General features: G+C 37.0%; 3 protein-coding genes across 5 annotated transcripts in view; 1 reads left to right on the forward strand and 2 right to left on the reverse strand.

Annotated features, from left to right (window-relative positions):
- LOC122047120 (LRR receptor-like serine/threonine-protein kinase RPK2) overlaps nt 1–3,678 on the reverse strand; it is a 7,668-nt gene extending 3,990 nt beyond the window's left edge. Inside the window, exon 1 of the mRNA XM_042608185.1 lies at nt 104–3,678. Coding sequence (XP_042464119.1) covers nt 121–3,486 — 3,366 coding nt within the window. The 5' untranslated portion in view covers nt 3,487–3,678 and the 3' untranslated portion in view covers nt 104–120. The remainder of the gene's footprint in view (nt 1–103) is intronic.
- An 18,331-nt stretch (nt 3,679–22,009) lies between these two features.
- On the forward strand, nt 22,010–41,673 carry LOC122048685. The gene is made up of 10 exons (XM_042610220.1): nt 22,010–22,150; nt 23,837–24,033; nt 24,849–24,977; nt 26,503–26,562; nt 28,550–28,701; nt 36,845–36,938; nt 37,800–37,870; nt 37,934–38,074; nt 39,991–40,095; nt 41,251–41,673. Exons 2-10 carry the CDS (start codon nt 23,862–23,864, stop codon nt 41,359–41,361), a joined length of 1,035 nt encoding a protein of 344 aa, XP_042466154.1. The 5' UTR covers nt 22,010–22,150; nt 23,837–23,861; the 3' UTR covers nt 41,362–41,673.
- Nucleotides 41,674–54,905: 13,232 nt separating this feature from the next.
- On the reverse strand, nt 54,906–58,814 carry LOC122047121 (pentatricopeptide repeat-containing protein ELI1, chloroplastic-like). 3 transcript variants are annotated; one of them, XM_042608189.1, is made up of 2 exons: nt 56,629–58,814; nt 54,906–55,986 (listed from the first exon to the last, which is right to left on the reverse strand). In XM_042608189.1, the coding sequence occupies exon 1, from the start codon at nt 58,725–58,727 to the stop codon at nt 57,168–57,170; it is 1,560 nt and encodes a 519-aa protein (XP_042464123.1). In that variant the 5' UTR covers nt 58,728–58,814; the 3' UTR covers nt 54,906–55,986; nt 56,629–57,167. The 3 variants fall into 3 exon arrangements, with proteins under 3 accessions (XP_042464123.1, XP_042464122.1, XP_042464120.1); XM_042608188.1 differs by having other exon boundaries at nt 54,906–55,974; nt 56,560–58,814; XM_042608186.1 differs by having other exon boundaries at nt 56,560–58,814.
- Nucleotides 58,815–72,089: the final 13,275 nt, after the last annotated feature.

A 72,089-nucleotide genomic window follows, 5' to 3' on the forward strand; every position in this document is an offset into this window, starting at 1 on the left:
CATAAAACCAATTAATATAACTCAATTCTCGTGTGGCACTAATAGGCAGTATTAAAGTCTTCAGATCAACAAGATAACTGTAACTATGAATACTGCATCATACCACTCATGAAGAATACATCAACCACGCCCAAAATGTGGAGGTTGGAGAGTTCTTAATCGTTGAACGACTTGTTTCATTGAGGGCCTAATAGAAAGTGAATCAACAGTACACTTGACACCCAAATGCAAAGTTTCCACCAAATCATCATGGGGAGCCACATCCCAAAGCCCTTCAGTGAAGAACTCACGGGCCCGACCTTTTTGCAATAACATGGATGCCCAAGTTACTATGTTGAAACCATTCCCATAGGGGGAGAAGGAAGGATCCAGTGCTTTCTTATCTGAAATTAGCTCCAATAGTACCACGCCATAGCTATAAACGTCTGCTTTATCAGAAACGCGACATGTCATGGCATATTCAGGAGCAACATACCCAAAAGTTCCAGCCACACCAGTAGTTGCATGGGTCTCAGAATTTCCTAGAAGCCTTGCCAATCCAAAATCTGAGAGATAAGCATTATATTCATTGTCCAACAATATATTGCTTGGTTTAACATCTCGATGAAGGATACGGGGCACACATTGGTCATGTAAATAATTAAGAGCACAAGCAATGTCTAAAGCAATTTTGTGAAGCATTCTCCAATTTACAGGTCTTCTCGACCTTTCTTGTATAAATCTCTCCAAATTACCACCTGAAAGATAATTGTAAATCAAAAACATCTCAGAATCACTAAGATGGTAACCTATCAGCATCACAAGATTAGAATGCCTCAATCTTCCAAGAGTCTTGATCTCTGCATGGAACTGTTGAACACCTTGAAACCTTCCTACTGCGAGTCTCTTTATAGCTACTAGAACTCCTGGTGAAATCTCAGCCTTGTATGTGGCCCCAAAACCTCCACTTCCAATGCAGTTGCTTGCATTAAAACCACCAGTGGCTCGTGCAACACTTTCATAAGTCAATGGAACCCCAATTTCCACAAAGACAGACACTTCTTTTCTTCCAGAAGACCTAATAGAGGACCTAATGCCTGGAGCACACTTTCTTGTGTAAATATAAAGGCCAATCAGAACCAAGAGGACTGAAACTATGGCTGCTGCTGATGCAATTGAGGCAATTTCAATAGAACTAAAGCTGTTGCCACCACTGCTAGCACTGGATGAACTTGCTGACTCTGATTCCATATATAACTGTCGACTCTGGTTGCTTGCCTGCATATCATATGAAGGAACAGAGAGAGAGTAGGCAGGACAAGATCGAAGCAAAGGGTTTCCAAAGACACTATCACATCTCACTGTACTGGCATTAAGAGGCCATGATCCAGACAAATTATTGAATGAAACATTGAATTTTGAAAGTGATGCAAAGTAGGCAAAAGCTGAAGGAATAGACCCAGAAAGCTTGTTGTTATTAAGTAAAAGGGAAGTGAGATTTCTCATCTTCACAAAAACAGTAGGAATATAACCAGCAAGGGAATTCGAAGACAGATCCAAAACCTGAAGAGAATGCAATTTAATAATGTCAGGAGGAATGTGACCACTGAAATTGTTACCGGCCAACGAGAGATATTTTAAGCTTTTTAACTGTGTAATACTTGCTGGTATCTCACCCTGCAGCTGGTTCCAACTCAAATTCAGACAAATAAGATTACTTAACAACCCAAAATTTGCAGGAATGGTTCCAGATATCTGATTACTGGCAACATCCAGAACCACAAGAGACTGGCATGTTTCAACTACCTCAGATGTAAATCTTCCAGATATCATATTGTTGCTCAAATCTATCAGCAAATGACTCACCCTGCTGCACTTCTCCAATATGATAGCATTCAGTGACCCAAAAAGATGATTCCTATTAGCAAGAAATACATAGATGGTATTGTTCTGGAACCTACCATTGGCCAATGGTAAAGAAGACAGAATGCCAGTAAAATTATTGTTTGCAAAATTGTGATATATAGTAAATTCACCACCAAGTTCATAAAAAGGCCTTTGCAAACCTTTAAAACTATTGTAAGCAAAGAATGAAATATAAGCAAAGGATAGGTCATCTGGTGTGATGTTAGATGAAGGGCACTCTGTGTAGGCAAACCTAGGGATGGAGCCAGACAACTGATTCCCACTGACATCAAAGACATCCATACATTGCACTGGAAGCTCCACATTAAGCCAACCAGTCAAACTATTTGAGCTCAAATTAAGAAATCTAAGTTTTTTGCATTGGGTAAATGCTTGTGGTATACGTCCTTGAAAAAGATTCTGGCCTAAATTAACCACCTCAAGATTCTCACAGATTCCCCAGTTGCTAGGAATCATCCCTTCAAACGTTGCCCTTGGGGCCCAAAGCACCCTAAGCCTCGGGAGAGCTGTGATATTTTCCACAAGTCTTCCTTGGAAACAATTAAATTCATCAAAATCAACAGAGCTCGAGACTTCCTCATCTAGCATCGGATCATACTGATTCAGAAGAACAATGACAGACAGTTCTAAGCAGTTTCCTAGCTCAGCAGGTACAAATCCACTAAGACTGTTCCTCGAGACGTCCAACACCTGAAGCTTTTTCAATCGCCCGAGATCAGGAGGAATAAAACCCACAAGAAGGTTAGAAAACAGCATTAGAACTCGCAGCTCAGTGCAATTTGCTAAATTGGACCGAATGCTTTCCCTAAACGAGTTTCCAGACAAGTCCAATATTTGCAAACTCCGGCACCCATATCCTAGCTCATCAGGAATCGGCCCGCCAAGACGATTAAAAGAAAGATAGAGCTCTCTAAGCTTGGAGAAGCCACCAAGAAATTTAGGAAATGTTCCGTTGACCTTGTTGCCGGATAGGTCTAGGATTTCTAAATCCATGCATCTCGAGAAGGAACGAGGGATCTGACCTTTGATCAAATTGGAAGCCAAATTTAACACACGTAACCGACGTGGGAAGCGTGAGGGCAAGCCACCAGAAAGCGAGTTACTCTCGAGGTTAAGCACTTCCAGACTCTCCAAGCCCCAGAGATCGTCCGGGATCTCGCCATGAAAGTCGTGGAACGGCAAGGAGAGTACCCTGAGCTCTGACAAGCTCCGGAGAAACACACCAAGTGTCCCAGCCAACCTGCGGTCAAAATCGCCGCAGCTGCGTCGGCGAGGGCCTGAGCGGGAGCAGGGGAGTTCAAAAGCATCGCCTTTCGCAGAGATATTAAGGGAGACGACCCGTGACTTCCCATCGCACGCGACGCCAGGCCAAGAGCAGTGGTTGGAGTCGGAGCCCCATATCTCGAGCAACCCAGCAGGGTCGGAAGTAACGCAGCTCTTGAACTGCAGCAAGGCGGATCTCTCCACCCCGTGAGGGTCTGGTCCCGTAACTCCACGCCCATCGGAGCAGGAGATCGCCACCAAGAGGAGAAACAGGAGCGAGGATGCGGCGGTTGCAGAGGGGGATCTCCGGCGGCTCATCGGCTTTGGCCCGAGAAATCTTAGAGAGAGGACAGAAGGACGTCGAGGTTTCCCACAGACCTAACCTTAATCTTCACATGGAAGGGGGAGAGGGCCGAGGAGGAAGAGGAGGACGTGGACGACGACGACGACGACGACGACGAGGGCAGGGAAGTATTAATATTGTAGAAATTCGAGGGCTTTCTTTTAAGAAGACTGGAAAAGGCAGAGAAATATAGAAGACGACAACAACATTTTTCCCTTTTCCCCTTCAAATATTTCTCTATTCATTATTAATTTAAATTTAAGGCCAGCAGAACTAATCGATCGGAGTAGAGTCGAGTCGAGTCGGGTTGAATTTTGAATCTTTATACCTGACTCATTGATAATTCAGCCGAACTTAAATTTTACTTAACCAATATATCATGAACCACGAATTTATTTAAATTTGTATTGAGTCTATAAACTTAATAAATATAAATTATTAATTTAAATATTTATTAAAAATTAAATTATCTAATTAAAAAAATTTATAATATTCTTATTAAAATTTATAATTTTATTCTAATAAATAAATTTAATATTTATTTATATTTTTAATAAATATATGTAAAATATATAAATTTAATATCAAAATTATTATTTTTTATTTAAAAATTAATTCATGATCTTAACAAACTAATAAATTAGAATATTATGAAACTTAAGTTTAATTTATTTATTTTAACGAATTTTATTAAATAAATTTAAATAAATTTTTATTGGATCAAATTTTAAATAATTCAGGAATAATTTAGTTCATTTACCCCCTTACTTTTGGCTCTGGGATCCGTTGAAATTTAAGGCCTCGTTTTTTATATAAATTTTGTATTTCCTTAATTCCCTAGGAATGATCCGGTGTACAATCCCAGCGACAAAATAGCGTCAAGTGCTACGCAGAGATCCGTAAGACTTACGTGGCGAGCATTCATTTGTGGGTAGGTGAAACTTCTGGTTGCGAAGGTTGTCACGGGAGCTTGGGTGGGGACGGAGCGGTGAGCGGGGACTATACACGCGCGGGAGGCCACGTGTCCCCGGTCCAGCCGCAGTGCGGTCTCGGGCAAACCGTGTGGGGCCGCGTTGTTTTTTTCATTAAAAAAACTTAGTATCCGTTAGTTGTAAATTTTAAATACTCTTACCGTTGAACGTCCCGGAGAGTTTTTTTTGTTTTACAATGAATGAATGAGTGGAATCATGATGAGTTGTTAATTAAGAACTAAAAGTAAGTTTTTCAATATTTTATTTTATAAAAATTAAAAAAATTGTCCTTCTTTTTATCACGGCAGATGATATAATTGTGTTTTTACCATTCTCATTATTATATGGTTTCCCATCTAAATCGGATAATAATTATAAAATTATAACTATTATATAATTGTAATAATTATAATTTCTAATTATTATAATTAAACTATCATACAATTGTAATAATTATGATTTGTAACTACTATAACATGTAAAAAAAAAATTAAAGATAAATTATTCAGAGCCTCTGAACAAATTTAAATAATATTTTTTAACTTGAAATTGGATAGTTACTAGTTCTGTCTCGTAATCAGTTGTAGATCTTTAAATGAACTTTGATTTGATATATTATACGTTTCATAGTTCAATCTAAATCAAAAATTATAATCTTTCAAAATTTATCATTTAATATTTATGTTTAGCTACTCTAACGGTATATTAGCAATTATGATTTCGTAAGTGCTATGATTATATAGTAGTATAGTTTTATTATAAACTTATAATTGTTACAGCGTGAATATTAATCCTAAATTTTAAAAGGGCATAATTTTTAATTTGGATTAAATTATGAGACACATAATATATTAAATCGAAATTCGTTCAGATCTACAACTACAGTTATGAAGTGAACTCATAATTATCTGATTTTAGACTTAAAAACATCCTTTAAATCTTTCTTAAATGCTAAGAATAATTTTAATCTTTAAAAAATAATTTTTTTAATATAGTAATTATGATTTTATAATCAGGGGCAGATCCCCAAGGGAGTGACATCGGTTGTCGCCCCTCTTTACCGATGATATAATTCGTAGTATTATGAAATTCTACTGATAAAAATTGAAGATATGATTCCTTATTCTGTATAAAAATTATTTGTGCTCAACTCATCCTTTCATGTTTAAATTTTTAGATCTATCACAGCTGTTTATAACTACCATAATAATATAGCAGTTAACGATTTCGAATCCATTGCAATACATCTGATTTAGATAGGAGGTACAGAAGATGATAATAAATACAATATTAAAAGATAATTATATTATTTTATTGGAATGAATTATTCTTTTAATAAAAAAAAAATCAACCTGACGATTTGGTAAACAGAAAGAGCGTTTTTTTTTTTAACTTTTGCCCTTTTTTACGTTCTCGTGAGCTGGAGTGATTATTAATCTTGACGGTGGAACAATTAGGAAAAAGCTTCAATTATTAAGAGTAATTATTAATCTTGACGGTGGAAGCTTGAAGTTTTGGTGAAAAAAAAAAGGAATCACATCAAATTTGAATCATTCTCTCTCTTTTTTATTTTTAAACATGCTAAATTTCTTGATTTTAATTGAGTCAAAACTCATTAATGAATTAGGTTTACTTATTCAAATTTGAATCTTCTTTTTCAAACACTTCCAGAGAATATTCTCAAGTTTCTTAATCTAACTTTTAACCATTAATAAATTTTTATTAAAACTCATTAATTAATGCATATATATCATATTAATTAGTTGGTGTAATTTCCCTTGGTCAAAGTTAACCAGATTAATTAAGCTTCAGCTGACTCAAGTTTGAGTCTTATTATTTAAGTTTTGATATATGACAATATATGGAGATTGTGTTAGATTTTAAGGGATGTCATAAGATAATCGTCTTATAATTCTTACTAAATATAGATTCACTATTTGAGTGCATATTATATGTTTGATTATCATAAACTTTTTTACTGAATGTTCGCAATATAATTCATAGCATGAAATAAATACTGAGAATCTTATGGTCGCGACGTTGCCCCCAATCGATCGCTTCCTATGTATTCGTTAGTACACAAGCGGAAATACAATACTAATATGAATACGAAAGCTAAAGAATAAGCAAACAAATCGACATACCGATTTACGTGGTTTGGAAATAACTTGCTCCTACTCGACGGTTGTCCGTAAGGTGGACAATCCCTATATGTCAATGAATTAGTTTCCAAAAACTTCAGCTAGCACAATCCTCCTTGTCAATGGAGAAGTCTCGCCACAACTCGATCAAGAACACTGGATTGCAACGAGAGCTTGGAGACTCTAATTAGACTTTAACCAAGTCCAATTTCGTCAAATTGGCCAGTCATCCCAAACTCCATCTTATAGAGCTTGGGAAGAAACAACAAGGTTGTTTTACTGTTACCAGTCGATTGGCGTCTGACCAACGGCTCTCTCAACGGTTCTTTACCAGTCGATTGGTATTAACATCAGTCGACTGATCCCAGCCGTTCGGGCACAGAACCTCTCTGTACTCACCCCCAGTCAACTGGTCCCAGTACTAGTTGACTGGCACAATCCTAAACCTAGGGTTTCCTTTCCCGAGTACATTTCTCTCGCACTCAGACCCTCATGACTCACTTGATTCTTCTTCACAGCTTTGATCTCTTGCCTTAAAGTCTACTTCCTTTAGCTCTAGTCCCTCAGCTCGTCTCCAATGTCATCCTTCGTATATGCCTCGAAGTCGCTTCCCTCGGCTCTTGTCCTTGCTGCCTTGTCCACGGTCCCTCGAATGTTCCATCCTTCACCAGACCTGAAACTATCAAACTAAGTTATATGTGTATCCTACAAACCTGCACAACTCAAATACACATATCAAATACAAGGGTGAACCTAACTTAAACTCTTTGCCCAAACACCAAAACACATGGTCACATTAGACCATCGGGATTACTCCAACAAGAAATTGTGATTGAATTACAACTAATGATTATCTCTACATGTGCAATTATAAACGTATTAGAATTTCCCTAGTCGACGAATTGATATATTTGGACATTATCAATTCTGTAAGACTAGCATGAGTTATACTCCTTGGTTCGCTAGGCAACTATTTTCTCACTGGCTGGAGACATTGGGATGTCGAGAGTTAAACGTAGATACTAGTTATGGTAACTAGTTCACTGGAATGATTCATTGTAAGACTTCGTATGGTTATCTACGTATATGGATATATCTGTAAAGCTCTTACTGCAGCTCGAGTACAAGTTTCCTTCGACTTGAGGTATACAAGTCATCTTGGTCATGGAGACTTATATTTTGACATCTTAAGCAAGCATCTCATTGAAGTGTAGACCTATGATGATTGGGTATAAGTCAAAATGCCCGAAGATATTTAAATAGCCCATAGAGGATTCACTGCTCTTTTCGAGGAGACATATACTCTATGGTCACTCGTTAGAATTATTACTCAAAGTCTTTGACCAAAATATCACATGTTAAGAGTACGAGACTCTTGTACACATGTATGAGTAATTTAAATCCGTAGAATGAGGAAGTATTACTTGGGCTAGGTGTAACATAGTCGGTCTAGTGGAGACAGACACATAAATCATGTCTTGAACCAAGTAGTTATAAGACGAGTGAAAGTAACAAGACACGACTCACTGTAGTTGTTAAAGAGTACTTTAGAATTAGTTTTAAGAGAAACTATAATTTTCCGACTAATTGGGGATCATGATGTACTACTAGGTGTCACTCATTATCATTTTATAATTAAGTAGTTAATTATGGATGACCAACATAAACAGAGAATATGATCTAACGAGTTTCTAAAAGACGTAAAATAAGTTTAAAAAATAGAATTCTTATATCAAGAGATAAATGTTTGGTTGAACTATATATAAGATAAATATGAAAATATTTATCGTGATGGAAGCGTTGATGGGCCACATCTCTTATGGAAGAGTTGGATTATATTTGGTTTAATTATGAATTAGTCATTAACCAACTTGGTTTAGTTGTGAACTAAACCAAGAGGTTAATAGGCTAATTTTTGGTTAAGGGATAATGAGTTAGATTTGAGCTTTATAATCCAACTCATTACAGAGGATTATATATAGATATAATTGGGAGAGAATTAGATACAAGTTTCATTATTTGGTTGATTAAATTTTTGGAAACCCTATCCTCTTCTCCCTCTCCCCTCTCTTTGCCATTGGCTAACAAGGAGCTCCTTCTCCTTGTTGTCGTGACCACCAAGCAAGGAAGAGACATCTTCCTTGTTTGCTTCTTCTTCCTCTTAATCCTTCTTCATCGCTTGTGGCTAGTAACTTCCGAAAAAGAGGCTTGTACTCAAGGAGTTGTTTTAAGGAGTTTGGCATAGATACGAATAGAGAGGTTTAACAATGTCGGTACGATTAATGTCCTTCTGGTTATAGTTATCCGTAATGTATACCTAGCATAAATTTACTTTCTGTAAAATTTTAATTATGCGATCATGTTTGACATGTTGTATCCTTATATGTGTGTGGTGTGTATGATATAATAATTAGAAATTATTATTTTTTTTATTTTCCGCTGCGTATATTTATAAAACGTGTTCTAGCACGCACCGATATCGAACATATCACAATAGTAGTATCAGAGTCTGATCATGCTTTGACATGATCGTAAAATTATTTTACGGTTCGTAATTAAGGTTGTAATTAATTTTGAAATTTCTCTAGAATTATTAAGATTTTTCTATTTTTTAAAGTTTCCTAAATTGTTAGGAAATTCCATTTTTAGAATGTTTCTGATATAATTTTAGAAAATTAAATTTATAAATATACTATTAATTTATAAATTATCATTTCTGATTTTTTTTAAATTTTTTTAAAAATATTCTATTTTTAAAAAATTTCTTAATTTGTTAGATAATACCAATAACAACAACAACAACCAAGCCTTTTCCCACTAAGCGGGGTCGGCTGTATGGATCCTTTTATGCCATTGAGCTCTATCTCCTATTATATCATCATTTATAGTTAAATAAATGTTATCTTGTTTTATTATTGATAACCAAGTCATTTTTAGTCTTCCTCTTCCTCGTTTGATATGCATGTTTATCATAGTTTCACATCGCCTAACTGGAGCATTTATTGGTCGTCTAAGTAAATGTCCGTACCATCTTAAACGTGTCTCTCAGAGTTTTTCCTCAATAGACGCAACTCCGACTTTCTCTCTAATACTCTCATTTCTTATTTTGTCCATCTTCGTATGTCCACACATCCACCTTAACATCCTCATCTCTGCAACTCTCATCTTCTGCTCATGTGCTCGAGTCATAGCCCAACATTCAGCTCCATATAACATAGCATGTCTAACTGCAGTTTTATAGAACTTATCTTTAAATTTAAGAGGTATTTTACGGTCACATAAAACACTCGATGCTCTCCTCCATTTCACTCATCCTGCTTATATTCTATGTAAGATATCTCTCTCAATCCCTCCATCGTTTTGCAAAAATGATCCTAAATATTTAAATCTCTCGGTTTCAGGCAACTCGTTCTCTCCTATCTTAACAATTGTTTCATTACTTCTAATATTGCTAAACTTAAATTTCATATATTTTGTCTTTAATCTACTAAGCTTAAAACATTTCCCTTCTAGTGTTTCCCTCCAAGATTCTAGTTTAGCATTTACTCCTTCACGTGTTTTATCTGCCAAAGTAATATCATAGACAAACATCATGCACCACGGTACTGTGTCTTGAATGTGCGCAGTGAGTTCATCCATAATTAGTATAAAAGATAGGGACTTAGAGCTGATCCTTGATGTAACCCTATCTTTATTGGAAATGTTTCAGTTACTCCGCCTGAAGTCTTTACTCTGGTCATTACATCCTTATACATATCCTTAATTAGTTCAATAAATGTTACGCTAACACCTCTCTTTTCTAAAATTCTCCATATAATTTCTCTTGGGACTTTATCATAAGCCGAGCTACTCGATGCCATCCCTGAGCTGATATTTGATTACTTGGAGTGAAGAGTGCTTCTAAATTTTTGAAGTTTTATCTGTACACTCATCGATCGGCGAGTTAGTGTTACCCAGCTTTTGTCTGTGCATCCGCCATTCAGCGAATTAATATAACCTCTCAATTTTGTTATTTACTTTTTTAAAACGCATTCTTCCCGAGCGGCACTTCATGGTTTTTTAGGCGGGGTATTTACAGTTGTCGCACCGACTCTAGAGTTTAACGTTGCCGCTCAACGATTTTCGGACTGGGGGGTTTATAGTCGCCAGTCCGACTCTGGGATTTAACGTCGCCGCTCGACGATCTTCGGACCGGGAGGTTTATAGTCGCCGGTCCGACTCTGGGATTTAACGTCGCCGCTCGACGGATTGGGAAGACTAGCCGCTCGGCCGTGATTTTGCAAAATCACTTCTGTTTTTACTTTCTGCGGTTGAAGGAGACAAAGGGTGACAAATATATATCGTGTATTACATTGGCGCATCTTTTATCCAACTTGGTACGGCTGGAGGTGGCTTGCACTCCAGGGTTGCACTCTAGGGTTGCTCTAGCTTGGTCACATCGTCGACCGGCTTGACTTTCTTCCAGACGAGGTCGCCGACCTTAAAAGATTTGGGAATTACCCGTCTGTTGTAGTTTTGCTTCATCCTCTGTCGGTACACCATCAACCGGACGACGACCTTGGCTCACGTCTCGTCCACCAGGTCCAGCTCCAAATGCCTCAGCATTGTTCTCGTCGTAGACTCGTATCCGATCGGATTCCACCCCGACTTCTACTGGACGATGGCCTCTCCCCCATATACTAGGTGGAAGGGGGTTGCTCCTGTTCCTTCCTTGGGCGTCGTTCGGAGTGCCCATAATACCCCGGGTAGCTCGTCTACCCAACTCCCCCCTTCATGGTCGAGCCGAGCTCAAAGAATTCATAGGATATCCCGATTAGTGACTTCAGCTTGCCCGTTACTTTGGGGATACGCTACGGAGGTGAAGGCTTGTTGGATGTCGTACCCCTCGCATCATTCCCTGAGTTGCTGACCCGAGAACTGCCTCCCATTATCGGAGATGAGCCGCCACGGAATGCCGAACCGACAGATGATATGCTGTCATATAAATTTTTTGATCATCTCCTCGATTATTTTAGCTAGCGGCTCAGCTTCAATCAACTTGGAAAAATAGTCCACTGCTACTAGCAAGAACTTTCGCTGTCCGTCGCCATTGGAAATGGTCACACAATGTCCAGGCCCCATTGGTCGAACGGGCAGGATACTGTGGACGTCTTTACCTCCTCCGCGCGGGCGATGTGAGAAGTTATGGTATTTCTGGCAAGATAGACACGTGACGGCAATCTGAGCAGCGTCTTCTTGTAGAGTTGGCCAGAAATAACCGGCTAAAAGAATCTTCCTTGCTAACGAGCGGTCGCACGGATGCCCACCACACGAGCCTTGGTGCACCTCTTGTAAGATATAGTCCATGTCCTCCGGACAGACGCACTTGAGCAGGGGCTTGGAAAATATTTTTTTGTAGAGCTGGTCGCCAATGAGGACGAACCGACCAATCTTCCACGGGGAATTTGATTTTTTGGCAAAAGGTTGAGACAACCACCCGGAACTCATTGAGAGCTGGTCGTCCCAATATCACATTGTAGGCGGAGGGGCATTGACCACGATGAAGTTAGTGGTCCGCGTCCTCCGAACGGGCTCTTCTCCTAGCGAGATAGCCAGCCTGGTCTGCCCAATCGGAAGGACTTCATTGCTAGTGAACTCATATAACGGGGTCATCATTGGCAATAGCTCGGCTCGGCCAATTTGAAACTGCTCAAATGCCTTCTTGAAAATAATGTTGACCGAGCTGCCTGTATCAATAAATATGCGGTGAATAGTATAGTTAGCTATTACCGCTCGGATAATGAGGGCGTCATCGTGAGGTATTTCAACTCCCTCAAGGTCCCCGAGACCAAAGTTGATCTCGGGTCCGGATGCACGTTCTTGACTGCAGCCAACCACGTGGATCCTGAGTTGCCGGGCGTGTGACTTTCTGGCCCAATTCGAGTCACCGCCCGTTGGTCCACCGGCGATGATGTTGATTTCGCCCCGAGCTGCATTGCTTCTATTTTCCTCCTCCCGAGCGGATGGTCTCGCTCGCTCCTGTGAGGCTCGGGAGTTGTCCCTTGGCTGGTGAGGATGCTGCTGATGGTGATGCTGCTCGGGTGAACGCCTGACCATTCGTCGTTCGGTGTTCTGATGATGAGCCCGCCTGTCCAGTGAAGGTGATCGGCAGCGATAGTTCCTTGGCTCAGGTTGGCTGACTGGGGGGAGACTCCGGCAGTCTCGAGTGTTGTGAGGGGCTGATTGATGGATTTTGCAAAACATGGGTGCCCATACCTTGCCTTTTTGCCTAGGATATTCGGCTGCAATGTGCTGAACAACGGGTGACCTGGAGTCTTGATGGGGCCTCATCCCCTCGGCACGTGGTTCTCTTAGCGGTTGCTGGCTGGTGTGTGGTCTCCGCTCGGTTGGGACCGAAGGCTTGCCTGATGCTTCTTTCTTTCGGGCTACCTGTGCTTCCTCCACGTTAATATACTCATTTGCTTTTTTCAGCATGTGGTCGTAGTGGCGGGGCGTCTTCCTTATGAGCGAGCGAAAGAAGTCCCCGTCAACTAAGCCTTGTGTGAAAGCATGCATCATTGTCTTGGACGAGACCGCGGGGATGTCTATAGCTGCTTGGTTGAAACGTTGGATGTAGGTTCGGAGAGTTTCTCTTGGCCCTTGCTTCATGGAAAAGAGGCTGACGCTGGTCTTCTGGTAACGTCGGCTGCTGGCAAAGTGATGAAGGAATGCCATTCGAAAGTCTCTGAAGCTCTGAATTGATCCATCCGGGAACCTCCGGAGCTAGCGTTGTGCCGAACTGGACAATGTAGTGAGGAAGACTTTGCATTTGACTCCGTCGGTATATTGATGGAGAGTAGCGACATTATCGAACTCACCGAGGTGGTCGTCCGAGTCGGTTGTACCGTTATACTCTCCGATCGATATGGGAGCGTAATGCTTTGGGAGAGGGTCTTGTAAGATCGCCTCGGAGAACTGGCGATTGACCCGCTCGGGGGATGACTCAGCCTGCGGCGCCTTCTCCTGGTGTGCCGGTCTACCCCTTGTTCTGCGCCCAAGTAGAGTATTGCTCCGGTCGGTCCTCCATAGCCGCTCGACCACCAGAAACCGAGGTGGCCTGCTGCGCTATCCGCTCGGCTTGGGCCTTCTGCTGTTGCTCGACCATCTTCGCAGCTCGCGCTTGGATGAGTGTGTCGAGCTCCTCGGGAGAGAGTGTCACCATGAGTTGGCGTCCAGCTTCTTCCATCTTCTCGGCTCGAATTCAGGTGCGTTCCCACAGACGACGCCAATTTGATCTTGTCTGAATGCTGAGTCGATGAACGCTGGGGAGGTGGCGCTCCCGGTGATGACGTATAGACCTTCGACTGCTGCGAACCGCCGGTGAGAACCTACAAGCACAAAACCGAGCTAGGAAGGGGTTCCCGGCAACGACCCTCCGACGCTCAAGTCAATTCCGGCGGGTAGAGATCGAGGTAGAATAACGGGAATGAAAACTGTAGGTACAGTGATATAGAATACATACCTCTGTCGAAGCCTAGGAGTCCTTATATAGGACTCCCGGGAGGATGCGTGCACGCGTCCCAAAGCATGCACACTCCTCAAAGCATACCTAAAATGGTCGTGTCGGAAATGCATGTCTGGCGCAATGCCGCAATCGTCCGGGCATATCTCTGACGTGACAATGGAAACTTCCACCATACGATTCTCTGTTCGGTCCAGCCGCTAACCATGCTGTCTGTCGACGACACACAGCTCGAGAAGGATATCCTCAGCTGCTCCCTTTGTCCTCTTCCGCGCTTTGTCCGTTTCAGGTCGAGCGGAAGAGCCACTCGGCCCCATAGGGCTCGGACTTGAAGGCATGCCGGACCGAGCGAGAATGCTTCCTTGGTTGAGCTGTAGTTCAGCCGAGCGGACATGCCGCTCAGCTCGGCAATTTCTCTGTACTTGGCAGCTTGTGAGCGTCGGAAGCCCGACTCATGGTCGAGCTGTCTTTGCACCAGCCTTGGCGCGATCCTGGCCGAGCGGCCAAGACTTCTCCAGGCCGGGCGGTCATGAGACCTCTCTAATCGGCCGAACCCGTAGGTTGACCCCTCTGACCTTAACCTCCACGTGTCGTTAATCCTTGCCCATGTGGGTCCCCCTATACTTACCGTCAGATCACGTGTCTCCCCCTCAAGTCTAGTCGAAGGAGGCCTCAAGTCCGAATGACTGGACCATTAGCCTGGTAATCTGACAGCCGCTCTGCCGAAAATGCTTAACCGCTCGGGAACCCTGGAGGGGAATCCTGCCGCTCAGCAGCACATTCCCTGGAACTTATGAGAGTTTTGGTTTGCCACCATCTGCCTCGCCGATCAAACGACGGTCAATGCTGACGTCTTTAGGATTTCCTCGGGATTCGCGTAAATCCTCACCATTGACGGCGAGCATGCGGCCAAGCCTCAGTAATGGAGCCCATTCAATGTGCCCCTATGAGCGAGCGACGCGTGGCGCTGCCGCCGACACCACGCGATCGGGTTGTCAGGGCTGATGCGACCCTTGCCCTTTTGAATTCCACGGTCGGATCTGGTCCTCGGGCCCTGTGACCTGCATCCAACGGCTCGGAGTAATCGAGCCCAACCTTTATAATGCTCTTATCGCCTTCTTTCGCCGCTGCTTGCGTTCATGTTTTTGGGCTCCTGCTCACGTTTGGTGCTCCGGCGGCTTCGTTCTTCAGCATTCCGGCGACCCCTCGTCTCCTTCTTCGATCACCTTCTTCTCTGTAAGGCTTCTTTGCCCTTCGCCTTTCCATGAAGGTAGTCCGGCTGGTTCCTATATTTTCCGAGATATAGTGGAAGCGGTACGACGGTCTGCCACTTGGTTCGGAAAGATGGCAGCTCGGGAAGACGCAAGTAAAAGAAATACTCTTTCCAATGTTTGTTCGAGGTCGGCATTTTGTCGAAGAAAACAAGGCCGACCCGCGACTGGAAGAGGAAGGTGCCCCACTCGGACTGTTTGGGGTAGTTGAAATAATGGAAGATCTCGGGGACTAAGGGGATGCCGTGTAGCCTAAATAGGACAACTACTCCGCACAACAACCTGAAGGAGTTTGGGACGAGTTGGTCGAGCGGGAGGCGGAAATAGTTACACTTCAAGGATAAACGGATGTATAGGAAAACGAAGACCAGCTACAAACTGGTCTCGGAAGAAACAAATAGTGTCGGGCGACAGGTCGTGTGGCCGATCGGATGAGGTAGCTAATATTAATCTATGGGTAGAAGGGAGTTCGAAGTCGTGGACGAAGTTCATCGCGTCACCCTCATCGAACAGGCTCTCCATGGTCGTATACCAGAGGCCGGGAAAGGGATTAGACGGTTGTGAGGTGCTCGCCATCGCCGGAACAGTAGAACAAGTAAAAACCAGAGAAAAAAAAAATTGATGAAAGAGAGGGTCGGAACAGTACCGAACGAACATAGATATTGCTAGAATACTAAAGAAAACACAAAGGAGAAGGTAAAGGGCAGGGAGTCCTTACAGGAAAGGATGGTTGTGAGAGGAGGTGAGAGATTACCGGGACGCTGAGAAACTGGTTCGCCGGAGCACGGAGCGCAAACGAAAGCCTCTGAACGCACGAATACAAAAGTGCGGCGGAGGAAAGCGATGAAGGCTTTACAAGGATGGGCCCGATGCTGTCGAGCCGTTGGATTCAGGTCACAGGACCCGAGGCCTGCATCTGACCGTTCATTTCAAACAACCGAAGGTCCCATCGGAAGTGACGCTGCAGCTTCATGATGATGACGACAGTGCCACGTGGCACCCGGTCATAGGATCGCATTTAATGAGCGTCATTACGTGTTCAGGGCCGCATGCTCATCCTTAATGGCGAGGATTTGCACGAATTCTGAGGAGATTCTAAAAACGTCAGCATTGACCGACTTACAACCGGCCGGGCAGCTAGCAAAAAGAAATGAAACAAGCTCTATCAGGTAATCTGCCGAACGGCCGTAGGACACTTTCATTAGGCCCGTGCAGAAAAACAATTACATCAGTGGCCGAGCGGCCATCATACCACTGAGCTAATAGTCCAGTCAGTCGGACTTACAGTCTCCTTCGACTAGACTTGAGGGGAAGGCAACTGATCCGGTGATAAGGATAGGGGGCCCACATTGGTAGAGGTCAACGACACGTGGGCAGGGAGGTCAAAGTCTAGGGGACCCGCCAATGGTTCCTGCCGATAGGAGACAAGACTTGGCCTAGCAGCCGAGATAGCAGCCGAACCAGTACGCAGACAATCCGACCGCAGGTCGGGTTTCCGACGCTCAAAAGAGGAGTTGGTCTGCCGAGCGGTCTGTCTGCCCGGCTGAACGCCAAGTCGAACAGTGTTGCTCGTCCGAGTGTGCGACCGAGCGGCCTTCCCGCTCGGCCCGGTACGCTCCCTTGACCGGATGTTGGGAGGCCTAAGCGGTCGTCCCATTCAGCCCGGTGACAGACAAACAACGCAGAAGAGAACAAAAGGGGCAGTGGGTGACATCAACCTCGAGACAGCTGCCGCTGACGGGCAGCACGGTCGGCGGCCGGGTCGTAGAGAGAATCGTACGGTGGAAGTTTCACTGTCCTGTCAAGGATATGCTCGGACAGTTGCGGTATGGCGTCAGACACACTTTTTTGACACGACCACTCCAGGTATGCTTTGAGGAGCGTGCACGCTTTGGGATGCGTGCATGTATCCCCCCGGGAGCCCTATATAAGGACCCCAGGCTTCGACGGAGGTATGCATTCGACATCACTGTAGCTACAGTTTTCATTCTCGTCATTCTACCTCGATCTCTTCCCGCCGGAGTTGACTTGAGCGTCGGAGGGTCGTTGCCGGGAACCCCTTCCCGGCTCGGTTTTGTGCTTGCAAGTTCTCGCCGGAGGTTCACAGTCGTCGAAGGTCTATACGTCATCACCGGGAGCGCCACGTCCCCAGCATTCATCGACTCAGCACTCGGACAGGAACAATGTAGATGAGACCAAATCCCTTACATAATATTAAAACCTACATCTTCCATTAATATACTAAGAACCAGAATTTAAGTTATTATTTGAAATTTGAATTTGAAGCGTTGATTTATTATGCCAAAGCCATGATTAATGTGGATAAAAGTAAAGTTAGGTGATATACATTTGATATATACTTGTTAATATGTTAACAACCCGATGTTTATGCTAATATCAATCAGTTGCTAGTATAATATGATAGTTGCATATAAGTGATATGCAATCGATAAACTTATTACCTACCGCTATAGCTAAGAATGATTTGTTGGCTAAAGTCAAAGTTATTCTTATCTATAGTGGATATTAACTCATTTGGAGAAAACCTATAATCTCCTGAATTCAAAAATAAGGGTATTTGAATTTGATAAATAAGCGAGCTTTTATATAAATTGTTTACATAAATAATATCATGTCTCTCATACATTCTTATTTTTATATTTCTAGGTTAATAATTTAATTATGACTTTTGTTAATCTATGTTCGATTTTTTACTCGAACAAACTGACTGGGTCGAATTTCTTGGATTGGTTTCGAAATTTGAGAATTGTTCTCAAAGCTAAGAAACTAGCTTATGTCCTTGATCAGCCTCTTCTCACAAGTCTTGATGCCAATATAATTGCGGACCAATTATTGGTCCTTCAAAAACATAAGGATGATTTTATATTTACAAGTTGTATTATGCTAACTGTCATGACTCCTAAACTACAGAATTAATATGAACATTTGGATACTTATGATAACATAAATAAAATAAAATTGTGAAATATCGATAACACAACATAGATAAAATAAAAATACAAAACAATGAAACTGATGGTCAAAGTAGAATAACAAGTTCATCAATAATTGAAAACAGAATACAAATGCATGATAGAATAAAAGTAAACAAAAATAGATAAAATAAAAGTTGAATAATTTATAACTTATAGCACAGATAAAGTAGAAGTTCAACTCACACAAAGTTGAGTTAAAATGAGCCTGGTAGTTAAAAATTAATTGCCAGAAGTCTATCTCTTGTCACATCCCAAGTTCAGCTATCACTAAAAGAGAATATAGGCTTTTAGGGATGAAATTTTACAATAAATTATTTTCATCATAATTTTGCGACGAATTTAACAATGAAAATTGAAATCATCCCTAATTAGAACGAAATAAAATTATCAGAAAATAGCAATAAATAAATTTTCGTCGCAAACTTTGTTGCTAATCTGGGTCGAAATATGAAATTCGTTAGAAATTTTACAAAATGTGCGACAAAAAATATTTTCATCGCAAAGATACAGTAAATTTTGTGACAAATCTCTAGATTCGTTGCCAATTGACGACAAATCCAAGTTTGTTCCAAATTGGCGATGAATATAAGTTTGCCTCAAATTTGGGACGAATTCAGTTTTGTCACAAATCTAGGACGAATTTCCATTCATCCTAGATTTGCGACGATTTTTCAAAATTTGTCTCAAAATTCTTATTTTCTAAAAAAGCAAAATAAAATACGTCTAAAATACGGAAGATGGATCTAAAGATCTGCTTATGCGTTCATATCGATCTCCTCACCACATTGATAACCTCAAACATTCTTTTTACCAAATATATTGAGGTTCATAAATTTTTGAAAATGAAATGACTTTAATATTTTCAAAACTGTAATTCTTTTATACTAAGTATTTATTAAGTCATTCTAATTAAATTAATTAAGAAAAAAATTATATTTGATATTTGAGACCATCAATGTGATCAGGAGATTGATATGAATACATAGGACTTTTTTTTTTCATTCCGAACTCTCTAGGTTTATCTTCCAAATTTCAGACGCATTTATTTTTTCCTTTTTCTGAAATTAAATTTTTGGGACAAATTTAGAAATTCTTCGCAATGGGACAAATTTCCAAATTCGTCGCAAATTTGCGACGAATTTCCAAAAGTCGTACCAAATTCTTGATGTTTTAAAAAATCAGAATAAATACGTCTTAATTGCGGAAGATGGATATAGAGACATCGGAATGACATGAAATAATTTTCTATACATTCGTATCGATCTCCTGATTACATTGATGAATTCAAACATTTTTTTTCACTGAATATATTTAGGTTCATGAATTTTTTAAACAACAATTAAAAATTTCGTTTCCAAAAATTTATTGTGGCAAAAGGCGAATACGCTCGCCCCCAGCACCCCCGCCAACCCGTCCCAGGCCCAACACGGAGGAGGTAAATCACGGGCGGCTACTAGCCTTTGGAATAGTGACTACCACATAAGGGAGGTCGTTTCCAAAAATTCATGAACCTTAAAATATTGGGTGAAAAAAATATTTGATGACATTAATTGATCAGGAGATCAATATGAACTCATCGAAGCTTGTTTAGTGTCAATCCGAGAATTATAAGTCCATCTTCCGTAATTTTAGGGCTCACTTCTTTTTTTTTTAAATAGAGATTTGGGACTAATTTTGAAATTTGACCCAAATTTTGTTTGAATAATTGTTCGTTGCCAATTGGTGACAAATATAAATTCATTCCAGATTTGGGACGAATTTCAAAATTCACTCCAAATCTCTATTTTTTCAAAAAATAAATGGTCCTAAAATTATGGAAGATGGGTCTAGAGAATTTTGAATGACATGAAACAAGTTTCTATGCATTCGTATCGATCTCCCGATCCCATTAATATTTTGATGTTTATAAATTTTTTGAACAAGTATTAGATATTTCATTTTAAAAAATTTATGAACCTTATTATATTTGGTGAAAAAAATGTTTGAAGCCATCAATATGATCAGGAGATCAATACGAGCAAATAGGAATTTGTTTTGTATCGTTTCAAGATCTTTAGGTCTATCTTCCGAATTTTAGACATATTTATTCTGATTTAAAAAAAAAAATCAAAAATTTGGGACGAATTTTGGAAATTTGTTACAAATCTGGGACTAATTTGAAAATTCGCCCTACATTTGTGACGAATCTCCAAATTCATCCCAAAAATTTAATTTCTAAAATAAATGCATCTAAAATACGACAGATGGATCTAAAGATCTAATAATGAAACAAAATAAGTTTCTATGTGTTCGTATTGATCTTCTGATCACATTGATAGCCTCAAATATTGTTTCACCCAATATTTTGAGGTTCATAAAATTTTTGAAATAGAATCAGATATTGCATTTTAAAAAATTTATGAACCTCAATATATTTGGTGAAAAAATGTTTGAGACCATAATGTGATCAAGAGATCGATACGAATGTATATGTATTTGTTTTGTGTCATTTCGAGATTTTTAAATCTATCTTCCATATTTTAGATGTATTTATTCTAATTTTTTAAAAATCAGAAATTTGGGACGAAATTTGGAAATTCGTCGCAAATCTAGGATGAATTTGGAAATTCATCCCAGATTTACGAAGAATCTCCAAATTTGTCCGAAAAATTAAATTTCTAAAATAAATACATCTAAAATGCGGAAGATGGACCTAAAAAGTTCAAAATGATACGAAAAAAAAAAAAAATGTGGAACCGCCACATCAGCGTCCCCCCTAGAGCCGGTCCCACGGATATAGAGGGGAGGTAAATGCAGGTACACAGGTGGAAAGTGCATGACGGAGACGTTAACCCCAGGCAGTGACATCCCAGGGATCAACCCCTGGACCTTTAAGCCACAGAACCATGCACTCCCCCATCTGTGCTACGCCCTGGGGACAAAATGATACGAAACAAGTTTATATGCGTCGTATCGATCTCTTGATGACATTGATACTCTCAAACATTTTTTTATTAAATATATTGAGGTTTATAAATTTTTGAAAATGAAATGATTTTAATCTTTTCAAATTCTAACTCATTTTTACTAAGTCTTAAGATTTATTAAGTCTATCTAATTAAATTATTATTATTATTTTTTTTTTTTTGATATTTGAGGCCATCAATGTGATCAAAAGATTTATACGGACGTATAGGACCTTGTCTCGTGTCATGTCGAGCTTTCTAGGTCCATATTTCAAATTTTAGACACATTTATTTTCCTTTTTTTAGAAATTTAATTTTTGGGATAAATTTCGAAATTTGTCGAATTTCGTCCCAAATTTATGTTAAATTTCCAAAATTCATCCTAAATTCCAGATTTTTTTTAAAAAAATTAGAATAAATATGTCTAAAATACTGAATGATCTCTTGATTATATTGATGAATTCAAATATTTTTTTACATAATATATTGACGTTCATGAATTTTTTGAACAACAATTTAAAAATTTGTTTAAAAAAATTTATAAACTCAAAATATGGGGTTAAAAAGTATTTGAAGACGTTAATATGATTCGATAAAAATCCAATAAAATTTGTTTTATGTCAATCCGAATTTTTTTTAGATTAATCTTCAATATTTTATACACATTGTTTTTTTTTTGAAATTGGAACGAATTTGGCAAGAAAATTAATTTCGTCGCAAACTTTTCCCTAGCCCGATGACCTCTATTCTCTTCCATCTTCACATACCGTTGGCAGCGGCGGCGCAGCTCTTCCGAGGCGACGATTTCCGTCAGGTAGGGTTTCTCTTCCCCATCTCTTCTCTCCTCTCCGACAGACCTCTAGATCCTGCCAGATCCGGCCGTTGTCCCACCGAGTTCAGCTGCTGCCGGCCGGTCGCGGCCCGCCTGGGCCACTTCGGCCGGTGGTAGCCCCTCGGCCGCCCTAGGCGGCTGCCGGCCGGTCGCGGCCACCCTAGGCTGCTGCCGGCAGGTCGCCGCCACCCCAGGCCGCCGCCACCCCAGGCCCCTGCCGGCAGGTCGCCGCCACCCAGGCCGTTGCCGGCCGGTCGCGGCAGATAGGTCAGATGGACTCGAACGAGAAGTTGGTCATGAATTTTAATAAATAATTAAAATGAAAAAAGGGTTTTTGATAATTTAGCAAATATAGGAAAAATGTTAGGCCGTTAAACTTTTACCATCATTTATTTGATAATAATAAATAATTTCACAATTTAATTTTATCCCAGAGCCCTAATCTCGCTTCTCTCGTTCTTGTTCCACTCACGCCGTCTGCCGCCGCTGGCGTTCCGAAATATCCAAAGGTTTTAGCGGTCGACTACTGTCCTCCGAGCCTCGGGGATCTAGTCTCAGTTCCCATTCTCCGCAGTTCGCAGGCGCATTACTCTGTGGGTCGTGGTTACGTGGCTGTGCGAGTTCCAGCAGTTGGCCTGTTTTCTCTTAAGTCCTATTTTTCGCGTGAATTTCTGGCGAAGCCAACGTGCTGCTAGGCTTTAACTGCTGTCTGCTCCTGTCCAATCTAGTATATTGCTCTGTAATGTCTATTGAGTTGATTCAATGGATTTTTTTTTTTTCAAAAAAGTAAAAAAGTTAAACTGGTTTGTGTTTTACTTTATTAATGAATGCCAATTTAGCTTTAGAATTTGGCATTTTCATGTTGCTTTGGACATTTAGTCACGCCTTCAGTTGGTCAAAGTTTCGGAGAATTCTCTGTTTTTTTGGTTCTTTTTTAATCACTTTGGGTTGTCAAAGAAATGAAAGCTTGTGAATAAATGAATTAACAACTAAATATGTTAGGTGAAATGAATTGTTTGGACCTCATATTTTTCGTGTTTCCTCTATTGTTACAGTATACATATATTAAAAATTGAGTCCATTTTCCTAAGAATTAAATTTTGATAAGTGTTATCTAGCGGCTAATAAACTCATGAATAGTTATGTATGGTTACATATAATTTGGATGGGTTTCATGGCTATAATTTAATGGAAGTTATAAACTGTTGATAGCGAAGATGATTTTGGTAGTTATGTTTTTCTTAGGTTTGATGATTATATTTTGATTGTTATGTATGGTTTATGCATAGTTTTGATTCTTATGTTTTGATGGAAGTTTTTAACTTTTGATACTTTAGATGTTATGATGGCCATGAATGGTTTAATACCTTTATACATTACTTGTATTGTGATAACTATGTAACTAATGTAAGTTGTTAAATTTTCATATTAGAGATGTATGATTTACAAGTTGCATCTTATATTAGACTTTTAAAATATTCAAGTGACTTACAATTAGTACAATTTTAGAATTTCATATTCTTAGTTTTTTTATAAATATTTAGAATTGCAATTATAGAAATTAAATGTTCGATTAGGGAACTAGTGACTTGAAATATTTTCTGTACAATTTATGGTTTGGTTCTGATACTATGGTTATCCCTATTGCTTCTATTGTGGTGATTGCAGATCGACAAATCATCAATTGGTAGTGATGATGATGAGTATTGGCAGAAGAAGGATCTATGAACTCTCCTTGCGGTCGAGTCCTGCTACTTCTGCCAACTTCTTGCGAAATCCTTTCCCTGGCATTGTGTATTCATCGACTAATGATGATTCTACACAACTACTTTTCTTTCATTCAACCCTTGTTGGCAATGTTAGAGGTGACTTATTTGTTTCATGATATAATCTTTTGTCTAATTTTGGAGCTATTTTGCACTCACTCAACTTTCAGAGAGCTATAGGTGAAGGGTATAGATAACTTATTTGATTAATATATATTGGTTTTAGATGAGCCAACAATAACCACAATACTAACTAAGAGTATTTATAGGTGAAGGGTACAGAGAGCTTGTTTGATTAATATGTATTGGTTTTAGATGAGCCAACAATAACCACAATAAGAGTATTTCTCTATCCTTGATGTTGATTTGCTTTTTGCACTTAGTCACTAACAAGTTGTCACCAACAATATATAGTAGTTGTTCATGACCAACCATAAACAATGCGTACTACTAAGAATTTTTCATTTGAATCATTAATACTAGAATATTTCAAAAGATATTGTGTTTGCACACTACTTTGTGAACGGTGAAGATTCATGAGTTCCAGATAGTACTTTGCATCCTAAATATTCCATGGTTTGTAGCATTTTCTTTTGCTTCTATTTAGAATGTTTTCTTTGGCATGTTCACTGTGTTAGTAGCTCATGTTATAACTGATGAATATTTTGATATTACCTCAGTGTTAATTGGTCAAACTGTTGCAACTGCATAAACTTTGGTTCTGATACTTCAATGAGGATGCACAAATGTTTAGTTACTTTGATGTTTTACATGGATATGCATGCCTTTAATCATGTGCTTACTCTTTGAAATCAAACTTAAATGAATTTTACAATTATTATCAATTATTTATTTATTTATTTGTTTATTTATTTTATGTTGTCTTAATAGTTCTTATATTATATGTACTCCAGGGATTACCTGTGGTATTTTAGAGACTTCAACTTTTAAAATTCAGCAACGGGAACATGGTGCATCTTTCTCTAATACTGCCATAACATTTTTGTCATCAGTGGCAAATAAAGATGATGTTCAAACTACAGGTTATTTCTTGTTCCTTTGTAAGCTTCATACCAAGACATTACACATTTTTGTTATCCTTCTAAGTTAACCATTGTTATTGGTACATGCATTAGGAATGATTATTTTTAAACCGTGCTTCACTATTTTAAAGAAGGAAAACACTTCAAAGAAAATTCAATATAAAACATGGTTAATTTTGGAGAATAAAGAATTTCAAAAAAGACCATGGGAACTTTATTTTCCATTTTTCATATGTCTTTCTACTTTTTTGCTTATATTTTCTTCATTTTTAAATATAAGATTAAGTCCGTAGAAAATAGAATAACTGAAAGTAAACCCTTGTTTAGGCGTTAGGGTTTGCTTACTCACCTTTCTAGAACCAAGGTATTAAATACCGAGCTATGCCGGGCAAAATTTATTGTTCTGCTCATTGAGCGACACCACGAGGCCGTCACCACTTGCATTTTTTTATTATAGTTTTTTTTTTCAGTTTCCTTTTTTTTGTTTAATTTTAAATTTTATATTTTAAAAGATAGTTTTTTTTTTGTTTCTTTCCCATGTTGATTTTTTTCCATTGAAAATCCATTAAGTTTTTCCTACCATTCATTAATTTTTTTCCCTCCATCGGTCCATGACGCTAAATAAAGAGGAAAAAAAACCTCTTTAATAATCTCTCTGAGGATGATTATTTTTTCTCTGTCCTTCATCTCCTCTTAAGCTCTTTAAGAATGATCATCTTTCTTATTCCCTTCTTCATCCGTCTACGAGGTAAAGATAGAGAGAAAAAAATAAATTATTAAGAAAGATAAAATTAATAAATATAATATAATTTTTAACTATATAAAATATACTACTATTAATGAACTAAATTAATCTATATATAAATTTGGTTTAATTTAAATTGATCAAATAAATCCAAATTAGATTAGTTTAAACTACTTGATCCCGCCATGATGCTTATGTGCTAGTTACTATTCCAAAGGCTAGTAGCCGCCCGTGATTTACCTCCTCCGTGTTGGTCTTGGGACGGGTTGGCGGGGGCGCTGGGGGCGAGCGTATTCGCCTTTTGCCACAATTGATCCCGCCATGATGGATTTCGTTTAACCCTAAATCAATTTTTACTCGATAGCATTTCACGAGATAATATCAAAACTTAAATAAGACATTCAACATCTTAGATATAACTCAATAATAAACATTTATATCAATCAAATATTAATAAAATACTTTTTAATTAAATGATTTTATATTTAAAAAAGTATCTAAACCAATACCGTATCAGCACAACACGATAAGATACTGAAACCGTATCGTGTCGTAAATCGAAACTTCGACATGATTCAAAATTTTAAACTTTGTTTAGAACATTATGTTTTTATGGTTGGAATAGTACTGTTTAAGTGAAAAACTCCGTTTCTACCAAATCCTGGAGGAGGAAGAGGATCCTAGGTCCATCACAACATAATCTTTGTTACGTTTGTGAATCTTTAACTTTATTTTGAATCTGAAATTCTACCTTTAGGCTCACTCATAGTCACTTTGCAGATGCTCCTATTCTTACTAACCTGGACCAGAGCTTGGTACTGGGTCATGATGAGATACTTGGTAATTGATTTGGTAGTCAAACTTCTTATGTTCTTTTATTTTTTTTGCCTATCATAATTCTAGGAGTTGTGAGCACTTTCAAGCTGGAAAATTCATGGATTAATAGACTAACAACTTTGAGGATGTAAACATGTTGTGCTTGTCTATTCTTCTCTCAATATATAGTCTTCTATTCACTTCCCTACAATTTATGAACAAGGTTGTCAAATCGGAATTTATATCATGAATCGTTTTGAGGAATTATGAATTATAAGGTTCACATAAAATATTAGGAAATATGCTCAAAAATAATTTTATTTTATTTAGAATAGTTTTGATATCTAAAATATCTATAAAGTAATATAATATTTCATTTAATAGCATAATAGAATAGGTGTGTTAAAGAGATAGATGTGAAAAGGAAGATAAACTCTACCCTTTCACATCTTCAAATAATGGTTCTTAAAATATTTTTAGAAGGTCCCTACATAAGTGCCTTGACATTTTAGCTTAGTTTGGGTTTCCACTTTGGCTTTAACAATATGGAGTAAGTTGGATCATAAAAACTATATAAGTTCATATTTTTAAATGTATAGATTATTGTTTATTTTATTTTATTCTACTAAGAATTGTAATTTAATAAGCAATAGATTTTTTTTTTATCAAATGTTTTTGACAGTGATAAATTATTGGAATCAAATGTAAGAAAACTTAGAGTCTTAGACTCTTAAGTCACGATGTCATCTTTCTTGTCATTTTATTTGTTAATTTACAAAATTAATTCTTCTAAATTATTATTAGGTGTCACGATTATATTGACTATCATCAGTTTTGTTTCTTAACTTGATAAGATTTTTTTTTTTTTTTTTTTTTTAAATTTTAAGATTTTAGTCCAGGCAACCTTAATACTTCTATTGTATATCATTTCATATTTTTTATTATACTAAATTTGGTTTAATTTCTAGTATATTGCATCTAACTTAATTTCTTAATGAAATAGATATAATTTTAATTGGCTAAATATAACATGGACTTTCTTTTTTTAGAAAGATTCATATCAAACTAAATAATTTTTCATTTTTGATTCATATGTAAGAATTGCATTGATTTATATGTGAATTATGTTATATGATTCTAGCAACTAAGAGTTTTATATTATTTAATAGAAGTAGAATAGCTAAAAGAGTGGAATCTTGAAGTTAATAATGACATAGAAGCATAAATCTTGTCAAGTGGAGACAACAAGTTGTTGACAGCCAATATGAACTTGACATCGTAGAATGATTAATAAAAGTCAATCCTGTCATATGATATCTAAAGTGATAATAAGGGTGAAATTAATAGCGACTTAGAAGTTATGTCATGTCTAAGTTATAATAGCAATTTAGAAGTCATGTCATGTCTAAATTATCTTTCATTGGATGATAATATTTTTTTTGTATGTGGAAAATATTTGGTGAGGAAGATTCCTATTACTCAATTCATTCCATTTTTTAATGGAATTAAATAAATAATAATTTGAACATTAAGAATATTAGCTTATATTTTTTTGTTATAAATCAACATCAATTTATTTCATCTATTCCATTACGTTATTAAATAAAATTTATATTATGTTGCATAGTTTTAGAATTATTTTCAACATATATAATTTTTATAGGGATCTTGCTTTATGGTTGAATACGATTTCATGATGTGATCATCACAATGATTCACGAACCTCAATTTGACAACCTTGAGGATAAGTTGTCACATCTAAGACAGCTTATAAAAATATTTCATAATGATAGGATTTAAAAACTTATCATCCGACAAGGAGAAAAAAAATAACATCATAAAAGCTGGGGCAAGTGATGGTTTGGGTATTTGACTTCTTCGTTGCAGGTTAATTTTCCATCTACTTAGATATGATAATTATTGGTTTATTTTGATTGTGTCCGATAACCTAACAATTATTCTAGTTTTTACAATAACTGTTTTGCTCAAATTTCTATTTGTCTTCCTGCAGAAACGGTAGAGGAGTTATATAAAAAAATACTCATGTCTATTGAAGCTCGGACTATGTCTCCAAATGCTTGGTTATGGTCTCTAATAAGTAAATGTTCAACCAGAGATGATATAAAGCTTCTCTTGGATGCATTACACAAACTTCGTATATTTGTAAGTTTATTGATTATTTGACAGAGTTAATCCTTTTCCTCTCCTTTCTGCTTCCTGGCTATGCTTATGGGCACATTGTTTGCTTCTGAATATAAGCGCAAAGCTTGCTTGAGTTGCTAGAAAAAAAATAAAGATATTATTTGACTATGATTATGAAAGGATGTGGCTCATTTGGTAAAAATCATCCATCAGAAGAATCAAAGATGTTTCTCACTGACGTGATGAGTTTATGGATCCCATATGTCCATGTGACCACATTAACCATAGTATTATAATCTATCAACATTCATGAATAGGTTTGTATCCGCTTCCTAAGAGCTCACCTGTGAACCTTCAGAAATATTAAGAAAATAAGTTTCAATATTCTTTAAAGACTCAATTAAACCCAAACATGAATGTGATGATTTTTGGTTTGTTAATGTTCTAGTACAAATTAGGAATTTGTTTTTTAAATCTAATACTTTGTTTTGCTAAATCTTTTTATTTAGGATAATAAACTAATTAATGTACTTTTGAGTATGTTAGGGACTTATTTGTAAATACTATATATTACAAGAGCCTAAATGTAATCTTTACTTGGATGGATAATATAGTTAAAATGGATTAGCTAGGGCATTGAACCTAAATCTTTCCCGTATCTAATATCAGAGTCGTATGGTCCTTGATTTAGAATTGAGAAGGTGTGTTGCTGAGATCACATATTCTCTTCTGTGCCAAATGGTGCCATGTCACCAAATTCAAGACTAGAGAACTTTTGATCCTATTCATCTGGGAATGTGGAGCTCTCTATTAAGATGCGTGACCATTCTTCTCTCTCCTTCCTCTCAACATTGTAACAGCCTCTCCTGAGACTTACCTTGACTTCCATCAGTCGATTGGTGCCTTGACCTTCCTCTTAATGTGGCAACAATGTTTCTTGAGATCTGCTCAAGCTCCCATTCGCCTTTGCCTTGATGCGGCCACCCACTTCCCATTTGCCTCTTATTGAGTGAGCATGTGAAAGCAGTGAGTGATGTCTCTCCTCTTTCGCCTAAATCTCGATACAATGTCTCTACCTTTTCTCATAAGACCCTGAAGTTGTCTCAACTTCTTCTGATGAGACAAAGCTACCTTCGCCACCATTGGAGCGAAGGAAAACAACTATTGACGATCACAATTTGTCTCTGCTAGAGGAGAATCATTTTGATTCGCTACTCAGCGATGAAACCACATCTACCTTTTCTTTTATTCTTGATTAAGTTACTGAAGCAGTAACCTATAAGAAAAAAGAAAAGGACAAGTTTCTTAACTGCATCATCAAGCATGTTTTATTCTGCTACTTGAATCTGTTGGGGTCGATGCATATCAGCATGGAAAATCTCAACAGAAGAAATTATGCAACATGGTTATAGCAGTTCTTGTTTAGACCATGGGTCAAGGATAGCTACAATAACTCATTACCTGAACTGTTGATATTTTTCAGTTCATTCAAGCTTCATGGTAGCATGCTGACACACAACCATTGGCTCTTCTTTGGTAGTCCATCAACCCCATTCTCATGAGCCTTTATTGATTCTTCTTTTTGTGCTATGGGATTTGGACATATGTTAGAGATCCATACACGGTGTTATTTCTTGAGCACGGTGACATTTCTTGAGCATATGATGTGATTAGAAGTCTATTTCAGTTGTGATAGTCTGACATAGAGATCATGACATAGAGATAACAACACATTGGTCGATTCCAGATCATCATTGTTGATCTTCGAGATATCTTTTCAATTATCTTTACTGTATGAGCTACACAAGGAGTGTTTCGACCAATTGTTGACTATTACATTGCTCACATAGTTCGACCTTACTAGAGTTCGTGCAAACTCAAATTTTAGGAGGTGCCTCCATTCTACATCTATCAAAAGTCTAAATGAGAGTGTTGAGGGCATTCAGTCACTAGATCCATAGCATCATCAGAATAACTTGTAGACAGATCCACTCTTAACACCTAGTTAATGTTGGTAGAGTTCAGGGTGGTAGAGAAGATTATGGCAAAATTGTGGTCTTACTAGTAGACAACACATACCGAAATGTAAGAGTGGAAAGTTAGGCATGTTGGGGATAACTGCTGCTCACTTCATGACTAGCCACCTGGTCATCCTCTACACTTTATCAGAGGAGGTGCAATCCAAAGAGATTTTTACATTAAGAGTCTTAGGATTGAGTATATCAAGTTGCACTTTCATATATCTTTACCAACTTCAATTTTAATGGAGTCTTATTGTAGCAAATCTGCCACCCTCTAGTCAACTCAGCACCCTCGGACAACTTTAATGGAGTCTTAACAATATACGTAGGTCTAAATTTAATATTATTTTGATGGATAATATATATATATATATATTTAACTAGAGAATAACACAGATAGATTAATTGCAACTTTGTTAATGAGAATATACAGTATGACGAGATTGATACATCATTTGTTAGTTCTAATGATCAATTAACAAAGTTTTCTTTTAAAAGTCCTAGGATCAACATATTTGTAGCAAGCTGGGCTTTCATACATTTTTTATCAACTTGAGGGAGTGTTAAAGATCTATTTATTAATAAATAGTATACATTATAATGACAAAAATGTAATATTACTTTTATGGATAATATATATGCAGGTAGAAGGGACTACCTAGGATATTAAACTAAATCTTTCCCTCTCAAAGTCCATTTAGATATAATATTAGAATTATTTCCAATTAAAAATATTTTTGTTTATTTCTATTTATGTTTGGGTTGATCCCTAAGATAATCATCTTCTTCATCGTAAAGTTTGAGTTTTTGAGAATTTGATTTTGGTATTCCTTCATTTGTTATTAAAGTTTAATCTGGTTGGTATTCTGCATGCACAATCCATCCTTTCCATCAATTTTTATCTTTGTGTTACCTTCTCCTGCAACATCACTTCCTTCCCTGTTCATCAGTTCATCCCCTTTTTCTGCTAGCACCCCTTTTAGCTGTGTTTGAAGATACAACATTTTGAACATTCAACTCCTAAATCTCCCAGTGTTGGATTTGTCTTCCTCTTCTGCTAGTTCCATGGCAGCCCTCCTTTCGTCTTTTCGCTTTCATCATTTACCCTAGATGTGGGTTGTGCAAATCACAAGCATCACGGCTGCTGCTGCCAGATTTAGAACCTGTCCACCTCTACATGCAGAGCAGAAGATGATATCTCCTATGCAAGATCTCCACCTTCATCATTGCTGCACACAAGTGGTGATTTCTGTCTTCAGCAGATCAATTTGTATAAATCTTCTTTTATAAAAATCTCCATTAGAGTCAATTCTAACATCCTCTATTATCGTTAATAGGATTGATATCTTCTTCCCTACCAGCGCTGTGAGGAATCTACTGTAAGAGCAAGGTTTAAAATTTCGACCCGTGCCAAGATTTTTTATTTATCTATAGTAATTATAAGATAAATATGTTTATTGTGTATATAAAAATAAGTTGTATATTGATTTATTATAAGTTCTCAATTATTGAATAATTTAATATTGTTAGGAAAAATAATTAAAAATAATTTTATTTAAATAGAATTGATATATCAATAATTCAAATTAAAATGGAAGTATCTATTATAATAATAATAATAATAATAATAAGTATATAAATTAATACAAGATATTACTTTATATTAATAATAATTATATAAATTAATTATTTATTCATTTAATTAATTATTAATTAAATAATATATATTTTAAATAGTAAAAAAATATCAAGTAAAAAAATTTAAAAAAAAATATCAGAATATAAATATAATTTATTAGATTTTAAAAAAAAAAAATTTTAGAATTTTTTTTAAAAATTTAAATGAAATTTAAAATAAAAAAATATATTAGAATATAAATAAGAATTATTATATATTTTTTAAAAATTTTAAATGAAATTTAAAATATTATTTTTTCAGAATATTAATTAATAAAATTTATTTAATTTATTTTAATTTTAAATATATTTTTTTATATATTTTATTAAGATAATTTAATTAGGGTTTATAAAAGCCTCTTTGAAATATCACACATCTTCTACCCATCTTCCTTAGGAATTGTTTAAATTAATTAAATAAAATAAATAATTATTACAAACAGAAAAGCAAAAGAATCTTAACAATGGTTTTGGAACTGCTTCTTTCATCATCAATTTGCAATGCAGCCACCACTGCAACTATAGTCCTGAACTCGTCATTTGTAGCCCTGCTCCTCGACACTTCTGCAAGCAAAGGCAAAACCTTGTCTTTTGTTGGTCTAGATGCCAATGTGCCCTACCTAAGCAGATTCTTTCTTTTTAAACTTGGTATAACTTTCCATTTCCACCGACCAATTATTAAGGCCTTGAGGAATTGATTAGAAGGGGATGAAAAGTGATTGACCTATAATTCAATCATCCTACTCTCGCCAATGCCTTAGCCATGTCATACAAATAAAGTTATGCAATGAAAATAAAACATTAAGACAATTTACACTTACCAATCATTAACACGAGCATGTAATGTGGTTTGGAACCTTCATTCCTATCCGAGGCCTATGACTCATAAGTGAATCACTCTTGAAAGCTCACTATCTTTCTCCTTTGCATATAACATTTGGACTGGAGAAACCTTTTACAACAATAAATTTTATAATAAAAACTTAGAGGACTAGGCTAAGAATACAAGGGAAAAATTCTAAGTATTGTTCAATCAATATTTACACTAGCTTTTAAAAACTCCTCTTAGTCCTTTTATAGTCTTTAATCTCTTTAGCCGTAACTTATTGTCTTCAACCTTCACTTACGTTTTGTTGTTATGTTGCCAATTAGTATCTTTGGATTACTTTTGTTTGTAGGTTACCAATAGTTACCTCAATCGACTAGTTTCCACCTTAGTTGAATGATCCATTGTAAACCCTAGCTCATTCGACCATTGCAACTTCAGTCAAATCAACAACCATTTTTGGCTCTCATTGAGTCAGTTGACTAAATTCCAACATCATATGATTAAACTTGATCAGTTGACTAGGTTCCAAATAGAAATATTCTTGCGAGCCACCAAACCACCAATCTTGAGTTAACTCCTTAATCGACTTAGCTCATTTGTCGATTAGATTCCAACATTAACATCGGTCATTTGAACTCAATCACTTGACTACCTAGTTGACTATGCTTATAACAGAGGCATTCTTTGAGGTAGCCATCAAGCTTGAGTTAGACTCATTGATTGACTCGTGCTAGTGGACTGGGAACACACTAGTCAATTAGAGCTTTGACTATGATCATCCATTAATACAAGTCCCTCCGCTCTCACAACTCGCACAAAAAAAAAATATGGAACCTCCATATCATCGGCCCCCTAGAGCCGGTCCTATGGATATGAAGGGAGGTAAATTCAAGTACACATATGGAAGGCGCATAGCGGGCACTACCACAGGCAATGACACCCTGAGTCTGCCCCTGCCCAATTCGGACAACTCTCACAACTCGCACAAGAGCTTACCTTCCGTAGCTTGACTTGGCTACTAAGGTTATCTCCTGCAAGGTTCTCATCCTTCAGATGCACTGAGCTCTTAGCTTGCACCACGTGCAATACTTCACACTTTTATTTACGTAGTTTGCGTTATTCTAGCTACCATCAATGTTGTGTCTTGATGCTCCTCATTCTGCTGTCCTTCGAATGTTCCATTCTATCCTTTTTTGATCTCAAGTGGACCTCGACCCATTGAGTCAACTAACTTGCCATGCCACGTCAAGCTCCATAAGTTACTCTAACACTATCTTAAGACTTCTTGTCCTAAAGTCCCTTGAATGCTTCATACAACCTTCTCCTTAATCCATCATACCTCCAAGCCATTGAGTGCATTGCCTTGTCGTGCAAGTGATTATCCACGCTCAATCTCGTTAAGTCATGAGCTTCGCAAGATCCATTTGCGTCTGGTCAAGTTCGTGCATGATTTAACACATTGAACATATAAAGCAAGGTCTAACTTAAACCCTTTATTCAAACATCAAAATCCAAGATCGAGTACGACCACTTAGGTACGATTGCACCATCATCAACTTTCTACATAAGCCTGGTCATGTGCCTAAGCTGAGGACCAAATTCTAACTACTTATGCTTCTCCAATCGAAACTTCCTATACACAAAGTACCTCCTTCCTTGACCAACTTATGCTTTTTCTTGAAGTTATTATTCCACAAGTTGCACATCATCCACAGTTGACTTAAGAGCTCGAGCCCTAACCTAGGGGACTTTATCACAATCCTCAATTGTGGAAGAGATTCATACCACCTGTATGTTCATCTTTAGGCTCCTGTGATTAATAGTAGTGGGCTCAAATTTAACTAGATTTGGTATAAGGGTAGATTGGATCCATTAAAAGCTAGAAGAGTTGAAGATGTTTGGGATTTACTACAAGTGTGATCCAAAATCGACACAAAGCTTATTGGCAAGATTGTAAAGGAGATCCCAAGTGCAACCACTCTACTGATTGAATGATGTCCGAATACGTGACAACTTCAACAGGAGACATTTGCATTTTCTAGTAAAGTCACAACATATTCTTTTATTAGTTAGTTGATTAATTTAACTTTTCTCTATTTAATTAATTTTTCTCACAAAACTTTTAGGTGTTATTATATCTTACTTTAAAAATACCAACATATGTATAACTTTTTAAATTTGTATCTTAGTTTGTTCTTCATTTATCATATTGTAATTTACAAAAAAATATATCTTCCATCATATTTTTTTATTGCACCTTTGTTCACTGCATTACTTAATAAGCATAGTTACTTGTCAATATATTTAGATATGCACGATAAGAAGAAATGCTACTACTGTTAGAAATATGAGAGACACATGTTTACACTGGCTTAAATTCATTGGAAATAGGTGCGAACCATTTTAATGAATATGCCCCTAGATGATTTAATGGATAACATGCACCCTTACCAACAATCATATTACTTGGAAATGCAAGCCTAAACATGCTAAGGCAGAAGTTTCTAGTTTTGACAGATAAGATTTGATATCTTTTTAGTTGACTAATTAAAATAGAAGATTTTTTTGATTGGTATAGACATGATCACTATCGAATGAGTATAGTTTGCCAAATATAAATCTATTGGAACCATTAAGGAATTTTAGCAAAGTGTGCAAGCTTGTTTGACTAATTTGGATAACCATCTATTGAATATTGGCCATATAAACTTAAAGAAAGATATTCATAAACAGTTTACCTATGAACTATATTGCAAATGGATAAATCTCAAACAATTTCTTAAGTTTGTTTAGTAGAATACTGCTTTTAATTTTAAAATTTACATGTGTTGTAATATTAGATGGACTTAGGCGGATCCTTGTCCCATAGATTAATGTCTTGGGTCAAAAGTTCTTAAATAAGGTATTTTATATTCTCTTACATTGACAGTCAAGGTTTATCAAAAGATGTAAAGGTTGAATGGTACCTTAAGCAAAACAAATTCTATTGAACAAGATGAAGAGAGAAATACTATCCTAAACATAAAATTGCACATATCAGGAGCACAACCCAAGTTGAAAAGTAAATTTCATAAAAATGGAACTTAGGTTAAATACGTCACCCAAAGCCCCACTTTATCTAAAATCAGTTGACTTTAGTTGAATCACATGACTTAAAGGTATCATATGACGTTTTGGCACAAAAGACCCTTTTCTTTATGATGAAGAACTTTTAGCAGAACCACAATATTTGATTGAAATATCTAGATTGAATATAATTGTTGTCCACATCAAGTATGTGTTTAAGTAATATCTGTTAAGTGTAATATAATAATTGTAACATTAGTATAATTTATCACTCATAAACAACTCTAGAAACAGTCGAAGTAAAATTTATTTGTTTTTTTCAATATATAACATGCTTAGAAAACTATAGATGGCAATGTTTCATATATTGAATAGAGTTAGCTTAGTTATAAGCATAAGCTTGTCTTTAGTTGTTCTTGAAAAAAGCTCAAGCTCATTTTGAGTTGAATAAGAACATAATTAATAGACATACTTGAGCATAATACATTTAATATGGTTAAATTCAAGGTTTATTGCTTGAGGCTTGAAAATGATACATTATATGGTCATTGATTTTGTGTTTTGGATGCAGAGGTTATCCAACCTTCGGATACACTCAAATTTCAATTGTCATCTTTGTATGAAGGTGTCTGAGGCATGCGCTCGTGCAAATGCCCTTGATTATGGTATGCTCTATACATGAACTTGCAGGCTATGGATCTTCAGTCAAAATTTTGCTCGCTTGACACTAACACATTGCATTCAAGTGCTTCAAATGTTTTACTGGATATCTTCTGCATAACTACCATCCATGATGGTGAAGACTTGAAGTCTTCAAATTTTACTTGTGATTGACTTAAATAAGCTCTTTAATATACAATCCATCTGCTGTCTTGGAACACTTATAATCTTTCTGCTCTTTTTATGATGAATTAGAGCTATCACTTCTCTCAAAAGGTTTTAGAGCATATTTGATTTGTAAATGCAAATACCAGAACACCTAGTAAATCTTAGAAACAGTCTGCTAGACGGAGGCACAGAGGTAGATATTTACATCCTCAGGTTCAAGTGCCCCTAAGGTTATGAATCTCAACATAAATTGGCCTGTGAATAAAATGCAACATTCTTTTAGCTTTATTCATTGTGCACATATTCAAAGGGATTCATTAGACGTACTCCATTCTGCAATATGTTGCATATATTTCAACGAAATGGTGACAATGGCGGAGGTAACAATGAAGGCATTTGAGTTTCTAACTCAAGTTACAGCAGATGAAACTAAGTAAAAGAGTCACAGCAGATGTATGTTTTCTTAGTGTGGTTTATACTATGCTTATGATTGGGATTAGCGATTATAATATTTTTAATATTTTTTGGGTTCATGGTGATATCGGCAATTGCACTATTTATGCATATTATCAATGCATTAATGTTGTTTATGAGGGAAGAATTATGGGAAGTTATATAAAATTAGAGAAACTGGCAAAAAAAATATTTTTTTATCAATTTGACCAACCTTTTAGAGGTAACTAGCATGGCATCTGCAGGGTTAAAGACTTTATGGAAGCACAATATCTACGGTTTAGCTCCAAGTATCGGTTCTGCTCATTATTTACTGGTATGCAATGCACTTACCTGGTAGTTTCATTACTTCGTTTGCTTGAGAAATCTTTTTCTACAGTCATATGCCAAGGAGCACAATGACGATCAGCTTATGGTAAAGATTATGCGGATTCTAGAAAGGAACTCATTGCCACTTCAAGCAGGTACAGCAGACAAAGTATTCAGGTATTATGATAGTACACAATTTCTGTTGTCATTCTAGGTAAAAATGGAAAGTCTGAGGTCATACCACAGTATTCTTATGTTGCCTCTTATTATGAGGTTTAATCATTGTAAAGAGGAGATTTATCATGATTTCATTATTTTACTTATTTACTGGAAGAAAGAAAAGGGTCATAAGAATATGCATACCACAGTATAGTTTCAAAAAGCATGCAGTCAGTAGGTGACCAACTGAACATAGTGCACATGCGATGTGCAGGAACATCGATGGGAATAGACAAACTTTTTTTCACAATATTAAAAACATTTATATTTATAAAAGATAACTAATATCCAATAAAATATATTGATATAGCCATCCAATTCATACTTCTTTATAGAACAAAATATGATGATCATTGTACAATACAAAGAAGCAAAACATATGAAATATAACAACCAATATTTATCAATATGTGAAATTAATCCAAATAAGATATTTATCTATTTATTTTTTAACTACAATCCATATGCGGCTGTTATGTGGTCCTTTATAAAATCCGCCTTGGTAACTGAATATGCAGTCCAAGTGGGGTTTTTACCATGAGCATTTTTATCTTGGCAGCAATTTCCTGTGGTCATGGTTCTACTCACTTTTACTTACCATGATGAATATACAGTTTATTTATGTTACCTAAGGTCAACTGTTCAAGTCTCCTGTACTTTTTCTCCAATTCAATTTAGCTACACAATGACAACGGATAAGAAGATAAAAATATGTCTGAAAGATCATATTTCAGCAGATCCATACAAGCTTAAAACATGATTATATTATATATTAGAGTTGAATAGATGGGAAGAATGCGATACTGGTTTGCAACAAAACTTTGTGTGGTACTTGATTTTCAGTTTAATTGTAAGGATGAGTTTTGCTTTCTAACTTATTATATGAGGAAGCATCAGAAAGATGATACTGAGCAAATTAAAACAAAAAAGGAATAGACAATAGTACTGTGTTAACCAGTAATGCTAGGCTGCCATCGCCATGCTTAGCTCTAGTTATCGTAGTTAAGCAATGTTTGAGTAAAAAAGCAACAGCCAGGACCCACGAGTAGGGTTGAGCAAAATCTCAATCACCGAACTGATTATTTGGAAATTCAGTTCGGTTAATTCCGAAATTCATTTTTTTAAAAAAAGAATCTCGACTATTTTGGTTCGGTCTCCATTATAAAACCCAAAATTCGGCTGATTAAACCAAATTGAATTTATGGCAGTCAACTAATGCATTATGATCAATTGATTGCTGGTCCAAGTTTGTGATAAAACAGACAGGAAGTGGCGCAAATCGACATCCATAAATTGAGCATAGTAAGTTTAGGAATCAATTGGTGCAGTCGACTGCCCACATAGCAATAAATTCTTGTTATTTTTTTTAAAAAAAAGTTCAGTTAATTCGGTTGGTTATTGAATTAATCGATTTTATATCGGTTCAGTTTTAGTGGCAAACTTCGATTGGTTCGGTTTGTCCAAAAATGTTTGGTTTCGGTTAGTTTGGTTTTAACTGAATGCTCATCTCTACCCACGAGGATGACATATGCCAATTTGTTGAAAGAAGATGACCCAAATAGCAGTACCCGTTACACCTTTCTCTAGTAAATTTATCTAAGAAAAGATGTGGAAAGTTTTAGTGTTGTTCTTATTGTCTTTTTCATCATTTATGTGAGATTGTACTCATTCAAAAGTACTCATTGTTTGCGTGACTTTTTTAGAAACTTTATTTACCCTCAAATCTGTAACTGAAATTCAAGCTACAGTTTAAATTTTTGAAAGAAAACAATTATTTGAACCACAAATTATTAGTAAAGTAGCAGATTTTTTTTCCCTTCAATTTTAAGTCTCCTTATTTTTTATTTATTTTTCCAGAATAAAATTCTTTCTAATGGTAAGTGACACCTGTTGTTCCATGCTCCACAGAATCTGCCAGAAACGAAGAAGCCACAAGTAGCAGAGGAACTGCATAAACTGGTTAGTCAATGGCCATTGGACATTATAAAGATTCAAAACAAGGAAAACAAACAGGTAATCTGGATGAGATATTGGCTCAAATCTCACTATGTCATCTACCTTTTATTTTTTATTTTTTATTTATTTTTTATTTATTTTTATTTTTTCTATTCTTCATGCTTTACCTGAAATAGTTGGTATCTGAAGAACCTTTCCTGGTTTGGTTCAGGAACAATAACATGCCACCTCTCTTGGCTTTACCTCAAATCTCATTATTATTTTTTTCTGTGCTAGAGCCATATATTCATACAATATCTGCAAAAGAGAAAATAGCAAAGATGTGTACAATCAAATATCACGAAACACCCAACTCTCTTGGCTTTACCTCAAATCTTTTTTTTTTTGTTTTTCTGTGCTAGAGCCATTTATTCATACAATATCTGCAAAAGAGAAAATAGCAAAGATGTGTACAATCAAAATATCATGAAACACCCACCTCTCTCAGTTTCTGTTTATTGATACTTGCATGGTTCCTTGAAAGTAGCATGCCTCCAATTCCTCACTTGAAGTTATAGAAGCTAGTTTCTATTAATGTGACACATGGGTCATTTGGTTTCTGTTGTTTTCAACCCATTTATCTGACAACAGGTAAATTTTTGAGTCTTGTTCGTTGCAAGGTTTGCAAGAAGTGCCTAAAAACGGTTAGCATAATATTGTAGCCTGTACACTGAGAAAGCAGGCCCACTTCTTTGTAATTTGTCTTGTACACATAGCACCGACCCTTGTTGAAACTTTCAGTTTGTCTTGACATAATTGTTCCAAACACCTTATCAGTAAACACCCAAACAAACCTCTTGTTTGCAGAACCCATCAAAGCTCCAACAAACAGCAACCCCATGTTTACATCAAATTGTTTGCTTTAGGGCAAATGATCCAAATCCTTTCGTACAGTGGTGGCAAGCCTGCAATTTTTTATTTTATTTTTCCCAGATAGGGAGTTTTTGAAAATATGACATGGTTTGCCAATTTCTCAATGAAGGTCTATTTGTACCATTTTTGCCCATTTGTTTTCCCCCTTTATTATTGGTTAATTTTGGTACCTTCCAAAAGTAAATCTTTTAATCAACTGCCTAACATGTCAGTCTGTTTTGATAGTAACTGTAAATATTTCACTTGTTTATAACTTCTAGCTTTTCTTACATTGGCTAAACCCTCCATTTTACTTTCCAGGCACTAGCTGAATCGTTAAACAGAGACATCCCTGCGATGCTCAACTCCTTAATAAGTTTAGGGCTTGATGTTCCTGTGGATGCAAACAAACTCAATCCACTGGAAACATGAGTTACAATCTCGGATCGACTTTGGTGCTTGCAATTAAACTGGAGAAACCCATCTACATCCATAGCTCCTAGTGCTAATCAGAGCTTTCAATTTTAGATCTTAATGCATGCAAATGAAAATAATTCTGTAGCTTCGCGTGTTGCGTATCTTCAGTGGTAGCAATAACAAGCAAAATTAGTCGCATAGCAAATTTGAGCAGCAGGTCCAGATTATATGGATTTTCTTGGGATGATTCTATATATGGTGGTGACATCCAAGGGCCCCGGACCTAAATATTGATATCTTTATTGTCATGGCTTCTCAATCCCCCAATTATTTGAGTACAAGCATTTTGTTGGATATAAATCTTATGGAGATGTTCTCGTTATGTGCTTGATGCGCGGTCATTTTATGTTTATGGCGTCGTTGCTTTGGACGAAAGAATAAAGAAGAATAGGGGAGAGAAAAGGGGTGACTCATTCTTTTGTCGCTCATAAAAAATTCCTTGATTGTCCAAGGCAACTTCACATTTGACATAAGTATTGACCTCTTTTGTCAGTTTGCCGTAGCTTGTGGCACTGTGATTCTTTCCAGTCGTCAGCTTGTGGCTCCGTTGCAATGTTTGAATAGAGCCTCCCTCTGATTTGAGATTCTTCTTGCCTTGGTCATAGCTTGTTTATGTAGAAGGGTCACGGGGGCCTAGTCCACCTTGGACATGTTGGCTGATGCTCATCAAGCTTTGAGCAACATGTTTTGCTTTTGCTTCATGGGTCGTCACTCAGCCTTCATGTGGTCAAGATGCTTTTCATAGCCAATGATTGCCTCCGGTGCTTGCTTCTTCAGGACTGACGTTATCAGATTTGTTGCAATGGTGATATTGGTCACTTTGCTTGTCGTCCACTCCTACGTTCGCGATGTCATCGTTACCAAGCACCATTTTTTTTTTTATCATCGAAGTCAAGGGTGTCATGGTATTTCTGTTCATTGGTCAACCCTTTCTTTTCTTTTCATCTATATCTCGGTGGAAGCAAAATCAACCTACATTCTTTCTGCACTATCATCTGCCGATTCCCATTCGGTCCGTTAGATAAACAGTAGAAAAGGTAGACTTGATTCCTCTTTTTTTTTGACGAATTGGAATCTTGCCTAGGCATAGAGCAGTGATTTGCTGCGTGCCCACGTGCACGCCCACGTGGCAGTCATCGGTCAATTCTGCCACTTGGACGCACAACAGATCACTCCTGAGCATGCATAATCTTAGTGTGAATCATCTTGCATGAGAAGATGAAAAGAAAAAGAAGTGGTGGAGAAGGGGCAATGAGTGATGGAGCTCCTCTCCACTCCCCCAATAGATATTCAAATTCGATTTCGATTTGAAGTTTGAAAATAAAAATAATTTTAGTTTGAGTTCGATTTAAAATAAAATTTATGATCGATTTTGATTCATATGATTCGAACTTTGATTTGAGTAGAGTTGAATTTTAGTTCGAAATGGTTTAAATTTGAGCCTGATTCAAATTAGTCGAACCTTAATTTGATTATATTTACAGTAAAATTATGTGCAAAAGAATTAAACAAAATATGGATAACACATAATAATTATGATATTATCTATCATCTTCGTGAGTTATTTGATGAGCAAGTTAGATCCGAAAGGTTTGAAATATCTAAGCTTCTCTTTTGCTCAAAGATGCAGGAGGGTTCGTGTGCAGTACAATATGTGTTAAAGATGAACGACTACATAGAACGTTTAGCATCACTCGATTTTACGATTGATCATGAGTTAAGTATTGACTTAATTCTACATAGTTTATCGAAAAGTCATTCACAATTTGTAATGAATTATCAGATGAACAATTTAGAATCGATCATCCCCGAGATGATTAACATGCTCAAGACTGATGGAGCCTTCTGTTAAAGGTGAACAGAAAACTGTGATGTTAGTAGACTCCTCCAAGAAAGGTTTTAAGAGGAAATCAAAACATCAGGCTAAGGGGAAGAGCAAAAAGGCCAAGACAGTAGAACCTGCACAAAATGGTTCATGCCATCATTGTGGCAACATGGGATACTGGCGAAGAAACTGTAAGATCTATCTTGAGTCCGTGAAGAAAAATAAGGTATCTGATACCCTATTCTCTTCAGGTATTTTCGTTATTGATTGTCATGTTATTTCCTTTGACACTTAGATATTGAATATGGGGTGTAACTCACATATATGTAATGATATACAGGAGTTATAGAATAACAGAAGACTTGTCAAGGGAGAATCAAGTCTGTGAGACGGAAATGGAGAAAAGGTTTTTGCAGTCATCATCAGAACATACTTGTTAGAGCTTCCTAGTGGACTTGTCTTAGAACTAGATAATTGTTATTTTGTTCTAGCATTAATAAAGAACATTATTTCTATTTCTTGCTTAAATAGAAAATGTTTCCATTTGACTTTTGTAACAATTGTTATTATATAACGTTGAATGTTGTTCTTTATGACACTGAAACTTTATGCAATGACATTTACGCGTTAGATACATCTAGTGAAGCATTTAATATCGATACGAGCAATAAATGCGCCCGATTAGATAATTAATTAAACTCTTCCTCGTGGCATTGTCGTCTTGGCCATATAAGCAAGAGATGCATGCCCGAATTACAAAAGATTACAGTTCTCGAATCATTTGAATTAGATACATTTCATACATATGATTTATATTTTAAAGGTAAGATAGCAAAGTTATCTTTTTCTGGAAAGGGTGAACGAGTTGATGAATTATTTGGGCTCATACATATCGATGTATGTAGGCCAATGTCAACTCATGCACTAAGAGGTTATAACTACTTCATTATTTTTATCGATGATCACTCTCATTATGGGTATGTGTATCTAATGAAACACAAGTCTGAAGCCTTTAAAAAGTTTAGAGAATTTAGAAATGAAGTAGAAAAATAACTTGGTAAAAATATCAAGATATTTCCATCCGATCGAGGTGGTGAGCATTTAACCCAAGAGTTTCAAGATTATCTAAGGGACAATGATATATTGTCTCAATGGACTCCGCCATATACGCCACAACATAATGGTGTATTGAAAAGGTGTAACCAGACCTTGTTGGGCATGGTTAGGTCAATGATGGATCGTGCAAATCTTCCCAAAACCTTTTGGGGTTATGCACTAATGATAGCTATTTACTTGCTAAACAAAGTCCCGACGAAGGCAATCTCAACTACTCCATATGAGGTACGGACTAGTAAGAAACCCCTCATATCTTCTTTGAAGATATGAGGATGTTCTGCTTATGTGAAGAGAACTATATCAGATAAATTGGACGTAAAATCTGATAAGTGTTTATTTTTTAGATACCCTAAGGAAACTAAGGGTTACTAATTCTATCACCCCTTGGAACAAAAGATGTTTGTTTCAAGACATACTACCTTCCTAGAGAAAGAATTTTTCTTACAGGAAGAAAAGTGGAAGTATGGTCGAACTTGATGAAGTTCAAGAGACTCCAATAAACATTAATGAGATGCCTAGTCAAGAACTATAACCGATTATGATACAACCTCCTCATAGATTAGGTAGGACATACAATATTCCCGAGAGATATGGATCTCTTGTGAGAGAATCGAATGACATGCTACGTATTGAGGATGAGGAACTTGCTGATTACAAAGAGACTATAAATAGTTCAGAAAAGGACAAGTGATTTACAGGCATGAAGTCGGAAATAGATTCCATGTATGAAAATCAAGTTTAGAATTTGGTGGACCCACTTGAAGGCATTATGTATATAGCGCCTATGTGGATAATTTTTAGCTAGCTTAAAAGTATTTCTTTATTTTTTTCATTTTTATCAACATGTGAAACAGAGTGGTTTATTTGGTAATTTATTAAACGAATAGTAGATGCTATCAATTTTTTTATTGTACTCGGTGAAGAATAGACATGCTACCGAAAGAAAAAAATAAGCTGAATTGAAATTATTATTATGTCTTATTATCCACTTGAATTTTTGTTTGTTGCACTTATTTTTGTCTCTTGCACTCTAGATTTAAAATTGTGAGCACGGGTGAAGCCTCTCCTAACTCTGATTCCTGGATCTGTACCGAGTAAATCAATTTATATGGTATATCTCTTATTACTTTTGATTTGATTTTAGTAGTTTGACTGGATGCGAGGGAGAGATAAGAAATTTAGTTCCCCATCCTATTGCAATGAAGATTTTCGATAAAAGGTCAGTATGATTAATTTTAAAAACTCAGTAATTTTAATATTATTACTAACTATATACCAAACAAAGCAAGCATACTTTTAAGAAATAATGAGAACCATTAAGTGAATCTACCACCCCCAAATGTTAGCATGCAATAGTTGAAAGTAAATAGTAGTTTTAGTATTTCTCTTAGAAATGGAAAGTTTGTGTTGTTTTACTAGAGGAAAAACTTCACATACACGAGAAGTTGGAAAATAAATAGATCTAGTGATGATTTTTTGCATTACAATTGAAGATGGGTGGTCAATCCTTTGATGTCATGATACACTTTTACTTTTTTATAATTTTATTTGTAGGCACAGAATATTGACAATTCTGAAGTTAGAGCTTTATCACATTTGAGAGAACTTCTAGAAAAGGTACTATTATTTCATTAGTTAAAATTTAATTGTACTTGTAAGTGTTATCTATGTAGTAAATATTTAGAGGGTGTTTGGCTGAGCTTATAAGCTCTCTAAAACAGCTTATAAGTTGTTTTGGAGCTTATAAGCTCTTCAAATTTGTTTGGTAATTTTTTTTTCAAACAGCTTATAAGCTGTCAAAATAAGTTATTTTGGAGCTTATAAGATATTTTTAAAAAAGTATGGAAGACCCTACTTTTTTAAAAAAGATCTTATTTTAATAATTTGTTTCTCTAAAATATCCTTATATAATTTCATAAATCCCCATCTTATCGTCCATAAATTTTTATAAGTCTAATATCTTTTTATCTTCGCCGACTTTTCTTCCAACGTTGTGTCATCTTCTCCGCCAACGCCTCTTTCTAATTTTCTCTCCCCCGGTGCATAAATTCACCCAAAACCCTCTATTAATAAAAATCTCAAAACTCTCTATTAATAGTATTATACCCTTTTTAGTAATTTTATTAATAAAAAGATCTTATAATACCAAACACATCAATAACTTTAAGTTGATTGTAATAAGTTCACCCAACCACTTTAACAACTTATTTTTAAAATAAGACCTAACAACTTATAAGCTCCTAAAACAATTTATAAGCTGTACGAGCTTATAAACTGTTTTAATAAGTTTAGCCAAACACCCTCTTAGTTGTGATCTAAGAAGTAACTTTTATTCGATCATATAATGATTTAAATGAGTTAATAAAAATGGCTACAGAGAAAGTTGTAACAGAGTGTATAAAAGTAGTGACTCTTATTCTAAATCAAATGAAATCCCAAATAGATGCACTTCAATCAAAGTTAGAGAATCATGAATCCCCATTGACTCATCTTCGTATGGAATCTAGTGAATTTAGTAATCAAAAGGTATTTTTAATTTATTTAAATAACTGGCTTTTATAATGAATTTTGATAGTTTTGTGATACGTACACTATTTTTTATTTAGGTTGCAGGAATGGGTAACCAACAGGTACATTGGTAATTATTTTCACAAGATTTTTTTTGTTTTATTAACAATTTTGGTGTACTAGTACATATTTTTAAGTTGTAAATAAATTTATTTTACAGGTGCATCAACTTGAAGGGCATAAAGATATTGGCAAACACATGAATCATCATTTCTTATTACGAGATGAATAGGTTTGTTTAACTTAAAGTTGTTTGTGTTGTATATATACATAGTTGCAAGAAAGAGGACTATGTGTTAGATGATGAGTTTTTTATTGAAAAATTCTATTTATTGATTTTTCTAAATTGTATATATTATAAATCATCTTTACCTCTAATAATAATTTTTTTTAATGTTCAAGATTCTGATAAAGAAGGCTTATAGAAGTTATCTCCAGATCATGAGGAGTTGTTTTTTAGACTTTCTCTCGTGTAACTTTCATGGGAGTAGTAATTTTTTTTTTGTATCAAATTAATGATGGATATGTAGATATTTCTATTATTGGATGAATGTTGGATGCACTTCAATTAATGTTGTAGAATTTTATATTATGTATATCATTTTTAATTTATAAAGAGAAAGTTTTTCCTTTTGTTTTGAAATGACAATTCAATAAATTTGATCTAGATTAATTTGTATAATAAATGTTCTTTTAAGATTATTAATTTTCATCGTAAATGTTGCATCTAACAAGTTAAAACATTAGGAATAGTAATTTACTGTCTTCATTTATGAGACAACACATTACCATCTTAATTTAGTGTCTTTAGTTTTTTTTTCACAGAATAAGACATAACATTTGAGACAAAACAATAATTGTCTTAAATACTTTTAAGACAATTGAAAAACTGTCTCATCACCGTCTTAAATAGCATTTGAGACAGCACAATTGTCTCAATATTTTTTTTGAGAAGCTTGTATTGGGGGCGGCTACATTACTGTCTCAAAAACATTTGAGACACTAAATTTATAATTTAAGACATATTTTATTATGTCTCAAAAGCCTAGTTTTCTAGTAGTGGGATATGAATAGAGGCGAGGTTCGACAACGTCGCTACGGTTAATACCCTTCTTGTTACAGGTCATTCGTAAGGTATACCTAGCGTAAATTTACTTTTTGTAAAATTTTAATTATGCGATCATATTTGGCATGTTATATCCTCTTGTGTGTGTGTGGTATGTGTGATATAATAATTAAGAATTATTATTTTTTTTATTTTCTGCTGTACATGTTTACGAAACATGTTCTAGCACGTACCGACATCGGACATATCCCAATAGATTGCAGGTGCAATTATTCATATGGGAGATTGACGGTTAAAGGTGCAAGTACCCCAAGGTAGTTTTGATGTGATCAACTAATTTCAGTTAGGTTCTGTGGTATTTTGATTCTTGTGTCTAAGTATACAGGAGCTTAGAAATATAAGAAGTCGAGCGGAAGATGCAGCAAGTGAGAATTATGACACAGGAAAGGAGCTGACGGGTTTGGTACATTCGAGGGACAAAATGCTGCGGAAGAGTACACCAGTGGATGAGAAGAACGTGCGCGGCGTTCAAGGGATGAGTAGCCAGAGAGGAAGCCTGCTCGAGGAGAAGACTGGAAGATGAGTCCGGGTGAGCCCAATTTCGAAAGAACGAAATCACCCAGATGATCGGAGCAGCGGAAGAGCAAATGGGATGCTGTAAGAGCTGCTGGAGGCGCTTGCAATAGGGTTGAAGGCGCCTCCGCGCCTCTCTGTGGAAGGCGCCTCCGCGCCTCTCTGTGGAAAGCGCTTTCAATGAATAGTAAGAAGATGTCTTCTAATAACCATTAGTCGTGGATAGAGTTTTATCCTCAGCGGATAGAACTTATCCAATGGAAGACGCCTTTGACCTCTTTGGAGGCGCCTTCATGTTACGGATATGATTTTCCAGGAGCTATAAAAAGGCCCATGGAGTTAGAAATATTGAACAACTTCTGTATTTATTTCTTAGCAACTTTCTGAGCGTTCTAAATGTGTAAAAGACTTCTCCGCCTTCAACGAAGGAGATATGCTAGTGTTGTTTCAACGCTTTGGATTAACAACTATTTAGGTTGTAATCAAGTAAACCTCTAGCCTTTTACCTACTCTTTATTTTTAGTTGTTCATTTATTGTTATTATAAGTGTACTATCGTTCTACTAATCTACTTTGAAAGAACGAGAAAGATTTTTTTAAAATTTTTTTTGTCTTATACAGGCAATTCACCCCCCCCCCCTCTTGCCGCCCTCTGCTGTACCAACAAGTGGTATCAGAGCCCAACCACTTCAGAAGGACTAACCGTCGACTGAAGTACAAAGATGATATCCGGACCTAGCATCTATCCGCCAACATTTGAGGGGGAGTTTGAGTTTTGAAAACGCTAAATGGAGGTCTTCTTCAAAACAAACTTTGACATCATGTTAAGTATCAAAAATGGTTTCAAAGTACCCAAAACAACAGACAAAAAAGAACTCAAGGAATACCGATGGAACAAACAACAAGGAAATGAATTCATGGCCAATGGTAAGGCTAAATTTCATCTACTTAATGTTCTACCTATGCAGGAACTCGAAAAAATTGGCGACTATACATCTGCAAAAGAACTTTGGGAAAAGTTCTTGGAACACCATGAAGCGTCAAGAAAAGAAGAATCTGACACTTTGATGGACATCGCTTCAGAGGAATCTGAGACCGAGGAGAACAATAAAATAGCGCTAATAGCCGAATACCAACCTAAAGATGACAATGAAAGCAGTACAAAAATGAGCATCGATGAGGGGGAGGATCCTCAGAAGAAAGTTGCGATGAAGGGGGAGGTTCCTCAGAAGAAAGCTCCGATAAAAGGGGAGCATCACAACATAAGGTAAGTGAGGTACGCGCATTTTCTCCCGAATAGTCTTTTCAATTTATTAAAATGCTTTCAAAGAACATAGTACAATTAAAAAAAGATAATGCTAGGTTAAAATTAAACTTAGCAAAATTTTGTACATTAGATATGTTTGATAATTTAAAGATAGAAAATGAAAAATTGAAAATACAAATTGAAAAGTTAAAAAATGACCATGCATGCTCAAATGATTTTAAAAAGCTAAAATTTAAAAATTATGGTAGAATCAACTTATACCTTAGAAATCACAAATGACAAATTAGGAAAATTTCTAAAAATTATGTACCTCCCAAATTTTTAATAAATCCAATAAGTAGGAACCTATATTGGGTTCCGAAATCCCTCTTAGATTAAATTTCATTGAATAGAAATTGTCTCAATATTTTTTTTGTTCGTATTTTGAATTAAGATCTCTTTCTATACTATCCAATGATTTAATCTATAAACAGAATTTTTCCAAAAACTCTTTTACTGTTGAGTAAATTTTTAACGAAAAGTATACTTTTAAATTTAAAATTATTTTTGCAGACTTAAAAATATTATATATTATATGTTAAAACAAAAATATTTGAAATTTCCTCTTTTCCGTTAAGTTTTTTTTAACGAAAATGGTATATTAAAAATTAAAAATAATTTCAGGCTTATGTTTGAAATTTTTTTTCTTCTATGATGAAACATAATATTTTCTATCCCTACAATTTATAAATTTTTTTTTTCAAATATTATCTATTGCTTTATGAAAATCATATTTTTAAATTAAAAATTAAAAGTAAATAGAAATTTGAATACTTAGAAAACTATATGTTTGAAAATTATTTCTGATTAATATTATCCTACTATTAATATTTGTAAAGTACCCCTAGAAACATTTTTTTTAAAGTCATTTAACACTTTATTGTATTCTTTCCTATTTTTTTATGTGATCAAAGGAGGAGTTAGGATTTTTTGGATTTAAAATTGCAAGCAACATTTTATCTAATTTAGTTATATTATTGCATTGTTAACATTTTAGTTATGTTATGTTTAACCCTAACTTGAACTTGGATTGATGCACATCAAAAAGGGAGAGATTGTAAGTACCCTAGGATAGTTTTGATGTGCAGAAGAAGAAAAACCTAGTGGATTAGTGTTGACCAAACACTTAGTGTGGAAAGTTCTGGTGAGTGAAACTGGGCAGTTGAAAAACCCTAGTGAGTGAAGCTAAGAAGATGGGAAAAGTGTTGGTGAGTAAAGTCATGTGAAAACCCTAGTGAGTGAAGCTAGACAGATGAGAAAAGTCCTGGTGAGTAAAGTTAAAGTTAGATAGATGGAAAAAGTCCTAGTGAGTGAAACCAGATGAAAAACCCTAGTGAGTAAAGTTAGACGGTGAGAAAGTCTTTGTGAGTGAATCCAAGTAGTGGATATCCTGGTGGGTCAAGGTTGACCGGACATTTGGTGTTCGAAAGTCCAAGTGAGTCAAGTTTGACCAGACACTTATCACAAGAAGAAAAGTCAAAGTAGGTCAAAGGATTGACCGAACACTTGGTGACGAAGTCCGAGCAAGTCATAGTTGACTAGATATTGGGCAAGCGAATCCTAGACTTGAATTAAGTAAACTAGGGTTGGAGCAACTGTTTGTTCCTAAGTTAGTCAATTATGAAATCAATTAGGAGATTCTTGAGAGAACACAGTCCTGAATCGATTAGATTTGGCTTAATCGATTGACCAATCGATTAGGACAGGTTGTCATGAGAATAGAAGGTGGTAGAATCGATTGATCAATCGATTCCGACCCTGTTAATTGATTAGATCAATTGATTGGACGGTGCCTTTTGATGCATGGATCACAATCGATCAGGTGATTGATTGAGAGGAAATCACTTGAGCATAGAAGGTTTCCTAATTGATTGGGGAAGACTTTCTCGTGAAGCATAGTATATACTATGTAGAATCGATTGGGAAGGCTTCCAATCGATTTCGAGTCTCTCGTACGACCATAGAAGCCATCTGGATCGTTCAGCTAATCGATCCAGATGCCTTTAATTGATCAACCGATCGATTGAGATATGACTGTTGACGCAGGAACGCAGATAAAAGCTTCGACGCTTCAAACGACTAGATAGAACATCTCCTCTCTGCATCTTCTCCAATTCTGATCGCCGATTCTTGAAGATTCTTGGAGCAAAGTACTGCTGCATTTCCAAGCACCAAGAAACATTTCCAAATAAGAAGAGAGCAAGCTAGACTTTCATTATTGTAAATCTTGTAAGATTTCATTTATATATGCTTCTCCTTTCTTCTTGTTGTATTGGAGTTTTGTACGAAGTTTCTCCACCTCCGGAGTATTTCCGAGGAGTTATTTCATAGTGGATATGTGAGAGAGGAGATCCTTGAATTAGACACTTCTTCTTGAGGTGGATACCAAGTAAATCCTTGCGTTAGGATTGGTGAAACTTCGCTTCATGTTTTCCACTGCAAATCATCTTTCACGAAGCGAGACGAGCTATTTACATAGCCTCAAGCTTAAGCTAACTCAAGTTTAGCCAACCTGATCAACTTTGACTCAGGGGAAAATTCCATAAACAATCTCTCTCTTTTTGATGTTTGATAATACGTTTCAGTTAAACTAATCTCATAGTCTCAACTTTTTCATATCAAAGTATGAATGAGAATTTTATATTCTCTCCCATATTCTCTTCTTTTAAATATAGAGAATTTCCTAACTTAAACCTAGAACCTTTAATCATTCTCTTCTAACACTCTTATGAATTTAAAATTCTTGATTCTAGATTAAAAAAAGGTCATTAATGTGATTTAATAAAAAATGATTAAAGTGCCTATAGATAAATTAAAATAATTACTTTGAACGTAAGTAATTAATTGCATTATATTATTTAATGTAATAAAATATTATCACAATAAATGAGGCCATTTAATTAAAATACATAATTTGAACTATTTGAAATTTTTTTAGCATATATAATAGAATAGATTTATTATAAGAAATTATATTTATAAATTATGGTTTCTAAAACTAATTAATGTAAATTTACAAAATTATTTTTATGTTAGAATTTTATTTATATCACAATTATGTTTCTACATGGCCACCATGCAAATATTATGCATTAATTTAATTAATTAAAACAATTTAATTCTAGCAGTTTTTTTTCTTAAAACTTTTGTTTAAATTTAGGAAAAATAACTATAGTATTAACATATTAAAATCCCAAGTAATTAAAATTGAGATGTTAAAATGAAGAGGGAAAAAAAAAACTCAAGAGCTAGTGTAAAAATTATTTACATTTTTCAAATTTGAAAAGATCCTAGTGATTGATATTTTTATCTATTTAAAAAGAGCAAATAAAATTTTGACATATTGGTCTTAAATTTGAAAAATAAGATGTTAATAAATCCATACATGAATTATATAACTCTTATTATTCAAATTTTATCTTACTGTATAATTAAATATAAAACAATTAATAATTTATATAATGCATAATATAGAAACATTAAATATCTAAATGGTATTTATCATGTTTGAAAGTCGATGAGATAGATGTTGGGGATGTGGCACTCCAGCTGATCTCCTATGGACTTTGCTCCAACCTGTAACACAAGTGGTGTTAGTACCGAGTCAGAAAAAGGGTCACCGGCAATGACCCTCCGACGCTCAAGTCAGTCTCCGGCGAAGAAGAAGAAGCAAATCGCGGAGCAACAAGAAGACTTTAGCGCAATAGTAAATATTGCATACCTCCGCCGATGCTTGAACCCCGTTTATATAGAGCTCCTGTAGTGCGCGTGCACGCTTCCTAAGGTAGACACGTGTCTCAAAACTTTCCCTGAAAAGACCTATCAGGAAAGTGTCTCTAACACAATATCTTAACGGGCCGAGTATATCTCTGAAGTGACAGTGGAAACTTCCATCGTACGATCCTCTATCTGACCATGTCGTCTGTTAGCGGCACTAGCTCCCAAAAAGATATCAAAAGATAGCTTGTTTTGCATGCTGCTTGGCCGAGTAGAATAGCCGCTCGACCGGAGTTCCTCCATTCGCGTGTTATCAGTTGCTGGCTTGAGCGGGATAGCTGCTCGGCCGGTAGTCCACTGTCCACGTGCTCTGTTACTGGGCCGAGCGGGATAGCCGCTCGACCGAAAGTCTACTATCCGCGTGCTCTGTTGCTGGGTTGAGTGGGATAGCCGCTCGGCTAGAAGTCCGCTGTCCGCGTGCTCGGCTGATGTCGATTATGTTGTCAAGCCGAGCGGGGAGCCGCTCGGCCGAAGTTGAACTCTGTCGATGTCATGCCTCGCTGTCTGCCTGAGCGGGGTAGCTGCTCGGCTAAGCTTTTGCGCATCGTTCTCTCTTGAGCGTCAGTTGTTTGAATGATCTCCATGTCGAAGTCGATGACGGGTCAGGGCCTTCTCTCCGGTTGGAACATGTTTCACTCGATCGGTCATCGCGATTGATGCTTTCTACACGTTGACCGTCTTAATTTTGACCTCTATCATGATAGTAGGGTGGAGCCCTTCATCATGACTGCATTAGGTATGTTTTAATTAAAATAGCTCAGTAGAATTTATTCATTAGCAATAAATTGACATAAAAATAACATTTGCATTTTTATGTAATATTTCAAATATTTTAATTAAAATTTCTCTTTAATAAGTAGAAACATGCAATAAATGAGTTGACAAAAGAAATAATACTCATATTAAGAATAAGTAATACTAATCTAGTATTACTAAAGATAAAAAGTAATTTTAAAAAAATAAAAATAATAAAAATTGTTACATATTAAACTTTAACTAAAATTACTATAACTTAAAAATTTATTAAAATTGCTACGTATATAACCGTTTTGGCCACTAAAATAATATTAAAAAAATATATTAAAGTTGAGTAAGTGTAAATTATTTTACAGCATTACATTTACAATAATATATTATTATTAAGTGTTACATGTTATAACAGACACAGAATAACTTCTCCACATTATTATAATTATTCGTATCTGCTACAATAACGATAAAAATAAAAGATATTTTAGAAATAAAACATGCAATCACACCGTCACAGTCTATCCCTTTCAATTAGAAAGAGTACTTTTAATATTATTTTTTTTACCAAAAAAAAAAAAAAAAAAAAAAACAATTCTCCTCTCGTCTTTCCTTCAATCTAAACCAAAACAGAAATCAACAAAATGGTCCTCTCGTCCTTTCTACAACCTGTCGCATTTAACATGATCCTTTCAATCAGCTATAGCAAATGGTCCACCTCTTTTAAGCCCATTCTAGTCTCCTCCATCTAACTTAAAACGTGCACATTTGTTTTCGATATCTGACCGATCAAAGAAAGTTCCGTTGTTTCTCGATGCTTTTGACTAAGCCGGCCGAAAATCGGTTCGGTCGGATGCCCTTCACTGATGACACAGGAGCTGCTTGATGTCCAGTTTCTGAATGAACAAAAGAAACACCCATCATTATTAGGCCATCTCAAACCAGTCAGAGATGTTCTTTTGGGTTCTCATTAGTCATTACAACCAAATGCCCACTCTGCCAAATGACACACAAGTGGCCAGACAAGTGATTACACCCTTCAATTATATGCAATCTAGATTTCAGTGCCATGCTTGTTTGTCTTGGCCTATTCTATTGGACTGTTGCATTAATTAGAGACCTCCAACATCCTCATGGACCTTTTGCTCTTGTATTCCTCTAGCCTTCCCTTGCAATGGAGACTTCCCACTGAGAGCCATGAAGTGTTCTTGCTCCCCCTTGGCAGCTCTTCGTGTCGCTGCCTTCATCGTCCTCTTCCTCTCTTTGACAACATGGATTAGATTTTCAAAGGCATCCTCGAGGGAATTCTTACATCACCACCGGCACCGCCATCAAGTAATGAGTGTGCCTTCACCGCTACCGGTCTCTGGGGATATAGATTCGAGAAATGGAGTTGAGAAGCGGCTCGTCCACACAGGACCGAACCCGCTCCACAACTGAAAAAAACTGCAGCTGACACCAGCTTGTGGATAGTTAGCTCCTGATTCATCTGTTCTTGCATGCAGAGTAGGTTTGGTAGGCAATTCATCCTCTCTTGTTCTTTCTTTCTGAGATTCTCGATGCGTGTCCTTGGCATTTCGATGTCTTCTTCCTGTGAAAGAAACTACAATGGAGGTTGTAAGCTTCAAGTACAGTCGTCAACTTTTTTTAACCATTACTTATGCTGCTACTGCTTTGCGGGTTGATGATGTCTCTAGGTTTCTGGTTGGCATTATTACTTTTTATCATGGAATTATGTTTTTGAGAGCTTTTCATGAAGAGATCCAGAGCTAACCGATTAAGATCCATCAAGTGAAAACAAATTACTTCAGAGATAGGATGAAACGATAAGATTATGAATTCAACAAGGAAGATACAAGTTATTAGATAAACACCTAAAGGTAATGCAAAAGACAATGTTAACATTGCAACTAAGCACTAAGCTTCTATAAAAAGAACAAAACAATGTAATAAAGCAACTGTAAGAAACGGTATAGCTTTTCAAGTGAGAGAAAATAAAATTTTTACCGACATAGGTGTTATAAAAGATATGAGTTCATATAAAGATGAAATTTGCCATAGATACTCTTCTTTCAGCCTACTGATGAACAAATTTTAGGAGCTTATTTGATTGCATGCACCGAGCACCTAAAGTTCAAAAATCTAATATCATGCATGATACATGGTAACAATTTACCTTCTGTAAATTCACATATTTCTTCTACCCTGAATGCATCTGGTCAACTGCAATAAATTCATGAAGTACCTGCTAAGTTGTATAAAGCTGCAATTATTTATTTTAAGCACCCACTTGTCCTTCCTCCCACTCATTCTTCTACTTGCTTCACTTTCATGTAACATAATAATTGACAGACAACACAAACCCCTCTATGGGCATCCAATTCTAGTAAAACTCCAGAAGCAATGCCAATCTGCATCTCTCTGCAGCTCCAGCAAGTGCGGAGAAGAGCACTCCGAGCCATTAGCCATTACCCCCTTCCTGTAGTAGTATTGGTGGCCATTCTACTAATGATCCAGCTTGACCAAGAAAATGAATGTTGCAAGAATTATCTAAGAACACAAATTTCACTTGGAAACACCTGTTTCAGTGACTTATGAAGGGACTATTATGTTGCAGGCAACGAGGAGTTTAACACAGAACCAACCTTATACTTAGCATTTAGCAAAGGCCTGCAGATTAAACATCACATATCCTAGATCATATGTAAATCAGCCTCACAAATCTAGCTCCAAAATTGTTTACGAATCGTCTCCAGTACCTAATATATTCCTTTCATCAATAGTCTAGCCCAAAAATTGCTCATGAATTGTCTCCAGCACTGAATGTATTTCTTTTATCTCTGGATGCATCTGCTCACCTGCAATAAATTCATGAACATGCCCACCAGCCTGTATAGAGCTGCAGCCAGGCAATTTAAGTATTCCTCTGTCCTTCATGCATTTCCTTATTCTCCTTGCTTCTTCACCATCTTTCCCTAATGTCTCATGGATATTTGACAGAAGAACATAACCACTACTACGGACTTCCAACTCTAGGAGATGCCTTGCTGCAACTTCAACACATCGTGTGTCACCATGATTCCAGCAAGCACTCAGTAGTGCCCTCCATGCGATTGCCTTGTCTGAAGGACTAACATCCCCAGACATCCTTCCAATGATTTCTTGAGCCTCCTTGAAATACCCAGCTCGGCCAAGAGAGTCTACCATGCATACATAGTGTTCACTTTTGGGCTCAATTCCATAGCTGCTCATGCTGTCGAAAGCTTGTAAGCCTTCTTCCACTAGTCTTGAATGACTGCAAGCCGTCAATATGGCAATATATGTCGCATCATCTGGTTTCACCTGTTCTTTCATCATGCAAGCAAACAGTTTAAGTGCATCCTCTCCATGACCATGAATTGCTAGTCCAAGAATCATCACGTTCCAACAAACAGTATCTTTTGATGTCATTGCATCAAATAGTTTCTTAGCCAAATTCAAATTCCCACACTTTAGATACATATCCATCAGTGCAGTGCACAATTTGATGCTCATTTTCAATCCGGATCGATTCATATACTGATGAATCCATATACCAATATCCAGTGCTCCAATCTGAGCAGAAGCAGAGAGTGCGGTCACTAAAACTCCTTCATCAGGCTCCAAGCCTGCTGCCTGCATTAGACGAAACATAGACAGACCTTCTTTGAAACAGTTATTCTGCACATAGGCATAAATGATAGCCCCCCAAATCCCATGATCCTTAAGTGGAGATTCGTCGAACAGCAACCGGGCATTCTCGACGTCCCCCAGCTGACCATAGCCAGAAATCATGACAGTCCAAGACACGGCATCTCGTTGGGGAATTCCATCAAACACCTGTCTGGCAGAAACGGCATCGCCACCGCAAGCGAAGCACACCAGAGCGAGCGTGTTGCAGACGAAGGTGTCAGCGAAAAATCCAAGCTTTATGGTGTGGGCGTGGACCTGAGCGCCGGCTACGGCGTCCTTCAAGCCGGCGCACGCTTTGAGGACGTAAGGGAGGGTGTAGTTGTCCGGGGAGAGGCCGTCGCGCAGCAATCGGCGGTAGATGTGGAAGGGCTCGGCGTAGTGTTGGCGGAGGAGGAGGGCCTTGATCATGGTGTTGCGGATGCAGAGAGTCGGTGCGGGGGCGTGGCGGAAGAGGAGGCGGGAGTGGCGGAGGCATCCGCGGACGGGGTGGGAGCAGAAGGCCAGGAGGCGGCTGACGGCGAAAGGGTGGGCGGCGATGCCGGCGGCGGCGAGCTGGGCTTGGGTTTGCTTCAAGTGTCGCATGCTCTGGCATTTCTCTAGAAGAAGGAGGAGGCGGCGATTTCTGCTCGCCATGGAATGTTGGCTCCAGTTCGCTCATGCTTCCTTCAATTGAATGCAAATTGCAACTCTACTTTGCGGTAGCAACACTGCGTCTGCTTCTTTGCTGAGTTTTAATTTTTTTTTAAAAACAAACTTTAATAATATTTGATCAATTTTGACTAAATTGAATTATTTTTTAAATAAATTAAATCATTTTTAATTAATATTAAACAACTTAAACTCATTTTAATATATTTTAGACTATTATTAAATAATTTTAAGAATAAAAATATTTTTAAATATAAATTGTCCATTTAATATCTTAAAATAAAGTGTGCTTAATAGTAATAAAGATAAATTTTAGGTTACCTTTTAATTTATCTCCCCAAAGTAGGATGACAATGAGACATGAACAGGGACAGAGCAGATTTGCAATAAATTATAGCCATGTCCTCATCTTCAATTTTATTTAATCTAAAAATCCTCCTCTCTAGTCCAGCAGGATTAAATCATCATTCTGTCCTCATTTACCATTGACTTAATAAAAAAGCTTTCCATCCTCATTCCACTTTGAATTACCATTCACTTAATTAAAAAATTTTCAATTTTCAGCTCGTATTAATACAAAAAATTAATTATTATTATTATTATCGGGACAGGTTTGAGAATAAGGATAACATCCATATACTCGTCCTCGTTCAACTTACGGGGATTTGAAAAATTCTCGAATCCAAAAAAATTCTTCAAACTTGTCCCCGTTTTGAATTTTTTCCATGGGTCCCAAACCCATGGAAAAATTATCATCCCTATCCGCAACTCCTTTGCTCCTGATTTACTTTGGTGACCGATAGAAAACTTCAATTGAATCGAATCGATCATCTCTAGAATTAATTGACGTAAACTAGACACTTAGTGTCAACTAAAAAATAAGCTCTAAATCAAAACTATTAATGTCATTAGTCTCTACTAGGGATATAAACGAACCGAATCGAGTTGAATATGTAGAAAAATTTAAGGTTTGAATTTGACTCTAAATAAGTGTATATTCGAGTTTGAGCTCAATTCGAAGCTTAAAAAATTTAAAAATTTTTATTCGAGTTTGGTTTGAATTAGGGTTTGGGTTCGAGTTCGGCTCGAAAGATTCGAATAAATTCACGAACTATTCGAATTATTACTAGAAAATAGGTATTCGAAATACTCAAAATTTATTTATTTAATATATTTAACTTATATTAATAAAATATTAAGATTCGCGAGTAACTTGTGAACTATCGAACAATATAATTTAAGTTTGAGTTCAGTTAAAAAAAAGTTCAAACATGTTTAATAAATTTGAATACGAATCAAATATTTTAAAAATCGGTTCAAAAAAATTTGTGAGCCATTATTTGCACCCCTAATCTCTACCAGCGAAAATGATTAAGGTTTTTTTTTTTTCTCTTGGGAATAATATGCGTAAAGACTTGTTGGGAGTTACCTCGGTAAAACCCCTTGATAATTAAATCAGATTATAAAGAAAAGATAATAGTTAGATAGGCGAGTTAGGGAAGAATAACACATTTTCATTGTTGGGAGTCACCTCGGTAAAACCCCATGATAATTAAATCAGATTATAAAAAAAGATAATAGTTAAATAGATGAGTTAGCAAAGAATAACACTTTTTCAATGTTGGCAGTATTAATTTTTTTTTTGGGCAAAAGTTGAATACGTTCATTTTTAGCACCCTATCAATTTGTTCCAGGATTAATATGGAGGAGATAAATCATAAATGACTATTAACTTTTAAAATAATGATTAATATATAAAAAAAATATTTACTTCAATTTTATTGAGATTCAAACTTTAAATTTATGATGATAATACTTCATACGTTAATCACTATATCTTCTTGAAAAAAAAGAGAGCGATCAAAAATTATGTTGTCTTTTCTCAATGGACGGGCCTTTTGCAATTGACATCATTGTAACTATCGCATTAAACTTACATGTAGGACCTCGAGTCTTCGGCTGACAATGGGACGTTTGGGCATTCTGGCTTGGACTTTGGAGTTCTAATTAGCTTCCGAGTGCTTGGACTTTGGAGTCCTCGATGTTCAACAATTAGGCGGTGGGCCACTCGAGTTCACGGATGCTTGATGTACTACATGAGTAGACTAAATTTAATTGAATCTATATGTGGATTTAATCATCATAAGTTAAATTTACACTTCATCGATATATACATAACTAATTAGTATTAAAATAGTTAAACTTAATTAAATGATCTAATATATATATATATATATATATATATATATATATATATATATATATATATATATAGTTTAAATTAAATAGATATAGATTTAATATATAGATCCAATAACTCGGTTCATTAATATTAATGAATTATTAATGATGAATGAGTTTCAAGGTGAATAATCCTTATAGGATGTGCTTAGTATATAAAGGAAGAGACTCATGAATTAAGACAGATTCTAAAGCTTTCTTCAACCTCCATTCTTTCCCATTGAGAAAGAACTAAGGATTGTCGCCACCCACTCTTATAGAAGACTATTCCGTACTAGCAGGAATACCGGTAACAAGTAAAAAGCGATAGCTTTGCAATGAATTCAGGTCAGCTTGTACTAGCTATTGTTTCGATTTTCTATTGTGCTCTAGAGATTGATGATAGTAAGATTTTATTGTAGATGCATCCTTTAATTCATGTTTGATGTATTATAATTCTAACAATTGGTATCAGAACTTAGAATTGACTTATTATTAGTTTTTAAGACATAAGGATTATTTTTCAACATTTTGGAACATATACATCAATTTTTGTATTTGATTTCATATGGATGAGTGAAATTGATGTGTATTCGTTAAATGTAGCATAGATAGCTTGGGACTTAACCTATGAATTGAGTTTTTCATATTATCTGCAAAGAACGAGATTGACAGCACAATTTTAGGGCTGAAAATCGCATTCAGAAATCAGATTCTTCTGATATCAATTGATTAAGGAGTTGCGAATTTACTAATCGATTAACATAAGGCTCAATCAATTGGGATGCTCAAGTTCGTAAACAGAGGGGGTCTGGGATCGATTGACGTTTACCAATCGATCAACATGAAGAGTTAATTGATTGGAATTACCTGATTACGATGAAGGCCTCAAATCGATTGAGTAGTCGATTAGAGTTCCTCAATCAATCACGTAATCGATTTTGGAATTGTTGGAATCCATATAAGGCTTCCGAATCGATTGGCTGATCAATTGATGTTCATCAATCAATCAGTCAATCGATTGAAGTCCATAAGGAAGTCCACAGAAAGCTTTTGAATCGATCAGCTAATCAATTAGGATTCACCAATCAATTGACTAATCAATTGGCGTTCACTGGATTGTCCATAGAAGGTTTCTGAATTGTGGGGTGGATGAACGAGCGAATAGAGGCCTTCTGGATTGATCAGTGGATCGATTCATATGTGTTCAGTCGATTGACACGTGTGTGAATCGATTCACATTCATCATTGATCGATCAACGAGGGCGTCAATCGATTGATATTTAATACCAATTGATTGATAATTGAATTTAGCTCAGTTTTCAACAGTTTCTTACTGGATTCTTTTTCGTTCTTGCTACTTAGTCAAACCTATACTATTGCTAAAGCGAGAAATATTGGGGAAGCTAGGAGTATTAGTGTAGAGGAATGTATGTCTATGCTAAGAGTGGTTGACCCAAAGGAAAATCATTCAAAATGTCAGATATATGTTTAAGAAAGCTCACAAATTGAGTTAAACTTCTTGATCATGCACATGGAGTGTCGACCCACAAGAAGGGGCACTATGTGGCCAATTAGAAGCATTGTGAGTGATACTAGAAAACATAAGCTAACTAAGGAAGCTCATGAATAAAGTATCATGTGCATAATGCATCGGGCCAAAAAAGGCGAGTTATGTGGCATATGAAAGCAATCATGAGTTATTTAGAGAGTATTAATAACAAGTTACAATTTAGTCCAAAGACTTAATGTAATGTTACACTAGGAATCTCTATTAATGCCCATATAGTTGTATGTTTTATTTGTTGTATTTTGTTATTGCACAACTATAAAGACACATGTTTTGTTTATTAAATTGAGCTATGTTTTTTGCTTTTGTTTATGTAGTACTCTCAATATTTGCTAATTTAGACAACATTCCCATGTTTATTGACACAAACTTTGGACAATGGAAAGAGTATATTATAGTTGTTGGGACCTTGACACCTTTAGAGGGGGGTGAATAGCTCGTCACTCAAATTATCGCTTCCTATACTTGTTAGTACACAACAGAGATACATAACAAAACTAACAAATAGAAAGTTAGCTAAACATGGAGGTAATAACCAAGACAATCAAATCTCTAACACGTTTATGTAACGTGGTTCGAAGATCACTTACTCCTACTTCACGACTGTCCGTACGGTGGAAGATCCCAATCTGTTAGTGGATGATTCCCTGGAAACTTTCGGCTAGTTTGCGTAGCTTTTTGTGGGTGGAGAAACCTCACCACAACTCGCACGAGACTACACTAGATCACTTGAGCACTTGAAGACTCTAATTAGGGTTAACCCTCACTAATTTAGTCAATTATGCCTAAGCACCCCGAGCTCTATTAAATAGAGTTCAGGAGGAACACACAAAGCTATTTTCTCGCTATCAATTGACTAGTACAACCACCAGTCGACTGATCCTATGTGAAATTCGACCGTTACAAGCCAACGGTCGACTACTAGTCGACTGATGAAAACATCAATTGACTGTTATAGTAATGCTACAGTAACACTGAAATTTTACCCTGAGTACAGTTTCTCATGCACTCATTCTTGCCCGCATAATCTAGACCTAGTTTCTAGCCTCCTTCATCAACCTCACATCCCTCGGATGCCTTCACATCCTTCATGCCTTGCCTTCTGGTGTCTCTATCGACCTTGTCATTGTTGCCAGGTCTTCTACCAAGAGGTCGCGCCTCCAAGACTTCATTCATTGCCAAGTCATACTTGGACTTATGTTGCCAAGACTACATGCTTGGACTTACACCGCCAAGTCTCACCCTTAGACTTTCCTCCTTTGCCAAGATCACACTTGGACTCTCCTTATTGTACCTGTATCCTACACACTCACAATGCATATCAAATATAACAATAAATCTAACTTAAATTTTTACCCAAATATCAAAATCTAGGGTATCCGATTGCTCAAACAATCTTCCCTTTTTGATGTTTGGCAACCTATTTAAGTTAGGGAAATATATATGTAATAACAATGCAAATAAACATGCATATATACTCATGCATAAGTCATGAAACCAAATCCTAGGCTCTCCCTTCACCTAAGCTCTCCCCTTGAGCTAGAATTTTCGTAAAGTGAAACTTCTCCCTATTTGCCAACAAGTGAGCAATTGCTCTGCCTTCACTTAAGCTCCCCCCTGAGCCAGGTTTTTTTTTGCAAGGATGTGTAGGTTTCCCACTTAAATCCAACACTTCTTCCCCTTTGCCATACATTAAAAAGAGCTCTAACAATATCTTAATTATTGGACTCTTTATCCTCTAATGACTCTAAACATCATATATTAATCTCTTATAAGATTACATACATGTTCATCATCATTTTGGTTATTTTCTATTGCTAAAACACATTTTCAGGTTGTATCAGTCGACTGTCTTTAACCCCAGTTGACTGCCATCTTCAAAAAGAGCTTACAGAGGTATTTTGTGCTCGTGAATAGTGTTATCAGTCGATTGGTACACTATTTCAGCAAAAAATAGTATCTCTGATCCAACTTCAAAAATGCACAAGAAATTCCATATACCTCTAAAAATTTTCAAATTTTGTGGAGATGCCTATTTTATCAATGTCTATTTTTAAAAAATATATAAAAATATATTTATCACAAATCCCAAGATTGATATAAAATATAAAACTAGCTAAATGATTCAATTAAACCTTGACCTAAAGTCCTAGTTTTGGCTTCCTCTTGATGTATCTGCCCATACTAAACCATAATGTATCCCCAACATTAGTTTATAAGGCATCTATACATCAAAAACTAATTTTCATACAATGTGAACTCAAATAATATTTTCATGCATGAAACTTAACCTAATTGTGTCAATTCCCTATGTTTGAGACTCAAGTCCATCTCCAAAATTCTATGGCACATTCCATGGCTCTTCTAGACTCCCAACTAATACCCACTTGAGATCCATTTACCATATATCCCAAAAACTATTTGAGATCCCCCTAGAGCTCTTAGCCTTAGCCACCTCCCTAGGTGACTCATTCACTACCCTAGCATATGATTTCTCCTTGGCCTTGATGGAATCCAATTTGACTTTTTTGGATCTTTGACCATCCAAACATATGTCAAGTCCTTTAGGTCCAACAATGAACCTATCTAGGACTTTCTCTATTTCCTCAAGCCTTGCCTTCAAGGCTTGATTGCCCAATTCTAGGGTTCTAACCCTAGAATCAACATCTCCACCTTGGATATTTCTAGACCTACCCACCTTCCTAGGCATATGTCTCCTCTTCTTGGGATTAAATGCCTAGATTTCTAATCACCTTCCTCTCCTTAGGCAAGGTGGATTATTTCTTTTTTATGTCTAACCTTAGTGTATGATTTTCTAGGGTTATCTACCGTGTTAACCCTATTCCTATCATAATACCTAAATCCATAATTATTCATGGGTACATAATTTTCAATATTCCTAACAGGCATAAAGGAATTTGAACTTAGATTAAATTTCAAAATAGGATTACCTTCCCTTTTACCTTCGAAGCTCCTACTTGACTTGAGCTCCTCTTCTTTTCCTATTTCTTCAAGTGCGCCAATTTTTTGAGCTCTCCTCTCGTTGGGCACTTCGTGTGGCAGTGCCCCCACTCACCACATGTGAAACACCTAATGTGTTTCTTTTCCTTGACTTCATCTCTACAACTCATGTTAGTTCATAAAGCAACTTTACCGAGTTTAGGAATTACCTCCTTTACCTTTTTGAGCGAAGGATACCTACTTTTGTAGTGCCCCATCTTACCATACAAAGCATTTGATGTGGTCCTTTGTGTTCTTCTTGATAGTTGAGATGGAGGGTTGAGCTTCCAAGATCTTATTTTCTTTGGATTGCTCTTCTTCCTCTTCACTTTAAAATATGGACGGTTCCACTTCTTCTTCCCTTAAAGATGTGGATGATACCTCCTTATCTTCCTTCTCCTCCTCGGATGTTGAGCATGTGTTAACATCCGATTAATCTTTCCTTTAGACTAATGAATCCTTCTCCTTGGGTTCCTCCACTCCTTGGAGTTGTGTAGTATCTTCATGGAGCACAATCACCTTGCACCAAATCTCATGAGCACTCTTGTACTCACCTACATTCAATACCACATTAGAAGATAATAAATTAATTAAAATTCTAGTTGTTGGAGCAATCCCAATGGTCCGTGAGACCATGTATTTTGGTATTTGAGCAAAGGATTTAAGTTATGTTCACCCTTGTATTTGATATATGCATATGAGTGTGCAGATTTGCAGGATACACATATGACTCAGCTTGATGGCTTTGGGTCGATGAAGGATGGAGCATCCGAGGGACCATGGACAAGACAGCAAGGACAAGGGCCGAGGGAAGCGACTTCGAGATATACGCGAAGGATGACATTAGGGACGAGTCGAAGGATTGGATGCATCCGAGGGGCGAGAGCCAAAGGAAGTAGGCTTCAAGGCAAGAGGTCAAGGCTGCAAAGAAGAGTCAAGTGAGTCGTAAGGGTGAGAGTCCGAGTGTTGAGAGACTGTACTTAAGGTACCAGTCGACTGATGGAAATGACAGTCAACTGGAAGCGAACAGAATGTTTATGTTCGCTCGACCAGTGTGGAGCAGTCGATTGGTATCGAACCGTTGGGTTGTAACGATCGAATTTTCATAGAGGGCAATCGACTGACACTTTCACCAGTCGACTCGTAGGCGGGGTTTTCCAACCCGTGGCCTATATAACCAAGGCTTGGAAGCTTGGTTAAGGCTGACAAAATTAGTGGTGGTTAATCCTAATTAGTAGTCAACAAGTGCTCAAGAGTTCTTTGTGTTTCAAGAGGTCTTGGTTGGAGTTGTGGTAAGGTTTCTCCATCCACAAGGAGGCTTGAGATAACCGAAGTTTATCAGGGGCTAATCCATTGACGGATAGGGATCAACCACCTTACGAACAACCGTGGAGTAGGTCCATAATCTCCGAACCACGTTATATCGACGTGTATTGATTTGCTTTGTATTTCTTTATCTTTAGCTTTTATATTTGTATTTGTATTTGTATTATTCCGCTGTGTAACTAAGAAATACGTAGGAAGCAATCGATTTGGGGGTGCCGTCTATCCAACTCCCCTTTTAGCCGACCACACAAGATCCCCTTCAAGTGGTATCAGAGCGAGGGCGCTCTCCATTGGACTAACTACCAAGGAAGAAAAAAATGGCTGACTTGATAGCACCTCTAAAGTTTGAAGGAGGAGGCTTATGGGACATCACGTATTGGATGATGAAGATGGAGGTCTTCTTCAATACGGATTGAGACACCATGATGGTGGTCAAGGATCCATTCGAAGTCCCAAGAGACAAGAAAGGGAAAAGACTCCGACCACGTCATTGGACGGAGGAGCAAACCTCACGATCAAATGTAGATGATAAGATAATATCTATTTTGATTGATATTTTACCTAATGATGTGATGAGCTGTGTAGGTGAATACGAGAACATCCACAATTTGTGGAGCAAAATAAAGAAGGTTCCTTGGGAAAAACCTATGCCTACACAAGAACAAGAGGAAGAAACTGTTGGGATCCTTCGTACGGAGGCTAGAGAGGGGGGGTGTGAATAGCCGACCCCAAATCGTCGTTTCTTTCTACAAAACGTGTTAGCGCAGCGGAAAATACAAAGAAACGAAAGAGAAGAAAACCAAACCTTAACACAAGGATGTAACGAGGTTCGGAGATTAGGGCTCCTACTCCTCGGCGTGTCCGTAAGGTGGACGAGTCCAGTCAATCCGTCGGTGGATGAGTCCCCGGAGAACCGGCTAATACAATATACTCCTTGTGGGTGGAGAAACCTCGCCACAAACGTTTGCAACAGCAAACAAAGAGTACAAGAACAATAAGAAAAGTAATACAATATGAATACAATAGCACTCTACCAATTGCTTGCTTTCTTGTCGACTGGAGGTGAAGCATCAACTTCACAACCCAAACGCAGCAGCTTGTCGACGACTGGAAGCTCACGCGAAGCTTCGGAGGCGAGCTCAATCAAAGCTCAGTTGAAGCAGAAGCTTTAGCAGCAGAAGAACAGAAGTTCAAGGAAAAGAGAAGAAGTTCCAGTGCAGCAGCAGACCGCGAAGAAACTAGCCGTTGCGTCGCAACGGCTAGAACCCTGATCGGTCTGCAGACCGATCAGGGAAGAGATGGATCGTCACTGATCGGTCTGTGGACCGATCAGGCTCTGTCCTGATCGGTCCCCAGACCGATCCCAACTCTCCCAGCTCTCTCACAGAGAATCGCACTAGTCTCCTGATCGTTGCCTGATCGGTCTGTGGACCGATCAGGAACTCCACAGTATGCTACTGAGTGGAATCTGATCGGTCACCAGACCGATCAGGAAACACTGAGTATCACTGGATCGGTCTGCAGACCGATCCAACTCCTAGGTTTAGAGTGCCCTCTCTAACCTAGTTCGGAGAACGAGCTACCGAGCTCTCTCCGACTCTATATGCCAAGCTTCACTCACTTGGACTTTTCAACACCAGATGTCCGATCACCCTTGATCTATCTGAATTTTCCCTTGCCCGGCTTCACTCACCAGGACTTTCCACCTGGCTTCACTCACCAGGATTTTCTCACTGCCTAACATCCCAGTTAGGACTTTCTCACTGCCTGGCTTCATCACCAGGACTTTCCAACTGCCTAACATCCCAGTTAGGACTTTCCCACTGCCTGGCTTCACTCACCAGGACTTTCCACACTGCCTAACATCCCAGTTAGGACTTTCCTACTTTGCCAAGCTCCCTGCTTGGACTTTTCCCGTGCCAAGCTCCCTGCTTGGACTTCTCCAGCGCCAAGTCTCCATACTTGGACTTTTCGCGTGCCCAGCCCCCTGCTCGGACTTTTCCAGTGCCAAGTCTCCATACTTGGACTTTTCAGGTCAACCAGGTCAATCCTTGACCTAGGGTTGCACCAATAATCTCCCAACCATCTATTCTTGTCTCACATCAAGAATAGAACTCTCTCACGAGTGTCAAACATCAACATGCAACTCAACTAGGTCAACCTTGACCTAAGGTTGCACCGAAAATCTTCCCAAGTCAAACATCAAAATACAACTCGAGTCAAGTCACCTCGAGTCGGGTCAACCAGGTCAACCTTGACCTAAGGTTGCACCAACAGAAACATCTGAAGAAAGGGATGAGGTGGCTTAAGTAGAGGAGGAGCAACCGGAAGGTGACGAGCGCTCAACTTCCGAGGAGGAGAAGGAGGATTAGAAAGCATTATCAACATCCTCAAGGGTTGAAGAAGAATCCAAGATGAATGAAAAAGAGGTCTTGGAGGTCAACCTAATGAGCATCTCCACCGAAGTGAAGTCAAAAGACCACATCATTTACTTCGGGTGCAATGAGAAGGGACACTACAAGAGTAGATGTCCATTGGGTAAGAAGAAGGTAAATCCTAAATTCATTTAAGTTAATTTAAACACTAACAAGGGTTATAGGAATGAAGAAGCCCAAAAAAGGAGAATGTGTATCGTATGCTTCACGTGTGGGGAGAATGAACACTACCACACCAAATGCCCCAAGAAGGGAGAGATCAAGAAGCTAGCGTAATTGAAGAAATAGGAGAAGGGGAAGAGGAGCTCAAGTCAAGAGGGAGCTTCAAGGGTAAGGGAGGTATACCCTAATTTGAATCGTAATTCAAATGTTTATATTCCCATGCATGCTAGAAATAATTTTCATTATTTACCCATACAAAATTTTAGCTTTAGGTATCATGATAGAAATAGGGTAAATGTTAGAGATAACTCTAAGGTACTTATGCATGATAGACCTAGACACATCAAATTCTCATTACCTAAGGAGAAGAAGGTAATGAAGAACTTAGGCATCAATCCCAAGAAGGGGAGACACATGCCTAAGAAGGGTAGATCTAGAAATTTCCAATGTGGACATGTTGATTCTAGGTTTAGGAACCTAAAAAGGGAAAACCAAGCTTTGAAGGCAAAGCTTGATAGTTTGGAGAAAACCCTAGCTAGATTCATGGTTGGATCTAGAGAGTTAAGTATGGTGTTGGGTAGCCAAAGACCCAACAATGATAGATCGGGTTTGACATACCGATCTAGTGTCTCCAAGGCTAAGGGAAAGTCTTATACTAGGGTTGCATATGACTATAGCAAGGAGAAATCAATAAATGGCAAGAGAAAGTCATTTAATGGTAAGAAAAAATTAACCAAGGACAAGGTGTCCAAGGTTAAGAAGGTTAGGTTTGTAGGCCAAGTGTTACTGAAGGTGCACTGATGTGGCCTAGCAATTATGGATGAGTCACTTAGGGAGGTGACCAAGGTTAAGATCTCTAGGAAGAACTCAAAGAGTCAATTTGGGACCCATGACAAATGTATCTCAAGTGGATTTTATTTGGGAGTCTAGATTGGATCATGAAATGTGCCAAATAAAAGGTTTGAAGACGAGTTTGAGTCTCAACCTTATGGAATTGGCACAAAGGGTGTGTTTCATGCAAGGAAATATGACATTGGGGTCATATTACATGATAATTGATTTTGGATGTATAGATGCTATATAAACCAATACTAGGGATGCATTGTGGTTTAGTATGGGCAAATACATCAAGAGGAAGTCAAAACTAGGACTTGAGGTCAAGGTTCAATTGGACCATTTAGCTAATTTTGAATTTTATGTCAATCTTGGGATTGGTGATAGATATATTTTTGAATATATTTTTTCCAAATAGACATGGGTAAAATAGACCTCTCCACAAAATTTGAAGATTTTTGGATGTCTGTGAAATTTTTTATGTATTTCTGAAATTGGGTTTACAATACTGTTTGGGTTGAAAATAGGGTGTCAATCGATTGGTACAATTACCAGTTGACTGATAATAGTGTTTATCAAATACAGAATGGTTCTATGGGTTTGTTTCGATAAGGACAGTCGACTGGTGCTGATACCAGTCTGAAACTATTTTTCAGCATTAGTTGTGACCAAGTCAACTTGTTTAGATATATGAGATCCATGTGAGATAAATACACGAGTTTAGGGTCAGTTTGGATGATAAATTTTGATAATTGGAATATTGTTGGAGCTTTTTGATATTAGGCAATGGGGGAGATGTAAGGTTTGAGTGGGAAAACCTGAAATACCTTTGTAGTGGTGAAAATCCTAGCTTAATGAAGAGCATAGGTGCAGGGGGAGCCTTGTGATAGGTTCTTAAATAGCCCCGTGGTAAAATTCCTTGCTCAATAAGGAGCATAGGTGTAGGGGGAGCCTTAGGATAGGTTCCAATGCATGTTTGTGCATTTTTGTTTCGGCGGTGTAAGTCCAAGTGTGTAACCTTGGCAACGTAAGTCCATTCGACGGTGTAAGTTCAAATGTGTAGCCTTAACAACGTAAGTCTAGTCGGTGGTGTAAGTCCAAATGTGTAGCCTTGACAACGTAAATCCATTGTTTTTAGTATATTATTTTGCAATTATATTTTTCCTAACTTAAATGTATTGTCAAACATAAAAAAAGGAGAGATTGTTGGAGCAATCCCAATGATTCGTGCGACCATATGTTTTGGTGTTTGGGTAAAGGATTTAAGTTAGTTCACCCTTGTATTTGATATGTGTATGTGAGTGTGCAGGTTTGCAGGATACACATATGACTTAGCTTGATGGCTTTGAGTCGGTGAAGGATGGAGCATCCGAGGGACTGTGGACAAGGTAGCAAGTACAAGGGCCGAGGGAAGTGACTTTGAGGCATACACTAAGGATGACATTAGGACGAGCCCGAGCTTAGATGCATCCAAGGGACGAGAGCTAAAGGAAGTTGATTTGAAGGCAAGAAGTCAAGAATGCAAAGAAGAGTCAAATTAGTCGTAAGGGTGAGGGTCCGAGTGCTGAGAGACTGTACTTGAGGTACCAGTCCACTGATGGAAATGACAGTCGACTGGTACAGTCGATTGGGAGCGAATAGAATGCTTATGTTCGTTCGACCAGTGTGGAGCAGTCGACTGGTATCGAGTTGCTGGGTTGTAACGATCGAATCTTCACAGAGGGCAGTAGACTGACACTTTCACCAATCGACTCGTAGGCGGGGTTTTCCAACCCATGACCTATATAACCAAGGCTTGGA

Source organism: Zingiber officinale, chromosome 2B (assembly GCF_018446385.1).
Source record: "Zingiber officinale cultivar Zhangliang chromosome 2B, Zo_v1.1, whole genome shotgun sequence".
NCBI lineage: Eukaryota > Viridiplantae > Streptophyta > Magnoliopsida > Zingiberales > Zingiberaceae > Zingiber > Zingiber officinale.

Excerpts from the sequence above, each read along its gene's own strand:
- LOC122048685 (XM_042610220.1), top strand. The coding sequence starts at position 23,862 with ATGATGATGAGTATTGGCAGAAGAAGGATCTATGAACTCTCCTTGCGG. Across the intron at positions 24,034-24,848 it reads CCTTGTTGGCAATGTTAGAG|GGATTACCTGTGGTATTTTA; the intron begins GTGACTTATTTG and ends TATGTACTCCAG. Across the intron at positions 26,563-28,549 it reads GGGTCATGATGAGATACTTG|AAACGGTAGAGGAGTTATAT; the intron begins GTAATTGATTTG and ends GTCTTCCTGCAG.
- LOC122047121 (XM_042608189.1), bottom strand. The coding sequence starts at position 58,727 with ATGGCGAGCAGAAATCGCCGCCTCCTCCTTCTTCTAGAGAAATGCCAG.